Genomic DNA, 72,089 nt, shown 5'->3' on the forward strand with positions numbered 1-72,089 from the left:
CCCTCCTACGTCTCCTCTCTCCTTCCCACCTTCCCTTTCTCCTTGCATCTTCTTGTCGCGCTTCCTCACTTCTCCAAACCCTCTTTCACTCTTCTTTCCTCCCTACTCTAGCATCCACCCTCACTTACCTGACCACATGCCTCCTTTACCTCTTTACACCTTCCTCTTACTCTTTCCACTCTTTTTCTTTGTACCTCCAATTTCAGCCACTCATTCCTTTATCTTTCCACCCCAGCACAAAGGAAATGAAAACGAAGCAAACACTAGCAACCTAATGGTCCTTTCGAGTCTTTTTGTCTCAGGGAAGACTCCAAGTGTGTTACCTAATCCTATAATTTGCTGAAGAAAGAAGATTCCTCACCCACCAAAACAACCAGATAAAGCCGGTGGGAAAAATATGAGGAGGGCTGCTTTACAGCACAAAATAACTGCCGTAAAATTCCAGTGGAAAAAATGAGAGGAAAAACTACATTCTACACTATCTTATCCTCAAACAGAAGAGCTATGACTTTCATAACGTTGTTTTTTTTTTTTTTTAATCTGAATGAGAATTAAATTATTAGTCAAATGTTCGCATTATTCAGTCATGAAGGTGTATACTGTGGATTCAAAGCTAAATATTTATCCTAACAACTTCTTAATAGGTATTCTTATACTGCAGTCTACCATATACCTTGACATATTTTCCACATACTGGAAACCCGGAAGAGGCAAATGTTTTGCTTCAATTGACGAGAAACATTTGCTGATAAATATATAACGATTACTTTTAGTGTTGTTCAAACGACCTACTGTGAAGTAATTATCAATTACCACATTGTCCTGTCTTATAAAACAATTGTATACTTAATTGTTGAGGCTCTAAGGCTCCGGTGACTACTACTCAGCTGAATGAAACTGTCTGACATTGAATGTAATAAAATACTGGAAATGTTTCGACCACAGGAGAGTTAATGGAATCAACTGAATTTCTCAATCTTCTTTGACTTGCTATTAGCCGAGAAAAAATCGTCAGAAATAGGCTAGAAAATACCAGGGTTGTCTTGACTAAGAGAGCTGATGAAGAGCATATTAAAACTTTCATTCTGTCGTGGATCACTCTAAGCTGATCGTAACTGTCAGGCGTTGGAGAGAGTGAAGTACTAAGAGATGATGCAAGAATGATCATTTGAGTTAGCATCTTCAGTTCTGTGACGAATTTTATTCATTTACTCTGATACCTCCAGACGATTTTCTTCTTCAGCTATTGCGAGACTTCATGCAGCTAAGGGCTAAATGATTTATCAGTCTCGAAAAGTCTCTTCTAAGCTAAATAATGCTGGCTGAAGATATCAGGAGTAATAAGCTAAGAAACACGTTATCCAAGTGAAGTTGATAATAATCTTTATGTATTTATTTATTTTTTAAACTTATGAGAAAAAGTTGCAGATATATCAGTTTCACATATTTTTCAATACATGCAACATTTTCACCATCACTTTTTGCGTTTGTTTTGCAGAATGCCATTTCAGAAGCTTGCAAAAGAGAATTATCATCATCACCGGCACGACCACCGTTATCATCATTCTTTTCTTTATTATCACTTGAGATGGCGTGAGGTATAATCTTGTTGCAAGAAACAAGAAAGAAAACTAAAACACTTGACACTATTTTGGACTGTTGGTTTCAAAGATTTTGAGCAAAAGAGATACTGTTAAAAACTACAATGTCATTTAAGGTACGGGTACTGAAGTTAGAAGTGTGAAAGAAATGATCTTATATTTTTAACCACTTTAATAAGATTAAGTATTTTTCATTACATTCTTGGTATGTCCAGGCGATCTTCTTTCATCTTATCAGATAATATTTAAATCGGAGGGATATACAATTTAATAACATTTAAAATTACTAAGATCCATAATTGATAGTCAAACTAAACACACAATGCTGGTAGAAATTCACTGAAAGGTCTTCATGACGTTGATACAATACGTCAGGATTAAGCAGCTGGAGGGGTTGAGTGAGAAACAGGCAGTGTAGGAAAATCTCTCTCTCTCTCTCTCTCTCTCTCTCTCTCTCTCTCTCTCTCTCTCTCTCTCTCTCTCTCTCTCTCTCTTTCTCTCTCTCTCTCTCTCTCTCACACACACACACACACACACGCACACACGCACGCACACATCCAGGAGTGAGAGAAATGTGCATGGGTGTGACAGTGGCTGGGTAACAAATGTGTATCTGGAACCAGTGGTTAGGGATGGACGGGTTGGCATGGATGACTTATGGATCTTAACCACTCTTGTTTCCTCCCTCCCTCCCTTTCTCTTGAGGCTTGACCAGCCGTGTAACACAATCCCTTACTGTACATCTTAACCAGTGGTGCATCTCTCTCTCTCTCTCTCTCTCTCTCTCTCTCTCTCTCTCTCTCTCTCTCTCTGTATCTAACTATCTATATATATATATATATATATATATATATATATATATATATATATATATATATATCCTTTCCCGTTCCTTGTTTCCCTGACCCTCCCTTTTTTGTTGTTGCCCCTTCTCAGCTCAGCGCTTGTTCTTCCACTAACTCAAACTAGTCTCCTTCTTTCACTTCTTCCTTTCCTACTCTCTGCTGCTTCCCTAGCTCCATCAGTCTTCTCATTTGATCCCATTATCTCCCTCCCTCACTCACTTACTCCTTCTCTTTCTCTCTTCATCCATTTCTTTCTTTTTTACCTTTTGTTCACCTCTTTTTTTTTTCTTCCCTCTCTTGTCATTCCTTCTTTTCCTAGCCTCCTCTCCTTTGCATCCTTTTCTTTCTCCTAGTCCTCTCTCTTTTCTTTCTCGTTTCCCCCGTCTTTCATCCCTTGCTCCCCCACCCTCTCTTTCCTTCCTCGGCCGCTTCTCACCCTTCTTTTTTTTTTCCCTTTATCCTGCTTCCCTTCTCTCCTAAACCTTTGTACCCATCTTCTGCTAACCTACTCTCTCTTTATCCTCACTTTTTTCTCTCATTCCTTCCCTCCTTTCCTCCCCTCTCCTCTCATCGCTTAATCGTGTCTCACCAAATCTCTCCCCCCATTTTCCAATATAGACATTTTTTGTCATTTTGCTGCTTATCTCATGTAACTCAGTTGCAGGAAAAAATTATTATAACTCTTCATCCTTTCTCTTGCACTTCTTGCTCGGCACCGTATTCCATTGTTAATATAATATTATAACTCAGTAATGAAGGAGGAAATGTGGCAATCTTAGGCCAAGTCGGAGTAAAACAGTATAATTCCCATTCTCCCCCGCCATTCGTTTCCCATCCTCTTTCCTTCCTCACATCCCCTCCCGCTTATTCCCCTCATCGTCATTTTCTTCCCACCCCTCTCCCCACACATTAGTTCATTACAGTCCCCCTCTCACTCTTTACGCCTCTAACTTGTCTCTTGTCTCCTCTTCCTCATTGCTTCTCTATTCCTTCCCATGCTCAGTTTCCTCTGTCTCTCGTCACCACCCTTCCTCTTTACCAAAATCACTCCTTTCTTCCATTTCCCCTCATCCCCATTCTATTTTTCTTCCTACCATTGCCTCTCTATACTTCATAAAACATCTTTCCTTTCTTTCTCCCTCTTTCCCCTTTCCATTCCCATATTTTCCCTCCTCCCATCACACTCACTTCCTTTCTTATCTCATTCTTCATCTCTCCCCTCTTTCCTTCCAAACTCTTTTCACCCTTTCCCTTCCTCTCCCCTCTCAGCCCGCTCCTCTCTCTCTCTCTCTCTCTCTCTCTCTCTCTCTCTCTCTGTTAGGTGAAACCTGCTTTCGGAGCTATTCTCAAACCTCTCTTAAGATGGCGCCTTCCCAAGGATACCTTACACACGAGAGGAAAAAGGGAGAAAGCAGGTTCACAATGCATATTATCAAAGCGAAGTATGCAATGATCCTATACAATACAATCAGTGAGTTAATAAAAGAGAGGAGGATATGTGAACGAATCTGACTGAATACAGGACACCTTAACACATGAATAACTAGAGACTTGGAGCTAAGATAGAACTCCAGACACCTGCAGGGCGGTAGCGTACTCACATTTGCAGATCAGGGACGAAGGCAGGACGGCACTTCTTAGTTGGGGTACAGGTAAGGTTGGAGGCTACTAGTAGTGTGGACTGTAAGGATGTGAGTTAAGTGTATACTAGAGTGTAGTAAAAGGGTATGTAAATGACTGACACCAAGACGTGACTGTGTGTGTGTGAACTAAATGTGGTGGAAAGAAAGTGTGTGGAAAGCCTGCTGTCTGCTCCTTTTTGTTCGGCCCACCCTTGTCCCAAGCAACATAAATAGGAGGGGTTCTCTGGTGGCTCCAGCATCGGAGATTGGTGAAGTCCAGGTATTAGGGAGGAACTGGGGTGCTGGACCATGCCTTTTTTCCACCGTAAGGTCTTTGGCTGCAGAATATTCGGTCGGAGGGGAACAAGGAGTTCTGTCAGGCCCCAGGAGAGAACAGTTGTTCAGAACAAAGTCAGAAGAGTTGATGACGTATTGGTTGGGTTAATTCAGGAGGCCGCCACTCTTCCTCTTTCTTTGCATTACTCTCTCTGTATCTCTGTCTTCTATTCTCTACTCAGGACGGGAGTTCAGCTTCCATTACAGCTCTGAACCCAAGATAGAGTTTTGACAGAAGCGAAACTTCCCTGCTACGAAAGACGGGACAGATAGTCTGCCACTGTACCCTAATGTTAAGGAAATACTCTTGCAGGCATAGAGCCCATCTAGTAAGATGCTGGTTCTCGTGTATCAAGTCGGCTAAGAACTTAAGGGGATGGTAATCGGTATAAACTTGCAAAGGGGGTGATTCTGGACCAACATAGCAAAATGTTGTAATGCTAAGATAAAAGCGAACAGTTATTTCTCTGTAGTGGAGTATTTACACTGACTGGGGGAGAACTACCTGCTAAAATAAGATACTTGAATTTCTATTCTTTGATCACTATATTGCAAAAACACTGCACCAGCTCCAACACCATTAGCATCTACAGCTTATCAAAATTAGGAGCCTGTATTACTTTTTTTAAGCAAGGAAGAAGGAACCAAAGGCCAGGAGCCCGCAAACCATTCCATCCAAGAAAAAAAAAAAAAAAAAAAAAGAGAGCCAGATTCAAGATCCGTTCATTTTGAGATGCGTGGATACACTGCGTTTGAAATACTGGAGATCATAGTAAGTAGGAAATATAGGCAGAGGGAGACAGTTCCAGAGTTGACCTGTTGCATAAATGAAGGTCTGGGAGTAACGGTTAACTCTTGCATTAGAGAGCTGAACACAAAAAGGATGAGTGTTTGTTGCTAGACGGGTGTTACACGCCCGTCGTAGAGGTGTAGGGATGCAAGTAGACAGTTTAGAGGAGCAGTGACCATTGAAGTTGCGATAGAAATGATAAAGGCGAGGAGACAGAGGTTGAAAGGAGCCAATGAGAGGAGGAGAATTCATTAGACGAAAAGCTGTTGACTCCACGCTATTGAAAAGAGCTGTATGTGGGGAGCCTCCCCATACATGAGAGTTGTACTCTAAACAGGGGCGAATAAAACCCGTGTATAAAGTCAGCAACTGTGCAGGGGTAAAGAAGGTATTGAGTTGGCTTAGCACACCTAATCTCTTGGAAGCAGATTTTACAAGAGATGATGAAGGATTGAGTTGGATATTTTTAAACATTAGTGTGTACTCATGTGGAAGATTTTGTCGGATTGATAGGTGTAAGAACTGAGTTTTTGATGCCAAAAAAAAATATATAGCTTTTTTTGCTCCACTCAGAGGTACGAGCCAAGTCAGACATTAGGTGTGCCATAGCCTCATCCCTTGTTTGTTGAAGTAACTGCTGAGATGGACGTTGTGAGAGCCGAATGGAAAGGTGAAAGGTGGAATCATCAGCGTATGAGTGGATACGGTTAGATGTACAGTTTAGAAGGTCATGGATGACTAACAAGAAGAGGTAGTGATAGGACAGAGCCCTGAGGAACACCACTGTTGATAGAGCTAAGAGAAGAGCGATGGCCGTCTACAACACCAGCTATAGGACGTCCAGAAAGGAAGCTATAGATGAAAACACAGATAAAGGGCTAGAAACCATATAAGAGCAGTTTGGAAAATAAAGATTTTTGTCAGACTCGATCGAAAGACTTTGAGATGTCAAGTGTAATGGCAAAGCTTTCACCAAAGTCCCGAAATGAGGATGACCAGGAGTCTGAAAGGTAGGTGAGAAGATCGCCAGTGGGGCATCCCTGACGGAACCCATACTGACGATCAGAAAGAAGGTTGTGATAGGAAATATGCTTTAAAATTTTTCTGTTAAGAATAGACTCTAAAATTTTTGAGACACAGGATGCTAAGGCAATTAGACGATAGTTAGAGGGTTGGGAATGGTTACCTTTCTTTGGGACTGGCTGAATGAGAGCAAACTTCCAGCAAGAAGGAAAGGTGCAAGTTGACAGACATGGAAGAAAGAGTTTGCCTAGGCAGGGTGTTAGCATAGAAGCACAGTTCTTGAGTATAACAAGAGGGACTCCATCAGGCCCATATGCCTTGGTAATACTGAGGCGAGTGATGGCAGATAATACATCAGCTGAAGAAATTTTAATGTCAGCCATGAGGAAGTCGAAGGGGGAAAGTGATGGATGAACATCACCGGAATCATCTAAAGTGGAACTAGAGGAGAAAGCCTGAGCGAAGGGATCTGCTTTGTCAATACAAGAAATAGCTACAGAGCAATCAGAGTATTAAAAAGGATGGAAGGATGGTCAGGCAAAGTTGTTAGAAAGGTTTCTGGCAAGGTGCCAGAAGGAGCGGGATGAATTAGAGTTGGACAGCTGAGAGCATTTAGTACGGATGAAATTATTTTTAGCAGAGTCAAGAACAGACTTAGCACGATTCCGGGCAGAAACATATATATGATTCAGGGCTGGGTCGGCTCAGGTACCATTTATAGGCCCTCTCCTTGTTGTGGACAGCATTAGAACAAGCTTGATTAAACCAAGGCTTTCTTGCATTAGTCAAAGGATATGAGAACGTATGCTTCCATGCCCGAGAGAATAACCTCCACAATGTGCAAGGCACATTCAGATGGCTCCCTGCAATGGAAGCAATAATCATTCCAAGGAAAATGAAAGAAGTACTGCCTGAGGGCCTCCGAATCCACAGCTCCAAAGTGTCACAGTTGACGTTTCTTTGGAGGGACCACAGGACAGGTTAAGGTAATAAGGTTGTGATCTGAGGAGCCCATCGGAGAGGAAAGATTAACAATGTAAGCAGAAGGATTAGCTGTAAGGAAGAGGTCAAGTATGTTGGAGCACTCTCCAAGGCAGTCAGGGATACGGGTAGGGTGCTGTACAAGCTGCTCTAGGTCATTAAGGATAGAAAAGATGTAGGTTTGTTCACCAGGTGGATCAGTGAAAGGAAAGGAGAGCCAAAGGTGGTTTGCATGACAAAGATAGATTTAGCTTAGAGAAAGGTTTCTTCATAATTTTGATCCTAATTAAATTTTGTCTTTCTTCAAAAGATCTGTGAGGGGAGCTGCTAAAGCAGAGAATTTTTTTTTTTTAAATAACAGATCAGAGGAAGGAAAAACAAATGAATAAAAAAAAATATAACCCATACACCAGATTACTGGTGTCCTCTTCATAAAATATCTGTAACAGAGTTGAACAGCTGTAGGTTGAAGTTTGGGGGGAAACAACTCTGGGGAAGCGAGTTCCAAAGAGATGCAGTTCGGGGAATGAAAGAATTCTGATAGGCAGAAGTTCTGCAATATGGCTGAGTGACATTCCGGTCATGAGAGCTACCAGATGCCCGTGTAGCACGAGGGAAGGCATGGAGAGGTAGCACCATGGACGCAACTTCATCTGAGCATTTGTTATAAAAATATCTGTAAAATAATGCAAGGGAGGCAACATTCTTTCTTACTTGTAGGGGACGTAGTTTATTTGTAGTGGCAGTGTTGTTAATAATTCTAACATCCTCGTTCTGAATTTTGTCTAGTTGTTGTAATGCATCCTCTCCACATCCATTCCACAAGGGTGAGCAATATTCAAGCTGAGAGCGCACATGACTCTTATAAATTATAGCTAACTGCTTGTCAGTGAAGGAGTTACGGACTCTGTACATTAATCCAAGTTTCTTTGAGATGGTTTTAGCAAGTGATCTAACATGAGAGGTCCAGCTGAGGGCATTGTTAAGTAAGACACCTGAATTTCAATACTTTTGGGTTTGGGAATATCAGTAGTACTGAAGGTAATATACGAATTGGGCAATATCTGTCTATTAGTAAATAATATATATTTAGTTTTACTAGCATCAAATGAGACAAGGTTGTTTTGTCCCCATTCACTGATCGTAGATAGGTCTTGATTTATGGAGATGACTGTACTGAGTTGAGAGGTAGAGATATCAGACTTTGTAAATGGGTGTCTGAGTGTGAATGAACTATGTAGTATTGAGTCATCTGCATGTGAGTGGACGGGATTGTGGGTAACAGATAAGAGATCATTAATATGAACCAGGAACAGGGTTGGGGCCAGAACTGATCCGTGTGGCACGCCAGCGATAATTGAGTGGAAATTGGAATATACATCATCTACTTTTACTCTTATTTTCCTGTCACTGAGATATGAGGAGATCAAAGGAACAAAAGACGTTAGTCCATAGCAAAGGAGTTTGGACAGCAGGGAACGGTGCCATACTCTATTGAAAGCTTTAGAAATATCAAGGGGTACTGCATGAGTTTCTCCATGTAGGTCACTTGATTGATGGATGGTATGAGTTAGGAGATTGAGTATGTCAATGTTGGATCTTTCGTGGCGAAAACCATATTGTCTATCACTAATTAAGTTGTTGGATCCTATCATACCCAAGAATCTACGAAGTTCTCTCTTATTCTTTGAACTGGGGGGAATTGGTGATTGCTGTAACCTTAGAATCAGGAGGGCTAACTTTTCCATGGCCTACTTTATAGCCTAAATACTCCACTTGAGTCTTTACAAAGTCACACTTACTCAAATTCAAGACTAAGTTTGCATCAGACAACTTCTGCAATAAACTGTCTAATTGACGTAAATGTAGGTGTTCAGGCCAGGAGGTGCTAAATACAGTGTTGTCATCTATGTAAGTGAGGCAGTTAAGGATATCTTTGGTGAGGTCGTTCATAAGTCACTGGAAGGTAGCAGGGGCATTCTTCACGCTGTAGGGCATAACCGTACACTTATATGCCCTACCTCCAATAAAAAAAGCTGAGATTTCTTCTTCCCAAAGCGAGAGAGAAACTTGAGAATAAGCTTTCGTTAAGTCAATTGTGGAGGTAAACTGTGCCTTACCTATGGCATCCACACAGTCATCAACATAACGAAGGGTGTAGGTGTCTCCTTTTGAGAGGATATTCACCTTCCTGTAATCTATGCACAGCCCATGTGACCCATAGGGATTAGGGACAAAGACAACTGGTGAAGATCAGGGACTTTGGCAAGGCTCGATCAGGCCTTGGCTCAGCATGTAGTCGACCCCCGCCTGAAGCACGGACTGCTTCTGGGGGTTGACATGATATGGCGGCAGCTTCACAGGGCATTGACGTCTTGGATCATCGTCTCGTCTGACCTGGACTGACATGGAAGACATCTCGATACCCACTAAGTAGAGCCATAAGGTGTTCTTGATGATCTGCTGAGAGAAGGGAATGCTGGTTGGACAAGGTAGCCCAAACCTGTGGGTTGTCTCTCCAGTAGACTGTAGCACCAGTCAAGCAGGGCAGTACCCCCAAAGTGGATGGCAAGCTGATGACAGAGAGAGCTGGAGCTCCTGTTTCATCAGCCCTCGGGACTAGTTCCTGACCATTCCCCGTTGCTGAACTTTTTCAGTGTCTCATTAACACAGAGTAGGCCAGCATGCTCTTCAATACAAGTTTCTCCAACTATCAACACCAAACTACATGCACATGACACACTACACTTCCTTTACGAAATTAAAAAAGAAAAATGGTGCCTAATAACCAACCCTTGGAGTCCTTGGTGAGGGGGGACCATAAATGCCCCCACCATCCGCCCCTCTCCCGGTGACGACTTAACGAGCTGCCTGAAACCACTGTCTGACACACTTCTTCATTTCCGCAACATTCATGGCCTATCCTCTAACCTTCCCCTTTGTTGAACACTACCTCTCCTCCTCTGAACCTCACTTTCTCTTCTTAACTGAGACTAAGCTGTCTGTATCTTCCTACTTTCTCTATACTCATTTCAAAGCCAAAATGGCTGTTGTGTGCGTGTATGCAACGACTTCTCTTGCTCTCATGTTCCTGAACTTGATTCTGAATTCTCCACTCTCTGACTTTGGCTTTCCTGTCATTCTCTGACTAAGTATATCTGTGCTGTTTACTTATCTCCTAATTCTACTGACTATGAAAAATTCTTTGACTATCTTACTTCTATGATGGAACACATCCTATCCATTTCTCCTGTCTCTGAAATCTCTGTTCTAGGAGATTTCAGTTTTCACCAAGTTTCAATGTTCACCATCACCTTAGGCTTTCCACTCCTTTCACTGATCCACCTGGTGAATAAGCCTACATTCTTTCCTATCCTTGATGACATAATGCACTTTGTACAGCACCCTACCCGTATCCCTGACTGCCTTGGAGAGAGCTCCAAAATACTTGACCTCTTCCTTACAACTAATCCTTCTGCTTAAGCTGTTACTGTAGTCTTTCCTCTCCTTTGGGCTCCTCAGATTACATCCTTATTATCTTAACCTGTCATATATTTCCGGTACGGCATGTGGATGCTCCAAAGAAACGTCTGTTGTGGCACTTTGGAGCTGCTGATTGGGAGGCCCTCAGGGAGTACCTCTTTGATTTTCCGTGGAATGACTATTGATTAAATGGTCGGTAGCCTTATGAGAGTGCCTTGCGCATTACAAAGATTATTCTCTCGGGCATGGAAACATACATTCTATTCTCATATCCTTTGACTTATGCAAGGGACCCTTGGTTTAATCACGCTTATTCTAATGCTGTCCACAACAAGGAGAGAGCCCCTAGAAGGTACAGGAGCCAACCCACCCCTGAATCAAATTTTTTTAATGTTTCTGCCCGGAATCACCCTAAGTCCGTTCTTCGCTCTGCTAAAAATAATTTTATCAGCAGTAAATACTCTCAACTATCCATCTCTAATTCATTCCTCTCCTTCTGGCAGCTTGCCAAAAACCTTTCTAACAACTTTACCTCATCATCCTTCCCTCCTCTTTTCTACTCTGATGTCTTTGTAGCTACAGTATTTCTTCTATTGACAAAGCAGATCTCTTCACTCAGACTTTCTTTGCCAGTTCCACCTTGGACAATTCCGGTGCTGTTCCTTCATCACTTCACCCCTCTGACTTCCCCATGGTTGACATTAAAATGTCTTCAGCTGATGTATTTCCTGCCATCACTGACCTCAATACTGACAAGGCATATAGGCCTGATGGAGTTCCTCCTGTTGTACTCAAGAACTGTGCTTCTGTGCTTACACCCTGCCTAGGTAAACTCTTTTGCCTTTGTCTATCAACTTGCACCTTTCCTTCTTGCTGGAAGTTTGCTCTCATTCAGCCAGTCCCGAAGAAGGGTAATGATTCTCAACCCTCTAACTATCGTCCAATTGCTTTAGCATCCTGTCTCAAAATTTTTCGAGTCTATTCTTAACAGAAAAATTTTAAAGCATCTTTCCTATCACAACCTTCTTTCTGATCGTTAGTATGGGTTCCGTCAGGGACTGGCGATCTTCTCACCTACCTTTCAGACTCCTGGCCATCCTCATTTCGGGACTTTGCCATTACACTTGACATCTCAAAGGCTTTCGATCGAGTCTGACAAAAATCTTTAATTTCCAAACTGCCCTTATATGGTTTCTATCCCTCTACAGGATCCTTTGCTTCTGTTGTAAACGGCCCTCGTTCTTTCCTAGATCTCTCAACAGCGGTGCTCCTCAGGGCTCTGTCCTATCACTAAATCTCTTCCTGTTATTCATCAATGAACATGTAAGCTGTACATCTAACCCTATCTACTCATACGCTGATGATTCCACCTTTCACCTTTCCATTCAGTTCTCACAACATCCATCTCAGCAGTTACTTCAATACACAAGGGATGAGGCTATGGCACACCTAATGTCTGACTTGGCTCATATCTCTGACTGACGTAAAAATAATCTTGTTTTTTTTAATGCATCAAAAACACAGTTCTTACACCTATCAACCTGAGAAAATCTTCCACAGGAGTACCCACTAATGTTTAAAAATATCCAGCTTAATCCTACATCATCGTTAAACATACTTGTGGTTTCATTTTCTCGGAACTTATCTTGGAAAGACCATATTACATCTCAAGTAAAATCTGATTCCAAGGGATTAGGTGTGAATAGCAGTCTCCATACCATCTTTACCCCTGCACAGTTGTAGACTTTATACAAGGCTTTTATTCACCTATTTGTGTCAGGACTAAAATATCATAATACATAATACCTGGTAGCATACATATGTAATCTTGAGGTTAAGTGAAAGTCATAGCTAGGGACTGAAGGAAATGGCGTTCTCATTCTCTCAGGAATGCCATACAGCACCTCGCGACGCCTGATAGGAAAGTCCCCAGAATCGAGAGAGTTCCATTCAGCTGTGCATTAAAAGTGACACAATCTCTTCTACACAAGAGAGAAGGGGTTAGGAGACGGAAGAAGCTAGGAGAGACAGCGCGACGGGGGTCTAGAGAGAAGCACGGCGGGGAAAAGGGCAGGTTCGGGAAGTTAGCATGCATATAACACTCTCATCCCATTACTCTCTGCGAGACTATATTAATCTTGAGATATCCCCTTTGAAGAAATAAACTGCAGTGAATCCCCAGTTCTCATTTTTATCTTTCTCCTGTCATCGACAACAAGTACAACTAAGATTTTCTCCAGCAAATCTATTCACTGATAACTACAGGCCGGCTACAACTATGATATAATTAACCACAAGCTTGATATATTATTTTGGTGGCAGCGAACGTATACACCACGTCTACGAGTCTATGAGTGTACAGTTGAGTCAACATTATCAATACAGAAAAACAAACAATACTACAGGTTCGAGTCACACGTCACCTCACAACTTAACACTGGCAGTGGTTTGACAATATATTGTTACAACCAACCTTCCAATTTCTACTGTGCATCAATATACAATCAGCGAACCAATGAACAAGTATCTACGATTGCTACAGAATAAGCAGGCGAGAGCAGAGAGAGTGCTCACTCTCAACCCACAATCACATCAACCCCCACCTGACCCCATCTTTCTCCCAAGCCACTCTCCATCACCACCACCACCACGCCGATGCAGGGATGATGGGGCATACAACATAAACCTGACCCAGTCAACTCACTCACCACCCATCTCATTCGTCGTTACTTACTCAGTATTACTCACCGTTACTCATTTACTCGCGACAGCTACCAGAGTGAGAAGTCGACTTCTGTGCTAGTGTTGCTGAGGCATCTTAACACGTCAATCAACCCTGATCCATCACCACGGCCCTGAGTCTCCGATAGTGACATCATTCTACTACCTAAGTGGGTGCATAAACCTTTTACTTAGTTTTCTCCAGAGCTTAAACATAGTAACAAGCACCACTTCATCTACATAATAACTTATGTACAAACAGTAATATATATATATATATATATATATATATATATATATATATATATATATATATATATATATATATACTGCATATCTTTCATTTATTAGTATTCATTTTAGTTATCTATACAATTAACACATGTATATAAAATAAGTGTTTTATGAACACATTTCTTAGCAAAATTTTTTTTTTTTTTTTTTGTGCTTAGTGCTATGACAGGAATATTTTCACCATCACCAATTTTATTGCCAAATGAGACAGCATCTGAATTTCTCAGTGACGAGTCACAGCTAGTAGAACAACAGCACAACGCAGCAAACACATAGTTTTCCACGAACTAAAGATAAGGAAACAAACACTTCAGAAACTGATGATGATGATGCTTCTTCGATACCTTTCTCAGACGTAGATAGTGAAGGTTTTAGCTCTGTGTTACACACCTATAAAAACATTCTCACAAGGGTTCACAGGTCAGGAAATACACAACTATCCCTTCCCATAACAACAAGGGACTTCAAGTGAATTGAATGAAACAAACAAATACCATGGCTAGCGGGGGTAATACCACAGTTCCAAATTCCCCTTCCCATGTCTATGTTTATCATGGGGATAAAAATCTCACAAAATTCTCAGACACAGAAAAGGATCGCATCGATGTGATGTCTCATAAATCAGTGTGAGCAACTCTTTGTTGAGACATATAACATATGAAAAAGAGAAGATAACTGTTTTTTCTTCATGAATTAACCAAGAAAGACGTCCAGCTGGTGATCTACTCAGATCTGGTAGACTCTGAACTCAGACATATGATGAGTTTAAGACAAAATTCCTGAAGAAATATTCTGGAGGTATAAATTTCTTGCCAGGTATGATTCCAGAATTACATAAGATTATGGATCTTATGAGAGAACATACAACCAATCCTGTCTTAAGTGAAATAACAGCAGATGTATCCACAATTAAGAGAACACTGTTAGCTACTATAGAGAACTCAAATTGGGAGACCTGGAGCGGTGGTGACTTCGTCATTGGTCTACCCCCCAGAGGCTGTCAAAGCAGAAGAGGAGGACAGCATGGGGGCCAAACCACCACAAACTCCCCAGGCCCCTCACGGGGCCCGAGAACCTGGGAGTGGATTCGGTCGCCTTGTTATGAGTCCATATTATAATTACAAATCATAATAGATAGATAAGTAGATAGATAGACAGCTCCATGCAAGCCTGGGAAAGGGAAATGATCTTGCAAGTTAACTGAGGATATGTTGACGACACATAGGAAGTAGCAAGGTCAGGGGATGATGTAGGTAGTGTGTCAGCGAGATAGCAGGGGAACAAAGCCGTGACATACACACATACACACACACAGGTTTCTGGAACTTTCCAACCACAGTGTAACACACGTGACACGACCCCTGTTTTACCAGAATTTAGGAAGGAGAGCTCGGAAGGAGGCTAGCATTTGAACCGACAGGTAGTGGAGAGAGTGAACAAGAGAGTGAACAAGAAAGGAAGTTCCAGAAACCTGTGTGTGAGTATGTGTGTATGTCACTAGGCTTTGTTTCCCTGCTATCTCACTGACACACTACCTACATCATCCCCTGACCTTGCTACTTCCTATGTGTCAACATTTCCTCAGTTAACTTGCAAGATCATTTCCCTTTCCCAGGCTTGCATGGAGCTGTCTATCTATCTATTTATCTATCTATTATGATTTGTAATTATAATATGGACTCATAACATTGCTCGGCCATGCCGCTGAAGGTCCTCCGACAGCAATTATCATTGACATATGCTAATCTATTAGTACATAATATTGATTATAATATTGTTGGCAGCGAACGTTTACGAAACTCGTCTACGAATCAACAGTGAATTCCTAAAAAATATCAAGATTGAAAACAAAAAATACCTCTCACAACCAACAACTCACAACCAGCTCCTGACAGTATTCTCTCCAACCAGCCCCCTCCGTCTCCCCAATCATCATGCTGATGTAGAGGTGAAGAGGTCACAGGACACCTTGCCAGTAGTTTAACAATATATTGATACAATCTTGCAGTTTCTACGGCTAACCAACGAATTACAACCATCTACAATGAACTACAAGTAACAACTCCACGAGTCGTCTGTATAATCTTCTACACGCTCCTACAAGTAGCGGCAGTCTTCATCCCACAACGAGTAAATCACAAGAAAAAAGGACCAAGAATACATCAAGAAAGAAATAGCAAAACAAACAAACGAAGAGTGAGATACGACTCACAACTCACAATCATCTGACCTCACCCTCCTTTCTCTCCTACCATCCACCCAACCTCCACCGCTGACGCAGGAGTGAAGAGGTCAAGACAACGAAGCAAATACCAAGCCCATATTCACAACTCATCTTACTCACTCATCGTCACTCAAGTTACTCATCGCTACTCATTCACTTACCACAGCTACCAGTGTGGGAAGTCGACGTCATCATGCGTGCTTGCTGAAAAGACGCCACGTCAGTCAACACACCATCTGCACCATCACTAACACCATTCCCACCACGGTAAAAATTACTGAGTTATAGTTACTTCATTTATACAATACACAGTGATAGACAATAAGCTTCTGCACAAACATATAAAACGTGCTGTATAGTTACAACTTAAATTCATATACCTACTTCAATTATCTTCATAATTCAATCATTAAATACTTGCACCAACAATAAATATTCTACACTGTATATATTCATTCATTTATTATAGCATTTATTTACTACCAAGGAGTGTTACCATTTACACCTACATAAAATACGTGTTGCATACATACAGCTATACATTATTACATCTACAAAGTGATAAAGAAAATATACCATCACAGTTACTCAGTGAGCGATTAAAAGAACTGTATTAAACATTTATTAAGTAAAGCTACCTTGTGGAAACAGATAAATTAAGTTACAAGGAAAACCAGAAAAAAAAAATGGCCAAAACAAATGACGTTAGCAAGAATGAACATCTTCAACACAATCGTGAAGACAATGATTTCCACACAGTGCTGACACATATATTGCCCACGATAGGCACAAGTGAAGAACGAGTCAGTGTATATAGTTAATACTGTATATAGTGTATATATATATTTTTTTATATAAAATAACAAAATATGGGGCTATATAATATCATTTTCAGTAATATCTGTGCAATATAAACTATTAGCCAGCAATTATGCAACCATGAACAACACAGAAAAAGCGTAGACAAACGAAGAAAAACAAACTATAGAAAATCAATACATACAACAAAAAAGAAAAAAGAAAAAAAGAAAGAAAAATAAATAGAGTAAGATCACATAACAAACGAATGAAAATAAGTATGTGTTACTACAAATGCCAAAATACCACATAAACTCCTTCTATAAGCGAAACAAAAAGCAAATTGTTGTCTCCACAAGCTAGTGGCATGGCACATCATATCATCGACCGCAGCATGACCGGATTCAATGTCAGGACTGCAATTATTACAATTATGTAACTACAAACGATATGTAACAATTATGTAACCACAAACGATTGCACTATGTTACACTTGCTACAATTATGTAACTACAAACAATATGTACCAATTATGTAACAGTTTCATTAACAAGATGTAACTTTTATGTAACTTTAACTACAATTACGTAACTACAAACAATATGTAACAATTATGTAACAGTTGCATTAACAAGATGTAACTTTTATGTAACTTTAACTACAATTATGTAACTACAAACAATATGTAACAATTATGTAACAGTTGTATTAACAAGATGTAACTTTTATGTAACTTTAACTACAATTATGTAACTACAAACAATATGTAACAATTATGTAACAGTTGCATTAAAAAGATGTAACTTTTATGTACCTTTAACTACAATTATGTAACTACAAACAATATGTAACAATTATGTAACAGTTGATTAACAAGATGTAACTTTTATGTAACTTTAACTACAATTATAAGGCCAACACAATTATGTAACAGTTGCATTAACAAAATGTAACTATAATTATAAGGCCAACACAATTATGCATTACCACAATATTATGTAACAATTCATAAAATGTTACAATTATGTACTACTACAATGTAACAATTACTATACAATTATGTAACAATTCACAGTTACAATTATGTATTACCACAATGTTACAATATTATGTCATACAATTATACCACAATTCTGTACTACCAGTATCATCATACAAGTTAGGTGAAATATTAGACATTGCTAAAGGGATAACTCAATATGTAGTGTAATAACCTAGCAGTATTACCATTGCACAATTATATGCGTATGTCTGTTATACATACACATCTTACAAAATGTCATACAACCATTGCATTTATTCAAATATGTATACAACTTGTTTAAAATGTAATATTACTAGATCATTGCAATTTACTATGAATATTATATGTATACAATATTATAATCAATATTATGTACTAATAGATTAGCATATGTCAATAATGATTGCTGTCGGAGGACCTTCAACGGCGTGGCCGAGCATATGTTAGGACTCCATATTATAATTACAAATCATAATAGATAAATAGATAGATAGAGAGACAGATAGGAGCAGGAAGTCAGATGATGAGAAGATATTGTGTCTGCGAGAATCGAGCAATCCTAAACATGCTTACACACTCTTAACTCAAGGAATGCTTTATAGGCACACGACAGTGCCTCGTGATCATACACACACATACACACATACAGGCTTCTAGAACTTTCCAACCACAGTGTAACACACGTGACACGACCCCTGCTACATCAGAATTTAGGAAGCAGAAGCAGAAGGAGACAGGCCATAGAACAGGCAGGTAGTAAGGAGAACGAGCCTAGCAACATGGGAGAGAGAGAGCGAGAGAGAACGAGACAGGGAGGTAGCTCGCGGGACTCAACTTCAGTCGTGTGTGAGAGACTTTGGTAATATTTCCAAGACAAATAAAAATAGTCCCATACTCATTTTTACCTCTCCTGTCATTGCCTGACAAAAGGGAACCAAGATTATCTACTTACAAGCTACTCACGTATAACAACCGCTCGTCCACAAGTCTAATATATATATAACTAATCTACAAAACTTCCACTACAAGTTGCTTACTTATTATACTGTCTCTGTAAGACATATCCTGCTCAACTTAGATTTCTCTGAAGATAATAAATTAAGATTAACTCACTGTATTCATCTTTAATTCCTACTACAAGAAATCGAGAGTGACAACTAAACAACAAAACTTCTCTACAAGTTACTACAAAGTCTTATAAGAAATTATTTGGTGGCCAGCGAAACTACGGACATCGTCTCCGAATCAAAAGCGAATTTCTACAAAAGTAGGCGAGACTCTACAAGATTAGCTTCAGTTCTACAATGAATTCCTACAGTATACATGCCCACGAGTGTACAATTGATTCCGCATTATCAAGATTGAAAACAATAAACACCTCTCATAACCAACAACTCACAACCAGCTCCTGACAGTATTCTCTCCAACCCCCCCTCCGTCTCCCCGATCATCATGCTGATGTAGAGATGAAGAGGTCACAGGACGCCTTGCAAGTAGTTTAACAATATATAAATACAAACAATCTTGCAATTTCTATGACGAACCAACGAACTACAACCATCTACAATCAACTACAAGTAACAACTCCACGAGTCGTCTGTATAATCTTCTACACGCTCCTACAAGTAGCGGCAGTCTTCATCCCAAGAGTAAATCACAAGAGAAAAGGACCGAGAAAACATAGAGAAAGAAAAACAAAACAAACAAACAAAGAGTGAGACACGACTCACAACTCACAACCACCAGATCTCACCCTCCTCTCTCTGCTACATCCACCCAACCTCCACTGCTGATGCAGGAGTGAAGAGGTCAAGACGACGAAGCAAATACGAAGCCCATATTCACAACCCATCTTACTCATCTTCACTCAAGTTACTCATCGCTACTCATTTACTCACCACAGCTACCAGTGTGGGAAGTCGACGTCACCATACGTGTGCTGAGACGACGCCAAGCCGTGTGTCTGACATCCCACAACACGTCAATCAACCCGTGAAGAACAACGTTATCACCACGTGCAACACCACTCACACCATTTCCACCACGGTAAAAATTACTGAGTTACTTCATTTATACAATACACAGTGATAGACAAAAAACTTCGGCACAAACATATAAAACGTGCTGTATAGTTACAACTTAAATACATATACCTACTTCAATTATCTTCATAATTCGATCATTAAATACTTGCACCAATAAATATTCTACACTGTATATATTCATTCATTTATTATAACTTATTTACTACCAACGAGTGTTACCATTTATACCTACATAAAATACATGTTGCATACATACAGCTATACATTATTACATCTACAAAGTGATAAAGAAAAATAATGTACCATCACAGTTACTCAGTGAGCGATTAAAAGAACTGTATTAAACATTTATTAAGTAAATCTACCTTGTGGAAACAGATAAATTAAGTTACAAGGAAAACCAGAAAAAAAAAATGGCCAACACAAATGACGTTAGCAAGAATAAACATCTTCAACACAATCGTGAAGACAATGATTTCCACACAGTGCTGACACATATACTGCCCACGATAGGTACAAGTGAAGAATAAGTCAGTGTATATAGTGTATAGTTTCTGTGTTGTTCATGGTTGCATAATTGCTGGCTAATTTCCTTGGGATCCTTTTTTAAGGTTTAGTTTATATTGCATAGATATTACTAAAAATGATATTATTATACAGTGTATATATATTTTTTATATAAAATAACAAAATATGGGGCTATATAATATCATTTTTAGTAATATCTGTGCAATATAAACTAAACCTTAAAAAAGGATCCCAAGGAAATTAGCCAGCAATTATGCAACCATGAACAAAACAGAAAAAGCGTAGACAAACGAAGAAAAACAAACTATAGAAAATCAATACATACAACAAAAAAAAACAAGAAAGAAAAAGAAATAGAGTAAGATCACATAACATACAAATGAAAATAAGTGTAAGTGTTACTACAAATGCCAAAATACCACATAAAAACTACAAACAAAAAAGCAAATTGTTGTCTCCACACGCTAGTGACACGGCACATCGTATCATCGACCGCAGCATGACCGAATTCAATGTCAGGACGTCAATTATTACAATTATGTAACTACAAACGATATGTAACAATTATGTAACGACAAACGATTGCATTAAGTTACACTTGCTACAATTATGTAACTACAAACAGTATGTAACAATTATGTAACAGTTGCATTAACAAGATGTAACTTTTATGCAACTTTAACTACAATTATGTAACTACAAACAATATGTAACAATTATGTAACAGTTGCATTAACAAGATGTAACTTTTATGTAACTTTAACTACAATTATGTAACTACAAACAATATGTAATAATTATGTAACAGTTGCATTAACAAGATGTAACTTTTATGTAACTTTACAATTATAAGGCCAACACAATTATGTAACAGTTGCAGTAACAAAATGTAACTACAGTTATAAGGCCAACACATTTATGCATTACCACAATATTATGCAACAATTCATAAAATGTTACAATTATGTATTACCACAATATTACAACAATATTATGTAAAATCATACAATTATACCACAATTCTGTATTACCAGAATCATCTTACAAGTTAGGTGAAATATTAGACATTACCAAAGGGATAACTCAATATGTAATGTAATAACCTGGCAGTATTACCATTGCACAATTATATGAGTATGTCTGTTATACATACACATCTTACAAAATGTCATACAACAACCATTGCATTTATTCAAATATGTATACAACTTGTTAAAATGTAATATTCCTAGATCATTGCAATTTACTATGAATATTATATGTATACAATATTATAATCAATATTATGTACTAATATGATGATTGCTGTCAGAGGACTTCCAGCGGCGTGGCCGAGCATATGTTAGGACTCCATATTATAATTACAAATCATAATAGATAAATAGATAGATAGAGAGACAGATAGAAGCAGGAAGTCAGATGATGAGAAGGTATTGTGTCTGCGAGAATCGAGCAATCCTAAACATGCTTACACACTCTTAACTCAAGGAATGCTTTATAGGCACACGACAGCGCGTCGTGACCATACACACACATACACACATACTCACACACAGGCTCCAACCACAGTGTAACACACGTGACACAACCCCTGCTACATCAGAATTTAGGAAGCAGAGTCAGAAGGAGACGGGCCATAGAACCGGCAAGTAGTAGGGAGAAGGGCTTAGCAACATGGAAGAGAGGGAAGACAGGGAGGTAGCTAGCGGGACTTTATACTTCACTCGTGTGTGAGAGACTTTGTTAATATTTCCGAGACTAATAAAAATAGTCCCATACTATTCTTTACCTCTCCTGTCATTGCATGACAAATGAGAACGAAGGTTATCTACATACAAAACTACTCAAGTATAACAACCGCTCGTCCACAAGTTCAATATATATATATATATATATATATATATATATATTTATATATATATATATATATATATATAGATATATTTATACAGTATGTACTTGGGTTTATGTAGTGAAATGCATACATGCAAGAAAAAAAAGAGTTTAAAATTAAGATTATGGTAAAAGTTATTAATATTTCATTTAAAGATAATGGTACTGGTATGCCATACTTCTATATCATGGGTCATTCTTCTTTGTATATATATATATATATATATATATATATATATATATATATATATATATATATATATATATATATATATATTGTTACATAGCCTATGATTTCATCATCCTTTGTGTAATTCTAACGTACAGTGTGCTGCATGTTTGATCACGAGCGTGTTCTGCCTCAGTCCCCCCCTTCTACCGTTATAGTAGAGTAAGTCGTCCTTTCTGTTCTTCAGAGCGGGATTGTCAACTCTTTGTCCCCATGGCTTCATTTGCGCGTCCTTCTTACAAGTTGTATCGGGCTCTGCCGGCCCCTATATAATGAGCTCAGTCTCTGCATCATTGCCACTTAGATCTACTCCTCATTTTGTTCACATCTCTGTCCTCCCCTGTACAGTTATTATTATTGTGAGTTCTCAGGAAGTCTCCAACCATCTAGCAACTGTGTGTAATTTGAGTATAAGTGTTATTGCATTTTTTCCTTGTACTGTATAGCATAAGGTGTTGATTTGTAGGCCTAGTGAGGTTTTTTTGTAATTTGTGTAGGATTCATTTTGTCAGCCAGTTTTAATATTATTTTGTGTCTGTAATAATTTATCTTGCATTACCTGAGCATTACCCAGTGTATTTTCATTTTATCAGGGCTGACTTAGGTAAATTTACTCTTGCTAATTTCATGTTAATAGAGGCTATTGCAGTTAACCATATATTTAACCTGTTTTTTGCCATTACATTATCCTTATGAGTCCTGAATGTTCTGTTGTTAGTTTGTGCATTAAACTTTAACTTGTAATTTTATCTAACTCTTTTGTTTTGAACCAGGAACTTTACGGGACACTAGTGATTTATAGTATTCTCACTTAAAGTGTACATTATCTTTCGCTGTTCCGTAACATAAATTTGGCGACCTTTTATCAGGATATTCAGGATATTATCATAAGGATATTGCTTGATATTTTGTGACTGTTACTTATTCATGATGTCTACTATTACTACGCTTGATGAAGCCAAAGATTTTTTGTCAAATGTGCAAACAGTGTGTGATGTAGAAAAAAGAACAAAGAATGAACTTAAGCTTGTTGCTCAACAATTGGGAATTGCTGTTCGCTCTCATCATTCTAAAGATCAAATTGTTGACATGATTAATGAAAGCTTGTTTAATGTAACTCCTCCAAATGAGCAAACGCAGATTGAATTAGCTAAGTTACAGCTAGCCCTGCAGGAGGCTCGCGTTAAGGAGGAACAAATACAGGCTCAGGCACAAGTTGAACTTGCTAGGATTCAGGCAGACCATGAGTATCGCATGAAACAAGGTGGAACTGGATCATCTAGCTCTGATGATTTTGATGTGGCTAAAAATGTTAAACTTGTCCCTCCTTTTAATGAATCTGATTTAACAAAGTATTTTCAGTTGTTTGAGAGGGTAGCTACAGGTTTTAATTGGCCAAAAAAGTATTGGCCAGTACTCCTTCAAACTGTTCTCACCGGTAGAGCTCAAGTAACTTATGCATCTTTGCCTCAGGATCAATCTGATATTTATGATGTAGTTAAGAGCTTGATTCTTAAGGCCTATGAGCTTCTTCCTGAAGCTTATAGAGTAAAATTTAGGACAACTTACAAGCAAGATAAGCAATCCCATGTTGAGTATGCAAAAATCAAAGAAGATCTGTTAGAGCAGTGGTTAAATTCTAAGAATGTGGATTCTGATTTTGGTAAATTTAAGCAGATGATTTTGCTGGAGGACTTCAAAAGGTGTATTTAAAAAGATGTAAGCCTATATCTTGATGAGAGAAGAATAGATAATTTGTCTGATGCTGCAGTTTTAGCTGATGAATATGTTCTCACTCACAAGAGATATTCTAAAGAAAAAGGGAAAGCTGAGAGTAAGTACGTTGCCTCTACTCAGAGTACAGGTAACAGGAAAGAGAATAAGGATGATGTTTCTCAGGAAGTAAATACCAGCTTCACCTCTAGATTTCAGAAAAGTAAATGTACTTATTGTAGTAAGCTTGGTCATACTACGGAGAAATGTTTCAGGAGACAGCGTGATGTGAACAAAAAGGAGTCTTTAAATATTCAGTCAATTGGTCTAGTGGCCACTCTTGAGAGTTCCCAGAATTCTTTAACTGAGTTAACTGAACCTGCTTTGAGGGGCAACTTAAATTCTCATGATGGAGCTCCTCGTTTGAGTAGTAACGTGGGTGACACTCTCAAGAGTTCATGTGCTAATTTTCTGTCTGATGGTTTTGTCAGTCCTCTGGACAGTAATGACAGGAAATCAGTTAAAATATATCGCGATACAGGTGCTTGCCAATCCCTTATGCTGACCAGTGTTCTAGGCTCTAATGTTAATTCCTCTGATGAAACTGTAATCTTACAAGGTGAAGGGAATAATTACTTCTCTGTTCCTCTGTGCAGAGTGAATTTAGAGTCTGGTTTTGTTAATGGTTCCGTTATGGTTGGGTTGGTTGAGACACTCCCAATGTCAGGTGTAACTTTCTTACTTGGAAATGATATTGGTGGAAGTCAAGTGTGTCCAGCTCCTCAGTTGTCTAGTGAGCCAGTGGCTGTGGCCCAGGATTGTGATGTCCCTGATGTGTTCCTTGCATGTGCTGTCACTAGGGCTAAGTCTAAAGTTACTGGTGATTTAGAGGATAATGATGATGATGATGTTATCCTAGCTGACACTTTCCTTGCTAATTTGGACCACTCACCAGATGAGGCAGTACCCCGTAGTGTTGATAATTTGTCTCGTCATGAGTTGGTTGAGTTGCAGGTTCCTGACCCTGAGTTGAAAGGTCTAGCTAACTCTGCTTACAGTGAAGAAGAGTCAGCCGGTGTTTCTACTTCTTATTATGTAAAGTCAGGAGTACTTATGAGGAAGTGGAGACCCCCAACAGCATCAGCCGACTGTGAATGGGAGGTTGTACATCAAGTTGTCATCCCTCGTGTTTGTAGGCAGGATATCATTAGAGTGGCTCATGATTCCAGTTTGGCAGGACACCTTGGAGTGAGGAAGACTGTGGTACACATTTTGAAACGCTTCTACTGGCCAGGTATCTTCAGGGATGTTTCCTGGTGTTGTAAGTCTTGTCACACCTGTCAAGTTGTGGGGAAGTGTAATCAGACCGAAAAGGTTGCACCTCTAGTTCCCATTCCTCCTTTTGAGGCGTCATTCACCCGTGTGTTGGTGGATATTGTGGGCCCTCTTCCTAAGACTTCTTCGGGATTTTCTTATGTGTTGACCCTGATCGATATGGCTACTCGTTATCCTGAAGCCATTCCACTTAGAAATATCTCAGCAAAGAACGTGGTTAAGGAAATGCTAGGGTTCTTCACCAAGTTTGGTCTGCCCAAGGAGGTACAGTCAGACCGGGGAAGTAATTTCATGTCAAATGTTCAAGCAGTCTCTGAAAGAGTTGGGCATCACCCAGATCACGTCTTCAGCTTACCATCCCCAGACCCAAGGAGCGTTGGAGAGATATCATCAAACACTCAAATCGATGCTCAAGAAATACTGTTTGGAACATCAGAAAGACTGGGATAAAGGTCTTCCATTTGCTGTTTTGCTGCAAGAGGATGATCAGGGTGTTGAGCGTTCTGTGTCTTATTGCAGTGGGAAGTTCGCTCCACCTCAAAGGAACTGCTCAACTATTGGGAAAGAGCTTTTGGCCTTGATTTTGAGTTTGCAGCGTTTTTCATTTTATTTGTGTTCTGGTTTTGACCCCATAGTCATTTGTACCGATCGTAACCCACTGAAATTCCTTAGTAGGTTTAAAGATAAAAATCAGAGATTGACAGGATGGAGTCTACTTCTTCAGGAGTGTTCATTGGACATGCAACATGTCACGGGGAAAGAAGGTGTTATTGCAGATTGCTTATCTAGACTTTAGAAAGAATTGTTTTGGAGTAATTAGAAATTTCCTTTGTAAATTTCTTTTTCTTTGTGGGGAGGTGTTACATAGCCTATGATTTCATCATCCTTTGTATAATTCTAACGTACAGTGTGCTGCATGTTTGATCACGAGCGTGTTCTGCCTCAGTCCCCCCCTTCTACCGTTATAGTAGAGTAAGTCGTCCTTTCTGCTGTTCAGAGCGGGATTGTCAACTCTTTGTCCCCATGGCTACATTTGCGGGTCCTTCTTACAAGTTGTATCGGGCTCTGCCGGCCCCTATATAATGAGCTCAGTCTCTGCATCATTGCCACTTAGATCTACTCCTCATTTTGTTCACATCTCTGTCCTCCCCTGTACAGTTATTATTATTGTGAGTTCTCAGGAAGTCTCCAACCATCAAGCAGCTGTGTGTAATTTGAGTATAAGTGTTATTGCATTTTTTCCTTGTACTGTATAGCATAAGGTGTTGATTTGTAGGCCTAGTGAGGTTTTTTTGTAATTTGTGTAGGATTCATTTTGTCAGCCAGTTTTAATATTATTTTGTATCTGTAATAATTTATCTTGCATTAACTGAGCATTACCCAGTGTATTTTCATTTTATGAGGGCTGACTTAGGTAAATTTACTCTTGCTAATTTCATGTTAATAGAGGCTATTGCAGTTAACCATATATTTAACCTGTTTTTTGCCATTACATTATCCTTATGAGTCCTGAATGTTTTGTTGTTAGTTTGTGCATTAAACTTTAACTTGTAATTTTATCTAACTCTTTTGTTTTGAACCTGGAACTTTACAGGACAGTAGTGATTTTTAGTGTTCTCACTTAAAGTGTACATTATCTTTCGCTGTTCCGTAAAATAAATTTAGCGACCTCTTATCAGGATATTCAGGATATTATCATAAGGATATTGCTTGATATTTTGTGACTGTTACTTATTCATGATGTCTACTATTACTACACTTGATGAAGCCAAAGATTTTTTGTCAAATGTGCAAACAGTGTGTGATGTAGAAAACAGAACAAAGAATGAACTTAAGCTTGTTGCTCAACAATTGGGAATTGCTGTTCGCTCTCATCATTCTAAAGATCAAATTGTTGACATGATTAATGAAAGCTTGTTTAATGTAACTCCTCCAAATGAGCAAACGCAGATTGAATTAGCTAAGTTACAGCTAGCCCTGCAGGAAGGCTCGCGTTAAGAAGGCACAGATACAGGCTCAGGCACAAGTTGAACTTGCTAGGATTCAGGCAGACCATGAGTATCGCATGAAACAAGGTGGAACTGGATCATCTAGCTCTGATGATTTTGATGTGGCTAAAAATGTTAAACTTGTCCCTCCTTTTAATGAATCTGATTTAACAAAGTATTTTCAGTTGTTTGAGAGGGTAGCTACAGGTTTTAATTGGCCAAAAAAGTATTGGCCAGTACTCCTTCAAACTGTTCTCACCGGTAGAGCTCAAGTAACTTATGCATCTTTGCCTCAGGATCAATCTGATAATTATGATGTAGTTAAGAGCTTGATTCTTAAGGCCTATGAGCTTCTTCCTGAAGCTTATAGAGTAAAATTTAGGACAACTTACAAGCAAGATAAGCAATCCCATGTTGAGTATGCAAAAATCAAAGAAGATCTGTTAGAGCAGTGGTTAAATTCTAAGAATGTGGATTCTGATTTTGGTAAATTTAAGCAGATGATTTTGCTGGAGGACTTCAAAAGGTGTATTTAAAAAGATGTAAGCCTATATCTTGATGAGAGAAGAATAGATAATTTGTCTGATGCTGCAGTTTTAGCTGATGAATATGTTCTCACTCACAAGAGATATTCTAAAGAAAAAGGGAAAGCTGAGAGTAAGTACGTTGCCTCTACTCAGAGTACAGTAACAGGAAAGAGAATAAGGATGATGTTTCTCAGGAAGTTAATACCAGCTTCACCTCTAGATTTCAGAAAAGTAAATGTACTTATTGTAGTAAGCTTGGTCATACTACGGAGAAATGTTTCAGGAGACAGCGTGATGTGAACAAAAAGGAGTCTTTAAATATTCAGTCAATTGATCTAGTGGCCACTCTTGAGAGTTCCCAGAATTCTTTAACTGAGTTAACTGAACCTGCTTTGAGGGGCAACTTAAATTCTCATGATGGAGCTCCTCTTTTGAGCAGTAACGTGGGTGACACTCTCAAGAGTTCATGTGCTAATTTTCTGTCTGATGGTTTTGTCAGTCCTCTGGACAGTAATGACAGGAAATCAGTTAAAATATATCGTGATACAGGTGCTTGCCAATCCCTTATGCTGACCAGTGTTCTAGGCTCTAATGTTAATTCCTCTGATGAAACTGTAATCTTACAAGGTGTAGGGAATAATTACTTCTCTGTTCCTCTGTGCAGAGTGAATTTAGAGTCTGGTTTTGTTAATGGTTCCGTTATGGTTGGGTTGGTTGAGACACTCCTAATGTCAGGTGTAACTTTCTTACTTGGAAATGATATTGGTGGAAGTCAAGTGTGTCCAGCTCCTCAGTTGTCTAGTGAGCCAGTGGCTGCGGCCCAGGATTGTGATGTCCCTGATGTGTTCCCTGCATGTGCTGTCACTAGGGCTAAGTCTAAAGTTACTGGTGATTTAGAGGATAATGATGATGATGATGTTATCCTAGCTGACACTTTTCTTGCTAATTTGGACCACTCACCAGACGAGGCAGTACCCCGTAGTGTTGATAATTTGTCTCGTCAAGAGTTGGTTGAGTTGCAGGTTCCTGACCCTGAGTTGAAAGGTCTAGCTAACTCTGCTTACAGTGAAGAAGAGTCAGCCGGTGTTTCTACTTCTTATTATGTAAAGTCAGGAGTACTTATGAGGAAGTGGAGACCCCCAACAGCATCAGCCGACTGTGAATGGGAGGTTGTACATCAAGTTGTCATCCCTCGTGTTTGTAGGCAGGATATCATTAGAGTGGCTCATGATTCCAGTTTGGCAGGACACCTTGGAGTGAGGAAGACTGTGGTACGCATTTTGAAACACTTCTACTGGCCAGGTATCTTCAGGGATGTTTCCTGGTGTTGTAAGTCTTGTCACACTTGTCAAGTTGTGGGGAAGTGTAATCAGACCGAAAAGGTTGCACCTCTAGTTCCCATTCCTCCTTTTGAGGCGCCATTCACCCGTGTGTTGGTGGATATTGTGGGCCCTCTTCCTAAGACTTCTTCGGGATTTTCTTATGTGTTGACCCTGATTGATATGGCTACTCGTTATCCTGAAGCCATTCCACTTAGAAATGTCTCAGCAAAGAACGTGGTTAAGGAAATGCTAGGGTTCTTCACCAAGTTTGGTCTGCCCAAGGAGGTACAGTCAGACCAGGGAAGTAATTTCATGTCGAATGTTCAAGCAGTCTCTGAAAGAGTTGGGCATCACCCAGATCACGTCTTCAGCTTACCATCCCCAGACCCAAGGAGCGTTGGAGAGATATCATCAAACACTCAAATCGATGCTCAAGAAATACTGTTTGGAACATCAGAAAGACTGGGATAAAGGTCTTCCATTTGCTGTTTTGCTGCAAGAGGATGATCAGGGTGTTGAGCGTTCTGTGTCTTATTGCAGTGGGAAGTTCGCTCCACCTCAAAGGAACTGCTCAACTATTGGGAAAGAGCTTTTGGCCTTGATTTTGAGTTTGCAGCGTTTTTCATTTTATTTGTGTTCTGGTTTTGACCCCATAGTCATTTGTACCGATCGTAACCCACTGAAATTCCTTAGTAGGTTTAAAGATAAAAATCAGAGATTGACAGGATGGAGTCTACTTCTTCAGGAGTGTTCATTGGACATGCAACATGTCACGGGGAAAGAAGGTGTTATTGCAGATTGCTTATCTAGACTTTAGAAAGAATTGTTTTGGAGTAATTAGAAATTTCCTTTGTAAATTTCTTTTTCTTTGTGGGGAGGTGTTACATAGCCTATGATTTCATCATCCTTTGTATAATTCTAACGTACAGTGTGCTGCATGTTTGATCACGAGCGTGTTCTGCCTCAGTCCCCCCCTTCTACCGTTATAGTAGAGTAAGTCGTCCTTTCTGCTGTTCAGAGCGGGATTGTCAACTCTTTGTCCCCATGGCTACATTTGCGGGTCCTTCTTACAAGTTGTATCGGGCTCTGCCGGCCCCTATATAATGAGCTCAGTCTCTGCATCATTGCCACTTAGATCTACTCCTCATTTTGTTCACATCTCTGTCCTCCCCTGTACAGTTATTATTATTGTGAGTTCTCAGGAAGTCTCCAACCATCAAGCAGCTGTGTGTAATTTGAGTATAAGTGTTATTGCATTTTTTCCTTGTACTGTATAGCATAAGGTGTTGATTTGTAGGCCTAGTGAGGTTTTTTTGTAATTTGTGTAGGATTCATTTTGTCAGCCAGTTTTAATATTATTTTGTATCTGTAATAATTTATCTTGCATTAACTGAGCATTACCCAGTGTATTTTCATTTTATGAGGGCTGACTTAGGTAAATTTACTCTTGCTAATTTCATGTTAATAGAGGCTATTGCAGTTAACCATATATTTAACCTGTTTTTTGCCATTACATTATCCTTATGAGTCCTGAATGTTTTGTTGTTAGTTTGTGCATTAAACTTTAACTTGTAATTTTATCTAACTCTTTTGTTTTGAACCTGGAACTTTACAGGACAGTAGTGATTTTTAGTGTTCTCACTTAAAGTGTACATTATCTTTCGCTGTTCCGTAAAATAAATTTAGCGACCTCTTATCAGGATATTCAGGATATTATCATAAGGATATTGCTTGATATTTTGTGACTGTTACTTATTCATGATGTCTACTATTACTACACTTGATGAAGCCAAAGATTTTTTGTCAAATGTGCAAACAGTGTGTGATGTAGAAAACAGAACAAAGAATGAACTTAAGCTTGTTGCTCAACAATTGGGAATTGCTGTTCGCTCTCATCATTCTAAAGATCAAATTGTTGACATGATTAATGAAAGCTTGTTTAATGTAACTCCTCCAAATGAGCAAACGCAGATTGAATTAGCTAAGTTACAGCTAGCCCTGCAGGAGGCTCGCGTTAAGGAGGAACAGATACAGGCTCAGGCACAAGTTGAACTTGCTAGGATTCAGGCAGACCATGAGTATCGCATGAAACAAGGTGGAACTGGATCATCTAGCTCTGATGATTTTGATGTGGCTAAAAATGTTAAACTTGTCCCTCCTTTTAATGAATCTGATTTAACAAAGTATTTTCAGTTGTTTGAGAGGGTAGCTACAGGTTTTAATTGGCCAAAAAAGTATTGGCCAGTACTCCTTCAAACTGTTCTCACCGGTAGAGCTCAAGTAACTTATGCATCTTTGCCTCAGGATCAATCTGATAATTATGATGTAGTTAAGAGCTTGATTCTTAAGGCCTATGAGCTTCTTCCTGAAGCTTATAGAGTAAAATTTAGGACAACTTACAAGCAAGATAAGCAATCCCATGTTGAGTATGCAAAAATCAAAGAAGATCTGTTAGAGCAGTGGTTAAATTCTAAGAATGTGGATTCTGATTTTGGTAAATTTAAGCAGATGATTTTGCTGGAGGACTTCAAAAGGTGTATTTAAAAAGATGTAAGCCTATATCTTGATGAGAGAAGAATAGATAATTTGTCTGATGCTGCAGTTTTAGCTGATGAATATGTTCTCACTCACAAGAGATATTCTAAAGAAAAAGGGAAAGCTGAGAGTAAGTACGTTGCCTCTACTCAGAGTACAGTAACAGGAAAGAGAATAAGGATGATGTTTCTCAGGAAGTTAATACCAGCTTCACCTCTAGATTTCAGAAAAGTAAATGTACTTATTGTAGTAAGCTTGGTCATACTACGGAGAAATGTTTCAGGAGACAGCGTGATGTGAACAAAAGGAGTCTTTAAATATTCAGTCAATTGATCTAGTGGCCACTCTTGAGAGTTCCCAGAATTCTTTAACTGAGTTAACTGAACCTGCTTTGAGGGGCAACTTAAATTCTCATGATGGAGCTCCTCTTTTGAGCAGTAACGTGGGTGACACTCTCAAGAGTTCATGTGCTAATTTTCTGTCTGATGGTTTTGTCAGTCCTCTGGACAGTAATGACAGGAAATCAGTTAAAATATATCGTGATACAGGTGCTTGCCAATCCCTTATGCTGACCAGTGTTCTAGGCTCTAATGTTAATTCCTCTGATGAAACTGTAATCTTACAAGGTGTAGGGAATAATTACTTCTCTGTTCCTCTGTGCAGAGTGAATTTAGAGTCTGGTTTTGTTAATGGTTCCGTTATGGTTGGGTTGGTTGAGACACTCCTAATGTCAGGTGTAACTTTCTTACTTGGAAATGATATTGGTGGAAGTCAAGTGTGTCCAGCTCCTCAGTTGTCTAGTGAGCCAGTGGCTGCGGCCCAGGATTGTGATGTCCCTGATGTGTTCCCTGCATGTGCTGTCACTAGGGCTAAGTCTAAAGTTACTGGTGATTTAGAGGATAATGATGATGATGATGTTATCCTAGCTGACACTTTTCTTGCTAATTTGGACCACTCACCAGACGAGGCAGTACCCCGTAGTGTTGATAATTTGTCTCGTCAAGAGTTGGTTGAGTTGCAGGTTCCTGACCCTGAGTTGAAAGGTCTAGCTAACTCTGCTTACAGTGAAGAAGAGTCAGCCGGTGTTTCTACTTCTTATTATGTAAAGTCAGGAGTACTTATGAGGAAGTGGAGACCCCCAACAGCATCAGCCGACTGTGAATGGGAGGTTGTACATCAAGTTGTCATCCCTCGTGTTTGTAGGCAGGATATCATTAGAGTGGCTCATGATTCCAGTTTGGCAGGACACCTTGGAGTGAGGAAGACTGTGGTACGCATTTTGAAACACTTCTACTGGCCAGGTATCTTCAGGGATGTTTCCTGGTGTTGTAAGTCTTGTCACACTTGTCAAGTTGTGGGGAAGTGTAATCAGACCGAAAAGGTTGCACCTCTAGTTCCCATTCCTCCTTTTGAGGCGCCATTCACCCGTGTGTTGGTGGATATTGTGGGCCCTCTTCCTAAGACTTCTTCGGGATTTTCTTATGTGTTGACCCTGATTGATATGGCTACTCGTTATCCTGAAGCCATTCCACTTAGAAATGTCTCAGCAAAGAACGTGGTTAAGGAAATGCTAGGGTTCTTCACCAAGTTTGGTCTGCCCAAGGAGGTACAGTCAGACCAGGGAAGTAATTTCATGTCGAATGTTCAAGCAGTCTCTGAAAGAGTTGGGCATCACCCAGATCACGTCTTCAGCTTACCATCCCCAGACCCAAGGAGCGTTGGAGAGATATCATCAAACACTCAAATCGATGCTCAAGAAATACTGTTTGGAACATCAGAAAGACTGGGATAAAGGTCTTCCATTTGCTGTTTTGCTGCAAGAGGATGATCAGGGTGTTGAGCGTTCTGTGTCTTATTGCAGTGGGAAGTTCGCTCCACCTCAAAGGAACTGCTCAACTATTGGGAAAGAGCTTTTGGCCTTGATTTTGAGTTTGCAGCGTTTTTCATTTTATTTGTGTTCTGGTTTTGACCCCATAGTCATTTGTACCGATCGTAACCCACTGAAATTCCTTAGTAGGTTTAAAGATAAAAATCAGAGATTGACAGGATGGAGTCTACTTCTTCAGGAGTGTTCATTGGACATGCAACATGTCACGGGGAAAGAAGGTGTTATTGCAGATTGCTTATCTAGACTTTAGAAAGAATTGTTTTGGAGTAATTAGAAATTTCCTTTGTAAATTTCTTTTTCTTTGTGGGGAGGTGTTACATAGCCTATGATTTCATCATCCTTTGTATAATTCTAACGTACAGTGTGCTGCATGTTTGATCACGAGCGTGTTCTGCCTCAGTCCCCCCCTTCTACCGTTATAGTAGAGTAAGTCGTCCTTTCTGCTGTTCAGAGCGGGATTGTCAACTCTTTGTCCCCATGGCTACATTTTGCGGGTCCTTCTTACAAGTTGTATCGGGCTCTGCCGGCCCCTATATAATGAGCTCAGTCTCTGCATCATTGCCACTTAGATCTACTCCTCATTTTGTTCACATCTCTGTCCTCCCCTGTACAGTTATTATTATTGTGAGTTCTCAGGAAGTCTCCAACCATCAAGCAGCTGTGTGTAATTTGAGTATAAGTGTTATTGCATTTTTTCCTTGTACTGTATAGCATAAGGTGTTGATTTGTAGGCCTAGTGAGGTTTTTTTGTAATTTGTGTAGGATTCATTTTGTCAGCCAGTTTTAATATTATTTTGTATCTGTAATAATTTATCTTGCATTAACTGAGCATTACCCAGTGTATTTTCATTTTATGAGGGCTGACTTAGGTAAATTTACTCTTGCTAATTTCATGTTAATAGAGGCTATTGCAGTTAACCATATATTTAACCTGTTTTTTGCCATTACATTATCCTTATGAGTCCTGAATGTTTTGTTGTTAGTTTGTGCATTAAACTTTAACTTGTAATTTTATCTAACTCTTTTGTTTTGAACCTGGAACTTTACAGGACAGTAGTGATTTTTAGTGTTCTCACTTAAAGTGTACATTATCTTTCGCTGTTCCGTAAAATAAATTTAGCGACCTCTTATCAGGATATTCAGGATATTATCATAAGGATATTGCTTGATATTTTGTGACTGTTACTTATTCATGATGTCTACTATTACTACACTTGATGAAGCCAAAGATTTTTTGTCAAATGTGCAAACAGTGTGTGATGTAGAAAACAGAACAAAGAATGAACTTAAGCTTGTTGCTCAACAATTGGGAATTGCTGTTCGCTCTCATCATTCTAAAGATCAAATTGTTGACATGATTAATGAAAGCTTGTTTAATGTAACTCCTCCAAATGAGCAAACGCAGATTGAATTAGCTAAGTTACAGCTAGCCCTGCAGGAGGCTCGCGTTAAGGAGGAACAGATACAGGCTCAGGCACAAGTTGAACTTGCTAGGATTCAGGCAGACCATGAGTATCGCATGAAACAAGGTGGAACTGGATCATCTAGCTCTGATGATTTTGATGTGGCTAAAAATGTTAAACTTGTCCCTCCTTTTAATGAATCTGATTTAACAAAGTATTTTCAGTTGTTTGAGAGGGTAGCTACAGGTTTTAATTGGCCAAAAAAGTATTGGCCAGTACTCCTTCAAACTGTTCTCACCGGTAGAGCTCAAGTAACTTATGCATCTTTGCCTCAGGATCAATCTGATAATTATGATGTAGTTAAGAGCTTGATTCTTAAGGCCTATGAGCTTCTTCCTGAAGCTTATAGAGTAAAATTTAGGACAACTTACAAGCAAGATAAGCAATCCCATGTTGAGTATGCAAAAATCAAAGAAGATCTGTTAGAGCAGTGGTTAAATTCTAAGAATGTGGATTCTGATTTTGGTAAATTTAAGCAGATGATTTTGCTGGAGGACTTCAAAAGGTGTATTTAAAAAGATGTAAGCCTATATCTTGATGAGAGAAGAATAGATAATTTGTCTGATGCTGCAGTTTTAGCTGATGAATATGTTCTCACTCACAAGAGATATTCTAAAGAAAAAGGGAAAGCTGAGAGTAAGTACGTTGCCTCTACTCAGAGTACAGTAACAGGAAAGAGAATAAGGATGATGTTTCTCAGGAAGTTAATACCAGCTTCACCTCTAGATTTCAGAAAAGTAAATGTACTTATTGTAGTAAGCTTGGTCATACTACGGAGAAATGTTTCAGGAGACAGCGTGATGTGAACAAAAAGGAGTCTTTAAATATTCAGTCAATTGATCTAGTGGCCACTCTTGAGAGTTCCCAGAATTCTTTAACTGAGTTAACTGAACCTGCTTTGAGGGGCAACTTAAATTCTCATGATGGAGCTCCTCTTTTGAGCAGTAACGTGGGTGACACTCTCAAGAGTTCATGTGCTAATTTTCTGTCTGATGGTTTTGTCAGTCCTCTGGACAGTAATGACAGGAAATCAGTTAAAATATATCGTGATACAGGTGCTTGCCAATCCCTTATGCTGACCAGTGTTCTAGGCTCTAATGTTAATTCCTCTGATGAAACTGTAATCTTACAAGGTGTAGGGAATAATTACTTCTCTGTTCCTCTGTGCAGAGTGAATTTAGAGTCTGGTTTTGTTAATGGTTCCGTTATGGTTGGGTTGGTTGAGACACTCCTAATGTCAGGTGTAACTTTCTTACTTGGAAATGATATTGGTGGAAGTCAAGTGTGTCCAGCTCCTCAGTTGTCTAGTGAGCCAGTGGCTGCGGCCCAGGATTGTGATGTCCCTGATGTGTTCCCTGCATGTGCTGTCACTAGGGCTAAGTCTAAAGTTACTGGTGATTTAGAGGATAATGATGATGATGATGTTATCCTAGCTGACACTTTTCTTGCTAATTTGGACCACTCACCAGACGAGGCAGTACCCCGTAGTGTTGATAATTTGTCTCGTCAAGAGTTGGTTGAGTTGCAGGTTCCTGACCCTGAGTTGAAAGGTCTAGCTAACTCTGCTTACAGTGAAGAAGAGTCAGCCGGTGTTTCTACTTCTTATTATGTAAAGTCAGGAGTACTTATGAGGAAGTGGAGACCCCCAACAGCATCAGCCGACTGTGAATGGGAGGTTGTACATCAAGTTGTCATCCCTCGTGTTTGTAGGCAGGATATCATTAGAGTGGCTCATGATTCCAGTTTGGCAGGACACCTTGGAGTGAGGAAGACTGTGGTACGCATTTTGAAACACTTCTACTGGCCAGGTATCTTCAGGGATGTTTCCTGGTGTTGTAAGTCTTGTCACACTTGTCAAGTTGTGGGGAAGTGTAATCAGACCGAAAAGGTTGCACCTCTAGTTCCCATTCCTCCTTTTGAGGCGCCATTCACCCGTGTGTTGGTGGATATTGTGGGCCCTCTTCCTAAGACTTCTTCGGGATTTTCTTATGTGTTGACCCTGATTGATATGGCTACTCGTTATCCTGAAGCCATTCCACTTAGAAATGTCTCAGCAAAGAACGTGGTTAAGGAAATGCTAGGGTTCTTCACCAAGTTTGGTCTGCCCAAGGAGGTACAGTCAGACCAGGGAAGTAATTTCATGTCGAATGTTCAAGCAGTCTCTGAAAGAGTTGGGCATCACCCAGATCACGTCTTCAGCTTACCATCCCCAGACCCAAGGAGCGTTGGAGAGATATCATCAAACACTCAAATCGATGCTCAAGAAATACTGTTTGGAACATCAGAAAGACTGGGATAAAGGTCTTCCATTTGCTGTTTTGCTGCAAGAGGATGATCAGGGTGTTGAGCGTTCTGTGTCTTATTGCAGTGGGAAGTTCGCTCCACCTCAAAGGAACTGCTCAACTATTGGGAAAGAGCTTTTGGCCTTGATTTTGAGTTTGCAGCGTTTTTCATTTTATTTGTGTTCTGGTTTTGACCCCATAGTCATTTGTACCGATCGTAACCCACTGAAATTCCTTAGTAGGTTTAAAGATAAAAATCAGAGATTGACAGGATGGAGTCTACTTCTTCAGGAGTGTTCATTGGACATGCAACATGTCACGGGGAAAGAAGGTGTTATTGCAGATTGCTTATCTAGACTTTAGAAAGAATTGTTTTGGAGTAATTAGAAATTTCCTTTGTAAATTTCTTTTTCTTTGTGGGGAGGTGTTACATAGCCTATGATTTCATCATCCTTTGTATAATTCTAACGTACAGTGTGCTGCATGTTTGATCACGAGCGTGTTCTGCCTCAGTCCCCCCCTTCTACCGTTATAGTAGAGTAAGTCGTCCTTTCTGCTGTTCAGAGCGGGATTGTCAACTCTTTGTCCCCATGGCTACATTTGCGGGTCCTTCTTACAAGTTGTATCGGGCTCTGCCGGCCCCTATATAATGAGCTCAGTCTCTGCATCATTGCCACTTAGATCTACTCCTCATTTTGTTCACATCTCTGTCCTCCCCTGTACAGTTATTATTATTGTGAGTTCTCAGGAAGTCTCCAACCATCAAGCAGCTGTGTGTAATTTGAGTATAAGTGTTATTGCATTTTTTCCTTGTACTGTATAGCATAAGGTGTTGATTTGTAGGCCTAGTGAGGTTTTTTTGTAATTTGTGTAGGATTCATTTTGTCAGCCAGTTTTAATATTATTTTGTATCTGTAATAATTTATCTTGCATTAACTGAGCATTACCCAGTGTATTTTCATTTTATGAGGGCTGACTTAGGTAAATTTACTCTTGCTAATTTCATGTTAATAGAGGCTATTGCAGTTAACCATATATTTAACCTGTTTTTTGCCATTACATTATCCTTATGAGTCCTGAATGTTTTGTTGTTAGTTTGTGCATTAAACTTTAACTTGTAATTTTATCTAACTCTTTTGTTTTGAACCTGGAACTTTACAGGACAGTAGTGATTTTTAGTGTTCTCACTTAAAGTGTACATTATCTTTCGCTGTTCCGTAAAATAAATTTAGCGACCTCTTATCAGGATATTCAGGATATTATCATAAGGATATTGCTTGATATTTTGTGACTGTTACTTATTCATGATGTCTACTATTACTACACTTGATGAAGCCAAAGATTTTTTGTCAAATGTGCAAACAGTGTGTGATGTAGAAAACAGAACAAAGAATGAACTTAAGCTTGTTGCTCAACAATTGGGAATTGCTGTTCGCTCTCATCATTCTAAAGATCAAATTGTTGACATGATTAATGAAAGCTTGTTTAATGTAACTCCTCCAAATGAGCAAACGCAGATTGAATTAGCTAAGTTACAGCTAGCCCTGCAGGAGGCTCGCGTTAAGGAGGAACAGATACAGGCTCAGGCACAAGTTGAACTTGCTAGGATTCAGGCAGACCATGAGTATCGCATGAAACAAGGTGGAACTGGATCATCTAGCTCTGATGATTTTGATGTGGCTAAAAATGTTAAACTTGTCCCTCCTTTTAATGAATCTGATTTAACAAAGTATTTTCAGTTGTTTGAGAGGGTAGCTACAGGTTTTAATTGGCCAAAAAAGTATTGGCCAGTACTCCTTCAAACTGTTCTCACCGGTAGAGCTCAAGTAACTTATGCATCTTTGCCTCAGGATCAATCTGATAATTATGATGTAGTTAAGAGCTTGATTCTTAAGGCCTATGAGCTTCTTCCTGAAGCTTATAGAGTAAAATTTAGGACAACTTACAAGCAAGATAAGCAATCCCATGTTGAGTATGCAAAAATCAAAGAAGATCTGTTAGAGCAGTGGTTAAATTCTAAGAATGTGGATTCTGATTTTGGTAAATTTAAGCAGATGATTTTGCTGGAGGACTTCAAAAGGTGTATTTAAAAGATGTAAGCCTATATCTTGATGAGAGAAGAATAGATAATTTGTCTGATGCTGCAGTTTTAGCTGATGAATATGTTCTCACTCACAAGAGATATTCTAAAGAAAAAGGGAAAGCTGAGAGTAAGTACGTTGCCTCTACTCAGAGTACAGGTAACAGGAAAGAGAATAAGGATGATGTTTCTCAGGAAGTTAATACCAGCTTCACCTCTAGATTTCAGAAAAGTAAATGTACTTATTGTAGTAAGCTTGGTCATACTACGGAGAAATGTTTCAGGAGACAGCGTGATGTGAACAAAAAGGAGTCTTTAAATATTCAGTCAATTGATCTAGTGGCCACTCTTGAGAGTTCCCAGAATTCTTTAACTGAGTTAACTGAACCTGCTTTGAGGGGCAACTTAAATTCTCATGATGGAGCTCCTCTTTTGAGCAGTAACGTGGGTGACACTCTCAAGAGTTCATGTGCTAATTTTCTGTCTGATGGTTTTGTCAGTCCTCTGGACAGTAATGACAGGAAATCAGTTAAAATATATCGTGATACAGGTGCTTGCCAATCCCTTATGCTGACCAGTGTTCTAGGCTCTAATGTTAATTCCTCTGATGAAACTGTAATCTTACAAGGTGTAGGGAATAATTACTTCTCTGTTCCTCTGTGCAGAGTGAATTTAGAGTCTGGTTTTGTTAATGGTTCCGTTATGGTTGGGTTGGTTGAGACACTCCTAATGTCAGGTGTAACTTTCTTACTTGGAAATGATATTGGTGGAAGTCAAGTGTGTCCAGCTCCTCAGTTGTCTAGTGAGCCAGTGGCTGCGGCCCAGGATTGTGATGTCCCTGATGTGTTCCCTGCATGTGCTGTCACTAGGGCTAAGTCTAAAGTTACTGGTGATTTAGAGGATAATGATGATGATGATGTTATCCTAGCTGACACTTTTCTTGCTAATTTGGACCACTCACCAGACGAGGCAGTACCCCGTAGTGTTGATAATTTGTCTCGTCAAGAGTTGGTTGAGTTGCAGGTTCCTGACCCTGAGTTGAAAGGTCTAGCTAACTCTGCTTACAGTGAAGAAGAGTCAGCCGGTGTTTCTACTTCTTATTATGTAAAGTCAGGAGTACTTATGAGGAAGTGGAGACCCCCAACAGCATCAGCCGACTGTGAATGGGAGGTTGTACATCAAGTTGTCATCCCTCGTGTTTGTAGGCAGGATATCATTAGAGTGGCTCATGATTCCAGTTTGGCAGGACACCTTGGAGTGAGGAAGACTGTGGTACGCATTTTGAAACACTTCTACTGGCCAGGTATCTTCAGGGATGTTTCCTGGTGTTGTAAGTCTTGTCACACTTGTCAAGTTGTGGGGAAGTGTAATCAGACCGAAAAGGTTGCACCTCTAGTTCCCATTCCTCCTTTTGAGGCGCCATTCACCCGTGTGTTGGTGGATATTGTGGGCCCTCTTCCTAAGACTTCTTCGGGATTTTCTTATGTGTTGACCCTGATTGATATGGCTACTCGTTATCCTGAAGCCATTCCACTTAGAAATGTCTCAGCAAAGAACGTGGTTAAGGAAATGCTAGGGTTCTTCACCAAGTTTGGTCTGCCCAAGGAGGTACAGTCAGACCAGGGAAGTAATTTCATGTCGAATGTTCAAGCAGTCTCTGAAAGAGTTGGGCATCACCCAGATCACGTCTTCAGCTTACCATCCCCAGACCCAAGGAGCGTTGGAGAGATATCATCAAACACTCAAATCGATGCTCAAGAAATACTGTTTGGAACATCAGAAAGACTGGGATAAAGGTCTTCCATTTGCTGTTTTGCTGCAAGAGGATGATCAGGGTGTTGAGCGTTCTGTGTCTTATTGCAGTGGGAAGTTCGCTCCACCTCAAAGGAACTGCTCAACTATTGGGAAAGAGCTTTTGGCCTTGATTTTGAGTTTGCAGCGTTTTTCATTTTATTTGTGTTCTGGTTTTGACCCCATAGTCATTTGTACCGATCGTAACCCACTGAAATTCCTTAGTAGGTTTAAAGATAAAAATCAGAGATTGACAGGATGGAGTCTACTTCTTCAGGAGTGTTCATTGGACATGCAACATGTCAGGGGGAAAGAAGGTGTTATTGCAGATTGCTTATCTAGACTTTAGAAAGAATTGTTTTGGAGTAATAAGAAATTTCCTTTGTAAATTTCTTTTTCTTTGTGGGGAGGTGTTACATAGCCTATGATTTCATCATCCTTTGTGTAATTCTAACGTACAGTGTGCTGCATGTTTGATCACGAGCGTGTTCTGCCTCAGTCCCCCCCTTCTACCGTTATAGTAGAGTAAGTCGTCCTTTCTGTTGTTCAGAGCGGGATTGTCAACTCTTTGTCCCCATGGCTTCATTTGCGCGTCCTTCTTACAAGTTGTATCGGGCTCTACCGGCCCCTATATAATGAGCTCAGTCTCTGCATCATTGCCACTTAGATCTACTCCTCATTTTGTTCACATCTCTGTCCTCCCCTGTACAGTTATTATTATTGTGAGTTCTCAGGAAGTCTCCAACCATCTAGCAGCTGTGTGTAATTTGAGTATAAGTGTTATTGCATTTTTTCCTTGTACTGTATAGCATAAGGTGTTGATTTGTAGGCCTAGTGTGGTTTTTTTGTAATTTGTGTAGGATTCATTTTGTCAGCCAGTTTTGATATTATTTTGTATCTGTAATAATTTATCTTGCATTAACTGAGCATTACCCAGTGTATTTTCATTTTATGAGGGCTGACTTAGGTAAATTTACTCTTGCTAATTTCATGTTAATAGAGGCTAATGCAGTTAACCATATATTTAACCTGTTTTTTGCCATTACATTATCCTTATGAGTCCTGAATGTTTTGTTGTTAGTTTGTGCATTAAACTTTAACTTGTAATTCTATCTAACTCTTTTGTTTTGAACCTGGAACTTTACGGGACACTAGTGATTTTTAGTATTCTCACTTAAAGTGTACATTATCTTTCGCTGTTCCGTAACAATATATATATATATATATATATATATATATATATATATATATATATATATATATATATATATATATATATATATATATATATATATATATATATATATATATATATATATATACAAAATATGTACACTTCATTCAGGGGGGTTAACTTGGATGTTAACTCTCCCCCCACTAAATACTGACTCCAAATTTGCAATTCTAGCATGCATTCTGTGCATTGCGAACAGCAGTACTGCAAATACAATGCAGAAGATTATAAAGACAGTAGGTGCTGGGCTATACACATAATATGGGTTGAACACACTCAAACTCAAATCTTCCCAGGGCTTCATTGTTTCATTGATCAGCTGCATTGTTCCAAATTTAGGTAAAGTCAACTTAATTCTTGTGCTCATGTTTAAGTCCATATCAGGCAGTGGGTGAAAATGTTTGTGTGTATGATTGAGGATGGCGTAGTGATTGATGGTGGATAAAGTAGACATGGCTGTTGTAAATACTGCACAGTAGTCTGGTGCGATGTATAATTCTGAGGCTGAAGTATGAGATGGTGGTATATCTGGACAGCCTATGTAAACTGATGTGTTATGAGTGAAATAAAAAAACTGTGAGTGTCCGATGCGTTGATGGTGTACAAGTTTATCTGGAGCAAAAGTGAAGTTGCAATGATTATGAATATTGTCATTTCTGATGATAGCTATTTCACAAGGTACTGTATCAGTAGGCTGAAACGTGAAAATGTACGCAGGACAAAGATGAACAGCATGCAAGGACGTGCGGCACTTTCGTTCAATCGTTGATTCACTTGCGAAAGTGACAGGGTTTCGTCTCTTGGAGACCATGATGAGTTCGGTGTCTGTGTTGATGTTGATGATGACCAAAGTGTTGTTATTTTTATAGGGGAAGGGGTGTATTTGGTATACTGTGAACAGGTCTTCAGTTATGAATGGTACATGAACTACTACTGATGTTGGTGTTAGTGTTGCTTCTAAATATGGATAATATTGCATGAATTCCCTACTGCGGAACAAAGGCTTCAATTTATGTTTATGTATGCCTTGACTAATTATCTGACGTAGCTCATGAACTGGGAGTAAGTCAATTGTGATCTTGCCATCACCAGCATTCGAAATTCCTTGCATAAGTGCCCTGAAACGATCTCTAGTGTTGTCTAATTGTAGTAGAATCGTGTCAATATGTTCTGTGATGATGGAGAAGTGTTGGAAAAGTGTAATGTTTCCTTCCATTTCATTTATTTTATCTACACTTTCGAGAGCTATGTTTTCTGCCTTTTTCAGATTTTCACAATTGTCTTCATTGCTGAGTTCTGTCCTGTGATGAATTTATCTTGGTATGTTAGTATCTGAGCTATTTTATTAAATTTGTTGTTTATTTCTTTAAGGTCATCCTCTGTAGCCAATCCAAAGATGTTCCCAAGAACCAGTCCATATTATGAGTCCATATTATAATTACAAATCATAATAGACAGATAGATAAATAGATAGATAGACAGCTCCATGCAAGCCTGGGATAGGGAAATAATCTTGCAAGTTAACTGAGGAAATGTTGACGACACATAGGAAGTAGCAAGGTCAGGGGATGATGTAGGTAGTGTGTTAGCGAGATAGCAGGGGAACAAAGCCTAGTGACATACACACATACTCACACACAGGTTTCTGGAACTTTCCAACCACAGTGTAACACACGTGACACGACCCCTGTTTCACCAGAATTTAGGAAGGAGAGCTCAGAAGGAGGCTAGCATTTGAACCGACAGGTAGTGGAGAGAGTGAACAAGAAAGAGGGGCTCAACTAGACTTACTTATTATATTGTCTCTGTAAGACATACCCTGCTCAACTTAGATTTCTCTGAAGATAATAAATTAAGATCCACTCACTGTATTCATCTTTAATTCCTACTACAAGAAATTGAGAGTGACAACTAATATGGTGAAACAGGGGTCGTGTCACGTGTGTTACACTGTGGTTGGAAAGTTCCAGAAACCTGTGTGAGTATGTGTGTATGTCACTAGGCTTTGTTCCCCTGCTATCTCCCTGACACACTACCTACATCATCCCCTGACCTTGCTACTTCCTATGTGTCGTCAACATTTCCTCAGTTAACTTGCAAGATCATTTCCCTTTCCCAGGCTTGCATGGAGCTGTCTATCTATCTATTTATCTATCTATTATGATTTGTAATTATAATATGAACTCATAACAGTCCAAACAAGTACCACACCTCTCAGCACAACACGTACAACAACACCCTTTTTTCTGCACCGAGAAATGACTCCCCGGTGGTCATTTCTCAACGACTTCTAGCCGGGGATATTGAGAGCAATCCAGGACCGACCAACAAATACATATGTCCAACATGCTCAAAACCTATCACGTTGAACCAACAGACAAAGGGTTCAGTTCAGTGCAATTCCTGCAAGAATTGGACTCATTACACCTGCACAACACTTGAATCCAGAAAACATTACACATCAACACCTGCACCTGCTCCTTCCCCTCACCCACTAACCCCCCACCAACCCTACTCCTACTTCCTCCACACCTCCTCAGCCACACCCACAGATTCTTCTCACACCATCCAATCCCCCAACCCCTCCCATTTCACCCCATCCATCCACCCCAACCCTTACCTCCATCACAACCTTCTCCTACCCCTTCCCCTCCACCCACGCCACCACCTCCCCTCCCGTGCTGCAGCAGCCACCACACATTGCACACACAACATAAACATCCTTCAATTAAACATAGATGGCATAAACACCAAAAAACAAGAACCCACACAATTCATCAAACAACAAAACATACACACTGCCATCTTACACGAAACAAAACTACACAGAACACCAAAAACACCTACATTTCATAATTTCACCATCATTCGAGAAGAGCCGACAGCAGTGGCGGTGGACTCATCACCCTGGTACACAAATCAGTTAACTTCTCAAATACCAGTGCACGCACAAAGTCACTTTTCCACGACACCACAACAGAAATACAATAATTCAAAATACACACTGGTAACAAGTCACATATAACAATTGCCAACACATACATCCCCTCCCCAATCGTCCCCCACGGTACCACACAATTACTCTCCACAAATACACAACAACACTAACATACTCAACATCATCCTGGGTAGTGATTTCAACGCCAAGGCGTCGGCCTGGCTTGTCAACAACCCTGATACAGATGGCTGGTACTACAATCCCAAACAGATCATCTTTTCATACTGAATAATCTCCATCAACATACTCATATCCCACACCAAGCCCTCTTCTTCCCATCATCCCCAGACATCACCTTCTGCTCCCCAAACGTCGCCCCCACAACTTCTTGGATTATGGTCAAAATCCTTGGATCCGATCACCTCCCAGTCATCATCACTACCAAAACCAGAATCACACCAGCTGGCCACATGCATTCCTCCACCCCTACGACGGGCGCGTAGCACCCGTCTAGCAGCAAACTCTCATCCCTTTTCTGTCCAACTCTCTAATGCAAGAGTTAACCGTTACTCCCAGTCCTTCATTTATGCAACAGGTCAACTCTGGAACTGTCTCCCTCTGTCTGTATTTCCTACTTCCTATGATCTCCAGTTTTTCAAACGCAGTGTGTCCAGGCATCTGGAAATGATCGGATCTTGAATTTGGCTCTCTCTTATATTTTGTTTTTCTTGGAAGGAATAGTTTTGCAGGCTCGTTGCCTTTGGTTCCTTCTTCCTCACATAAAAAAAAAAAAAAGAAACATACACTAATTATACGAGAGCCAACTGGGCTTTTATAATTAGTGTATGTGTCTGTGGCCAGCTGAAACAGAACAACATTTCGAAACATTAAACAGTACACCCATCACAAACATCAACACCGTTGTGCACACTTTCAATACAATTATACAAAACGTAGACAAAAGACACATCCCTAGAGGCAATGGAAAGAGACACAACCCCAACTTCACACCAGAAATTCATGGCCTTATCAATCAATGGGACACACTATGACACTCCCCAACAATCCATACACAAGACACAGTACAACAAATACAAGAACTCAACACTCACATAAACAATAAAATATCAGAACAGCAAATACTAAACTGGAATAATTATCTCCAAACACTTGACCACAAAACAAACACCAGCAAACTCGATGAAACACTAAACAGAATCACACTCTCCAGCAGCAACACTACACAATCACACGCTGCCATCACAACAACAGACACCATACCTTCAAACAACAAGCAAACTCTCTCATCAATCACTTTTCACATGTGAGCCATCTAAACGCTCATCGCGATGACCGACGCATAATCCGACGTAAGAGACAGTTCCCCACAGACCCAGACTTCGCACCTTTCACTTACAATCAGACGAAGCACATCATCAATAGCCTTAAGCACTCATCTGCCTGCGGACCAGACAACATACGCAATATTCACCTTAAACACCGTGGACCACAAGGCATAGCACCCACAAACATATCAAACTACAGCTACTCACATAACACAATACCCAGCTTCTGGAAGCATGGCATTATCATCACTATCCCTAAAGTCGTTCTATTTTATCAAGGCAGTTTGGGTGGGACGCTCTGGGACTTCACACTGTTAGCTCTGTTGTCACATCGCCGCCGACACACGTGTAATTATTTGTGTTCACCTCTCTCTCTCTCTCTCTCACTCACTCTCCTATTTTAAGCTAGTAACTACTTATAAATGAATTTTAAACACTCTGTAGAGATGTAATTCAATAAAAAAGCTGTAGTATAGTATAAATCTCATAAGACTTGTCAGCGTTGCCTTTGAGACGTTGTCAGGTGGTGACACGAGGGACAGCCCTGCGTGAGTGGGTCATACTCGGTCAGTCTCCCGCCATGGAAGCTATTTAAAAAAAAAAAAAAAAAACGCACCTATAGACTTTTACCTCAGGGGTGGTGTGGAAAAAAAGTCGAAAACAAGAGAAAAAATTAAGAAAATACAATTAGCAGTAGTTATTATATACTATGAGAGAGAGAGAGAGAGAGAGAGAGAGAGCGCACGTGTGTGGCGACGATGTGGCAACAGAGCTAACAGAGTGAGGTCCCAGAGAGCCCGACCCAAACTGCCTTGATAAAATAGAACGACTGTAAATCCAATAAAGACTCCACGTTACCTTCCTCACACAGCCCCATCACACTCCACTGCACCCCCTCTAAGGTCACTGAACGACTGGTATTACAACTAGTTACACCTCACATCCCCCTAGCCTAATCACAACATGGCTTTAGGTCAATACATTCCACAAACACTCTTCCCACAGACCTTACACAGAGAGTTTTTGATGGCATGAATTCAGCTAGGCCACCACACAGAACACTCCTAGTCACACTAGACAGCAAAGCTTTTGATGCCATCCCCCAACACAACCTTACAAACAAAATATTCAACACAAACATGCACAATAACACAGAAAGATGGCTGGCAAATGTGCACATGTAACATTTGCCGGTCAGTCTTCAATCTTCAGAAACTTCACAAATGGCGTCCCCCAAGGATCTGTTTTGTCCCCTACACTCTTTAACCTATACATGCATAACATACCCACACCCCACATACCATAGATACACATAGCTTCCAGTGCAGATGACATAACACTTACACGTACACACCAAAACGCAAACACAGCTGCACACATCCTCCAACCTTACCTCAACACATTAAACAAATGGTTCACCACAAACAGGCTCGAAATAGCCCCAGCCAAATGTACAATGACCCTTCTCACAAACTTGACAGCAGAACACAGTCACATTCCACACCTCACCATAAACAACACTCCCTACCACACACACACACACACACAAAATCCTTGGTGTAACATTCAATACATCAATGTCATTTAAGCAACACATCACTAACATTAAAAATAAAATAACACCAAGACTCAGTGCCTTGAGGTCACTTGCCCATACAACATTTGGACACAATAAAGAAACCACCACCACAGTATACAAACAGTATATACGTTCATTGATGAATTATGCAAACCCTGCTTAGGCTCCTAACCTCATTAAAAAACACTACAACACCCTTCAGACCATACAGAACAAGGACCTAAAAAATAATCACAGGCTGCACAGCTACTACACCCACAGACCACCTACATCAAGAAACCAAAGTCCTCAAAGTCAAGGATCACCTAGAGATGAGAGGCACCCAAATTCACGCTGCAGCCTCCACAAACCCACAACATCCACTACACTACATGGCAGCACATTCACACACACCAAAGAACATCAAAACAACACCCAGCACACGATATCATACACAAATACTGCCATCTCTCCTCCCTCTCCCGCCTCAGACCACCTTCCACAAGCATATTCACATTCAAATCACTCGTCACTCCATTCAGTCACTTAAAGACAACACACACCTGCATGCACGGCCTCTTGATATCCACCCTTCTGAATCCTATCTCCCTCGTGAGGACAGGGTCCACCTGGCCAGGCTGAGATGCGAGCATCATCCAGCCCTCTTAAGCTACCAGAAGAGGCTGGATGATTCCGTCGCTGATGCCTGTCCAGAATGCAACACAGCACCCCATACTATTAAGCACATTATGGAAGACTGCATTGCACGCAATCACCTACGCCAACAACACAACACACTCTCCTTGAGAGCTCTGTGGGAAGGCCCGATCTCGGCCATGGCCTTCCTTAGGGACTTGAGGTTGTTCGGCCAGACTGCCTAAGGAACAACAACTGCTACTACTACTCAAATTGGGTAACAACTGATGGGAAGATGTCACCACTGCATGTCGTAGACATCCTTGGTTATATAGTTGCACTGTGTAAATTACCTGATAGGGTATTAAAGGTAGCTAAAACAGTTCCGTACATCCCAGGAATGTGTTTGTTAGATTTTATGAAAGAGGTAGAAATGAATTACAGCAAAGCAGGGATGAGTGAATCACAACCCAATACAACCAGAATGAGAATTGCAGACACAGTGGCAGCCATAAATACATCTAGCAAATAACAAAATTGATCGCGACCAGAAAACAGACAAACCAAACAAAGCCTGACGTCGAGGCAACGATCACAAACACCAGGCCACAGACAGCCTCAGAAGTTTGCACGTAGTCCAAGCAGAAACCGTGCCACAGAAAAAAATAAATATGGAAAGTCATCATGAAGGTCACATTCGAGGGAAAGATCCCCTCTGTGTTATTTTGCGAATCCTGGTCTAACAAAAAATTAATGCTATATTAAGAATAAAGAGGGCAAGCAAAAGGCAAAAGGATATGAACCATACTATAGGCACCACAAATCGTGCAGGCACTGGACCTCAAACTGCAAAACAATAGAAAAATTGGCTTCTATTTTTAAGTCGGGGGCAGGGCAAGCCACGACAAAACACGACCAACCATAAATAAAGCCGTCTAAAGTGCACAAAGGAGGCATGATTGGATGTGAATATATCTTGGTGCCTTCTTCATGTGAAAATAAAATCATTTCATTATTCTTAGATACAGGCTCTCCAGTGAATTTAATAACACAAGAGGAATTAGATGGGATTTTTAGAAATAAGAAAGTAACCTTCTTGGAGGAATCTGATTTAGACTTACTGTATATTCTGTAGATGGCAAACAAATAACTGTAAAGGGCATGATACAGTAAGACATTAATTTTACAGAGACTACGGGACCAATCTCTGCTATTTTCTGTATAACAGAAACCTTAGCGATAAGAGCTAACATGTTACTGGGTTTGAGAATTATGAGGACAGAGATATTTTACTATCACGCATGAATGGGATAGATTACAGTAATGAATTCATAGAGGAATTATCATCAGAACTGTCACCCATCAATAGCAGAAAGTCAAGGAGTTGGAACTATCAAACATCTAAACAGAAATACTCAGTCGGACGAGGGTACACATGCACTTACACCATCCCTCCCAGCCCCCCGAGCCCCTTTGCCTAGAGACGGAGGTTACAGTAAAACCACATCAGCATTTCCCGCACATCTTACCAATGATGTAGTTATTCCGACTAACTCATATATGAGAGTCACCATAAAGAGTAAACTGAAGAATTATACTGTTCTTGTCTTCGAAGAAATATGTAGAGTGAAAGGACTCTCTGTGGAAAACGCATATATCAGGTAAATAACGATGGGGAAACTCATGTGTTCCTAATTAATCAGATGAATGGGGAAGTGCAGATAAACGGACTTGTCTACGCAACTTAGAGACATGTCCTGCCCCTATGAGGGAAATATTTATAGCTGGAACTTCAAGTAAGATAAAATCTACGGACAGAGAATGCATAAAGGAGAATTTGATTCACTCAGGAAAAATTAATGTAGAAGTTGATCCATATTTATTACAAAAACATCGACAAACTGTAGCATTGGCTGGACAACACTTAGGGTGTAATAACCTGATTAAAAACAAGATTAACATGCACCCGGACACACAACCAATATATAGAGTAGCACACTCACAACGTACCCTTGCAAATCAATAAATTGATGAAATGCTAAAACTAGGTATTATTGAGCCATCAGTCTCCTCGTGGAATTCCTCATTATTTTTCGTGCTCAAACGAAATGGAGAAATGCTTGCGGTAGTAGATTACCATAATATAAACCAACACACAATCCCACGCAGGTTTCCTGTGCCATTATTAAGTGACGTAATATTGGATCAGAAAATAATGTATTTTCCACAATCGATTGCTTAATGGCTACTGTCTAATATCCCTTGATCAAGAGTCACGCAAATACACTGCTTTCTCCACAAATAGAGGGCATTACCAATATAAACGAATGCCGATGGGGTTAAGGACAGCTCCAGGCACATTTCAGAGATTAATGAATTATGTATTGTCTGGAATGCTAGGAAAGGGAATATTTGTCTACTTGGACGATATCATGATTGCAACACACAGAACAGATGAACATCTACAGAAATTAGACCACCCCGTACATAAGGTAGCTGATGTCGGTTTGAAAATTAATCTGTCTAAATGAAAAATTTCCTTTAAGTAAATAAAATTCTTAGGCCACAGACTAGATCTCGAAGGGATCCACAAGTCTGAGGACAATATACAAGCAGGAACGGATTTCCCTGAACCCACAAATGTAGATGAAGTAAGACAATTTTCGGGTCTGGCAGGATATTACAGACCCTTCATTAATCAATTCTCTCATAGAGCACAACCATTATTCCTTCTACTGAAAAAAGGTGCTATATTCCAGTGGGGAGAGGAACAAAAACTAGCACTTAATGCTTTAAAAGATAAACTTACAGGTTCATCTTGCTTAGTGTATCCTAATTTCACTAAACCATTTATAATTTGTACAGATGCATCTCTTAAAGGATTAAGGGCCGTATTGATGCAAGAAGATAAGCATGGAAAAAATCAACCAATTGCATTTGCTAGCAATAGCACTACAGACCTAGAAGCACTTGCAGTGGTGTTTGCATTACAAAAGTTTCGAGATTTGGTGTATGGTTACGAAATTCACCTAATCACTGACCAAAACCGCTCGTGGGCATGTTCCAAGAAAAACTCCTCTCTAGGAGGAGAGCAAGATGGGAATGTACGGTTGAAAACTAAAATGTACATATTCACTATATACAAGGCAAAATGAATTTAGGCACTGATGCACTATCTAAGAACCTGATGACAATTCATGTCGCGACATTAGGTCTCAAGGGAAACATCCCAAACCATGATGAAATCTCGAATGTGCAGAGACTTGACCCAACATGATCTAAAGTTATATATAAATTGGAAAGTGGCGAGGACATACAATTACCCAACCCACATATACCACTCAAATAATTCACAACAGTCAATAATGCCTTATATAAGATCAACCCAGGACAACCAAACCATAGAAAAAAATAATAAACAATTAGTAGTACCTAATGAAATGATACCTCAAGTATTAAGGACGATACATGACAGTCCACATGTAAGCCATCCTGGCAAGAATACGACAGTTAAACAAGCTAGGATGTTATACTACTGGCCATCGTTACAAAAAGATATATACAATTATATAGACAGATGCGAGTCATGTGCAAAACACAAAGGCTACACTTTAACACCTGCACCTATAGGGAAATATCCTGTACCTAATCAACCGTGGGACGTCGCGGTTGACTTACTTACGTTACCCTTATCCTACAGTAATAATCAATATCTATTCATTGGTACAGACCATTCCTCAAGATATGTGATTTTAACCCCAGTTAAGGATAAGACAGCAGAAACTGTGGCAAGGGCAATCATAGATAATGTCATATGGAGATTCATCACCCCGAAGGTATTAATAAGTGATAATGGGGGTAAACTTAATTCTGAAATCATGCAAGAAAAATGTAGACAAAAAAAAAAAAAAAGTCTTGGATGTGCTACGACACATTCTCATTGAAAATTATGCAAGCTGGGATGATTGGATTCCCAGAGTGGAAGCATCAATTAATGGAGCAATTAATAAGTCTATAGGAAACACCACATTTCATTACCTACGGGACAGACAAGAAATTACCTTACGAAAGTCCAGAAGGTGAAAATTTGCCTGTATACAATTATGACGCATATCCTAAACTCCATTTGTGTGAATTCCAGGATATACACCAAAGGGTGAAGAAACATTTATCGATGTCCAAGGAAGAAATGGCGGGGGCCATTCAATAAAAAGGCAAAAGAATCAACTATCAGCTTAGCAGACAATGTCTATGGTATTATTCACACTAGAGACAACAAACTGTAACCGAGATTTGAAGGCCGATACAGAGTAATTAAGAAGACTGCAAACAAGACAGTAATTAGGTCACTGTAGAGTGGCAAAGAAAAACAAATTCATGTTGATCTTTTAAAAAAGAGTCCCAAGGAATTTAACCAGCAATTATGCAACCATGGACACAACCAAAACACCGAACACTGTCGATGAAAATATACTAAGGGAAATCAACACATACAAAAATAAAGACTGCCAACAAACACACAAAAATAGGTGCAACTGTTGCCACAAATGCCACAATCCAGCATTTACATGAGCTAGGTATCGATTTAAACTCCTTCTTAGTGAAACACTAAGCAAAGTTATTGTTCTCCACGAGCCAGTTGTAATGCGCATCATCACTATCATCGACCTCAGCATTACTGGATTATCTAATTAATATTTTTTTTTTCAGTAGGTAACGATGAGGGAACTTATACCATGGATTCTCATCTATACAGCAAGAGGATCAGCTCACTTAGACCCTCACCATATAGTAAGGCAAGGATACCTCATAGCCCCAGCGGTCTCGACAGCAATCGTGAAAGATATGAGTACTGAAATTAGTTTGGCCGTCTTATGTGAATTACCAGTATTAGTGGAGAACATTGCCAAGCCACCGAGGACACTGGAAGTTACGATAAGAAGTTCCGTTTCAGAAGCTCATAACACAAAGGAAGTGACTGAAATAGTGAAGTCAGCGAAATGGAAGCTTGAACAAGCTAAAACCACCATGCTCATCATGGTCCAAGATATCCCATCTCATGGAACGGAGGCATTTATGGACACGAACAAAATCACACGTACACGAGAGGAGCGGTTTGTTCGACCTGGGTGGTGCATTTCTAGGGAACATCTTTGGATTGTCTACAGAGGAAGAACTTCAAGAAATAATCAACAAATTTCATGGGATAGCTCAGGTATTAACATATCAACATAATCTAGTTGACGGTCAAAATACAGCAAATGATGATTGTGAAAAATCTCAGAAAGGCAGAAAGTATAACTCACCAGAGTGTGGACAAAATAAATGCAATGGAAGGAAATCTGACACTTTTTCAATACTTCTCATTAATCATGGAATATATTGACATAATAATACTCTAGTTAGACAACACTAGAGTTTGTTATCAAGCATTGATGAAAGGTATTGCAAATGCTGGTAATGGCAAGATCACCATTAAGCTACTTCCAGTTGACGATCTACGTCAGATAATTAGGCATGACATACATAAACATTGTTTGAAGCCTTTATTCTGGGGCAGAAATCTCATGCAATATTATCCATACTTAGAAGCGACTCTAATACCAACATCAGTAATAGTTCGTGTACCATTCATAACAGATAATCTATTCACAGTCTATCAAGTATATCCCTTTCCTTCTAAGAATAATGACACCTTGGTCATCATCAACATCAACACAAACACCGAACTCATCATGGTTTCCAAGAGACCGACACTGTCACTTTCGCTAGTGAATCAACGATTGAACGAAAGTGCGGTACATCCTTACATGCTGTTCACCTTTGTCCTGCGTACATTTTCACGTTTCAGCCTACTGGAACAGTCCCTTGTGAAATGGTTATCATAAGAAGTCATTCATCAGCACTGCAACTTCCCATTTGCTCAAGATGAACTCACACATCATCAACGCATCGGGCATTCACAATTTTTCTACTTCACTCATAACACATCAGTTTTCTTAATTTGTCCAGATATATCACCATCTCATACTCCAGCATCAGGATTATACATAGCACCTGACTACTGTGCTGTACTTACACCATCTTTGTCCACCTTAGCTACAAACAATCACTATGCCATCCTCAATCACACACACAAATACTTCCAACCACTTCCTGAGATGGATATCAACATGAGCACAAGTATTAAGTTGACCACCTAAGTTTGAAACTATGAAACTAATCGGAAGAATGACACCACTGGACTAACTTGTTGATTGAATTAATGAAGCTTCTCTTACTGGACTTTATCTTTGAGGGACAATGTTCCAGGTTTTCAGTCTTTAGTTTTATATCAGATTAGATTTTTTTTTTTTCAACAGAAGATGAACAGAGGAAGGAAAAACAAATGAAATGTAGAAAAAAAAAAAAAAAAAACTAACACCAGACTACAGGTGCTCCCCATTCATAAAATATTTGGAACGATTGAACTTAAGTTGCTGTCGACTGATGTTTGGCGGGGGACTAATCTGGGGTGGTTAATTGTATTCCACCCTCGTTTCCCCTTGCTAAAAATTTAGTCCCCGGGATATACTGTACTTCGGTGATGGTTGACCTAACAGATATTGATCATCTATTCTAATGACCCTTCATACAATCGATAAGTACACTACAGTATTCGTCTTCATTTCCTTCTTCTCTTCCGCCTCCTTCATCTTTTTCCATAGATTCTCCACCCAGGAAGTATATCGGTGTGGACGAATGACCTAGAAAAGACTGACTCTACTGGACTGCGTAAAAAATTTATTTCCTGCCTAAAATAATCCTCACACAGACAACTGGCAAAGTTCTAACCCCCCCCCCCACTTTTTTCCCCTTCCCCAAGATTCAATTCCCAGGAAGTACTACGACGTACGCAGTGACAGTCTCCCTTACCTGGTATGGACCACTGGAATGAACGTGGGTACTGCTCGTAAATTCTGTGCTCGCATCCCTGGTCACCGCGTTGCTATCCTCCCCAAGATGGTTAATTATGAGGCTGCCTACTTCCTCAGCAATCTTACAGGTGTGTGTGGGGATGACACGGGGAGGGTGTGAGTGTGGTGGGAGAATGGGTGTGGGCTTGTGGGGAAAGGGTGTGGGGGTGGGGATGAGTATGTGGGTGAGAAAATGGGTGTGGACATGCAGAAAGAGGGTGTGGGGGTGGGAGTGAGGATGAGAGGATGGTGAGGGTGAGGGGGTGTGGGTGTGGGTGTGGGGTTGGTACAAGTGTATAGGTTGGAGTGAGGGTGTGGGTGTGGGTGCAGGTATGTGGATGTATGTATGTGTGGATGGGAGAATGAGTGTGGGTGTGGAGAGGGAGTATGAATGTGCCAAGAGGGTGTGGAAGTGTGGGAGTGGGGGCAGAAGAATGGATGTGGGGGTTGGTGTGAGTGTGTTGGGGTGAGAATGGGGGAATGGAGTGTGGATATATCAGAGTGAGAATGTGGAATTGGGGATAGCGAAAGGGCATGGATGTGGGTATGAGGTACAAATGTGTATCAGTGTGAAGTAAGGGAATATGTACTGAGGTGTAGAGAGGGATGTGAATGTGTATTTATCGAAGGTGAGGGTGTAGAAATGATAGAGTAGGACTTGCAGTGGCGTACCTGAGAGGGGGGCAGGGGGGCTGTTTGAAACTGCTCCCCGGGCCCCCAATTGAGGGGGGGGCCCCCAAAGGCCTTAACCCGCCACGTCCCGACAACGTATGGATACATCACCACGTTTTGTCATGGTGACACCCGACGACGTATCCATTCATTATGCAATTGTGAGGTCCGTCATTTCCACATTTTTCAAGTTTCACGGTTGATTTTTGGTAGGCATATGTGAGAGACCTTCCCCTACCCAAAGCCAGACAGGGATAATGCCTGGCCCCACCTGACCCCCCTCCCTCCCACACATTTTCTCTGCAACTCACCTGTTAGCAGTGACCTGGCCAGTAAAGACATGTCGCACCACAGTCTCTCCAATGACGAAATTCAAGGCGAAAGTGATTCCTGAGGTGGAGGACAAAGGAAGTAATAACCCAGAGGAAGAGGCAAGCAGAAGTGATGTGGCAGTAACATCGTAAAAGAAGGTGCCATATGTTGATGTTTTTGGTGTGTGAACAAAGCATATATCACCAATATACTCTTGTACTACATATAAATTCGTACCAAATAAATAAATAACTAACCAGTTATGAATGGTTTTAAATAGTGACCCTTCTCATAGAAAATGTTTTCTCTCGAGCCTGGCCTGAGAGAACACGGTAACAAGGTAAAGGTACTCTTACTTCTACTGTATTTATAAATTCAACTGAGCACTTTCTCTCTGATTTTCGATGTTTCTCATAAAAAGCAGAGGTTTTAGCCAAAAAAAAAAAACTTTTCTATAATCTGCCGGGATTGAGGGGGGTCACTGGTGAAAAATCTGCTGGGACGTGGCAGGTTAAAAATTTATACATTTTTTTTATTAATATTTAAAAATATATTTATCATCCCGACAATCCCGGCTGAGATATTAGATAAGTTTTGAGAATTAGGGGGGCTAGGTTCTTTCCAGGGCCCCCTTCCAGGAGCGGGGCCCCACAAAAAACCTAGCCCCCTGGGCCCCCAAATCTCTAGGTATGCCCCTGAGTAGGAGAGGGGATGGGCAGAGAATGTGAGGGTGAAGACTGAAGATGAGGGAAAGAAGAATGTGAATGTGGAAGGAGAGTGCGGGGGATAAGGGTATGTGGGTTGTGAGGTGAGAGTGTGAGGATGAGTTGAGAGTATTAGGATGAGGAGAGGGACTGTATTGTGCTGTGTGAAGAGAGGACATCTGGAAACATGTTATCCATTTCAAATTTGCAGCAACTTGTCATTAACTGAGATCTACAAAATTAAGCGAATGTCTATTAAATATAACGTTAAACATCTTGGTTTTCACAAGAATGTAAGAAAACTAGGGTACGCAAATGAAATAATGCTGGAATATTTAGTACCGGTCAAAAATCCCTTTACATGACTGGGGTTTCAACTAAAAAAAAAAAAGGGAATATTATTGGCAAAGGACGCCTTCACATGGTTACATCAGTATATATGGGCGGCTCAACTACCTGGTCATTCTGACGTCCTTCAGTTCATTCCTTAATTCCCCAAACGAGGCCACAGGCCTGCAGAAGGGGAACTTAAGCCTTCAGTTCATCGGGTTCGTGTCCAGATGAATCTAAAGCTCCAACAACAATAGCAACAACAACACCAGAGCCCCCCAAATGGGAAATCGCACCAGCCGCGGCCGATACATATTTGGTGCAGCTCGGAATATAACTTTGACCTTGACATACTTTCACCAATTTCGAACTCGTAGGAAATTTTCATCTCTACTACAGACGTGTAAAATTTTGTGATATCTTGAGTGATTGCAAAGTTATTTTAGTGACAGACACATAGACCCTGACTGACTTTCACCAGTTTTGAAATCGTAGGAGATTTTTATCCCTACTACACACGTGTAAAATTCTGTGATGGTATTTTGAGCGGCTGCAAAGTTATCGTGCTAACAGACTTACAGACACTCAGACAGACAGACAAACTGAAAACAATACTCGTAGGAGATTTTCATCCCTACTACATACCTAAAATTTTGTGATGATATCTTGAGTAGTTGCAAAGTTATTGTGGTAACAGACACACAGACCTTGAACTACTTTCGCCAATTTCTAACTCGTGATCAATTTTTTCCTTACTACACACCTGTAAAATTTTGTGATGATATCTTCAGCGGTTGTGTAGTTATTGTGGTAACAGACACACAGACCTTGAACTACATTCAACAATTTCTAACTCGTGATCGATATTTTTTTCCCTACTACACACCTGTAAAATTTTGCGATGATATCTTCAGTGGTTGCGAAGTTATCATGCTAACAGAAACAGACAGACAGAAGGTCAGATAGACAAATTGAAATCAATACCAGCTTCGCTGTCACAGCTGGTAAATAACAACAACCACTACTACTATTACTACTACTAATAGTACTGCTGTTACTGCTGCTGCTCCTGCTACTACTACATCTACTGCTACTACTACTACATCTACTACTACTACTACTACTGCTACTTCTACTACTACTACTACTACTACTACTACTGCTGCTGCTACTACTACTACTACTACTACTACTACTACTACCACTGCTACTACTACCACTACTACTACTACTATTACTACTACTACAGTACCCTCGCATCCAAGACGGGTTTGTCCAAGACGTTTTATGTCCAAGACGGAGACCAAAAATAATAATACAAAATATTGCTGTAATACAGTTGCACACTTCCAATACGGAACCAGCTGTTCATAACGGACCAAATCCTAGGAGAATACCACCATGACGGTCTCACCCGGTCCAACATGGTTCCTGTACCCGGGAGAGTGACGAGGTTGAGATGTCCAATAAAATATTGGCATCTAGCCACATGATGAGCAAATGGGGCTTGTTTTGTCTCTCACCAGAGCATCATGGACACACTTACCACGTGTTGCACTCAGCGTTTGCTGCTAGGTTATTCCTTTCCTTACATAACCATGCCTAGGAAACCGTCTGCTAACCCCTTGAAGTGCTGCCATCTACCTGAGGAAACTGAGCTGGAGATAATTGAGCTACTATGCTGGAGATAAGCTCAGAAACACACACTTTTAAATTGAGGAAATTTGTTTTGGTGCCAAAATAGGTCTAGGTTGATGTTTTTAGGGGCACTTTTCGAAGATTTTGTGACAATATGAATTTTTTCCATAAGGTCTTGTGTTGGTCCAAGACGTTTTTCGTCCTAGACGTTGCCCTCAGGCGACAATATTACCGTCTTGGACGTGAGGGTACTGTACTACTACTACTACTGCTGCTGCTGCTATTGCTGTTGCTGCTGCTGCTCCTTCAAGTAAGAAGAAGAAAAAAAAAACTAGAAAATGGAAATTGCCATTAACAATTTCAATAACTCACCACATGACAAAGTCATCCATCTTGTGCATGTGACCCCAGTGCATAAAAAATAAGCAAATTTTAAATTTTGACCTTGGCTGTGATCTTGAGTTTTGAATCAAGGTCAGTCATTCTTCGTAGTCATGCCAAGCATATCAAGTTCTATAAATGTACCAAGTTTGGTGATTGTGCCTCAGTTGTATCTTGTTTTGTAAATTGTGCAGGCAGTGACCCGAAACTACTTTCCAATGACTCTTGGGAATCACAGAAACTACTGGCCCAAATGGGCCCACAGTCATTTCAGATCTGCTTCCAACCTTGACTATCTGTACCTTTAACGGTTGTTGAGAATCTGTAAATAGCCTATTTTTATAGGTTTTTCATGCACGTGGAAAACCAGTACTGGGAATTGGATAATACTGGGTCATATGAAGCCGCCAGCTAGAAGACTCAGATGGCTATGTATTTTTTTTTTTATGGGAGGAAGAAGGAACCAAAGGCCACGAGCGCATTGACTGCTCCCTCCAAGAGAAAAACAAAATACAAGAGAGAGCCAAATTCAAGATCCAATCATTTCGAGATGCCTGGACACACTGCTTTTGAAAGACTGGAGATCATAGGAAGCAGGAAACATAGACAAAGGTAGACAGTTCCAGAGTTGACCAGTTGCATAAATGAAGGACTGGGAAAAACAATTAACTCTTGCATTAGAGAGTTGGACAGAAAAGGGATGAGAGTTTGCTGCTAGACAGGTGCTACGCTCCCGTCGTAGAGGTGGAGGAATGCATGCAGACAGTTCAGAGGAGCAGTGACCATCGAAGTACCGATAGAAAAGAGACAAAGATGCAACAATGCAGCAAAGAGACAGAGGTTGATGGGAGTCAGTAAGAGGAGGAGAGTTAATGAGACAAAAAGCCTTTGACTCCACCCTATTGAGAAGAGCTGTATGTGGGGAGCCTCCCCACACATGAGAGTTGTACTCCACACAGGGGCGGATAAAACCCGTGTATAGAGTCAACAATTGTGCAGGGGTTAAGAAGGAACGGAGTCGGCTTAGCGCACCCAATCTCTTGGAAGCAGATTTTACAAGAGATGTAATATGATCTTTCTAAGACAAGTTCCGAGTAAATGAAACCCCAAGCATGTTCAAGGATGATGCAGGATTAAGCTGAATATTTTTAAACATTAGTGGGTACACCTGTGGAAGATTTTGTCGGGTTGATAGGTGTAAGAGTTGAGTCTTTGATGCATTAAAAACAAGATTATTTTTACTCTAGTCAAAGATACGAGCCAAGTCAGACAGTAGGTGTGCCAAAGCCTCATCCCTTGTTTGTTGAAGAAACTGCTGAGATGGACATTGCAGGAACCGAATGGAAAGGTGAAGGGTGAAGTCATCAGCGTATGAGTGGATAGGGTTAGATGTACGCTTTGAAGGTCATTGATGAATAAAAGGAAGAGAGTTGGTGATAGGACAGAGCCCTGAGGAACACCACTGTTGATAGATCTAGGAGAAGAACGATGGCCGTCTACAACAGCGGCTATAGAATGACTAGAAAGGAAGCTAGAGATGAAGACACAGATAGAAGGATAGAAACCGTAAGAGGGCAGTTTGGAAATTAAAGATTTACCCCAGACTCGATCGAAAGCCTTTTAGATGACAAGTGCAATGGCAAAGCTTTCGCCAAAGTCCCGAAAGCTGGATGACCAGGAGTCTGAAAGGTAGGTAAGAAGATCACCAGTGAAGCGTCCCTGACGGAAGCCATACTGGCAATCAGAAAGAAGGTTGTGATAGGAAAGATGCTTTAAAAATTTTCTGTTAAGAATGGACTCAAAAACTTTTGAGATACAGGATCCTAAAGAAATTGGACGATAGTCAGTGGGTTGGGAATGGTCACCCCTCTTTGGGACTGGCTGAATGAGAAAAAACTTCCAGCAAGAAGGAAAGGTACAAGTTGATAGATAAAGGCGAAAGAGTTTACCTAGGCAGGGTGTAAGCATAGAAGCACAGTTCTTGAGTATAACAGGAGGGACTCCATGAGGCCCATATGCCTTGTTAGTATTGAGGTCTGTGATGCCAGAAAATACATCAGCTGAAGAAATTTTAATGTCAGCCATGAAGAAGTCAGAGGGGGGAAGTGATGGATGAACAGCACCAGAATCATCTAAGGTGGAATTAGAAGAGAAAGTCTGAGCAAAGAGATCTGCTTTATCAGTAGAAAATATAACTACAGAGCAATCAGAGTAGAAAAGAGGAGGGAAGGATTATGAGGTAAAGTTGTTAGAAAGGTTTTTGGCAAGATGCCAGAAAGAGCAGGAAGAATTCGAGTTAGAGAGTTGAGAGTATTTAGTACAGATGAAATTATCTTTAGCAGAGCAAAGAACAGATTTAGGACGATTCCAGGCAGAAACGTATAAGAGATGTGATTCAGGGGTGGGTTGGCTCCGGCAGCTTTAATAGGCCCTCTCCTTGTTGCGGACAGCATTAGAACAAGCATGATTAAACCAAGGCTTTCTTGCATTAGTCAATGGATATGAGAAAGGAATGTATGCTACCATGCACGAGAGAATAACCTCCGTACTGAGCAGGGTACTCTCATGAGGCTGCCGGTCATGGAAGCAATAATCATTCTAGGGAAAATCAGAGAAGTATTGCCTGAGGGCCTCCCAATACGCAGCTCCAAAGTGCCACAGACGACGTTTCTTTGGAGGGTCCACACAGTGAACAAAAGCAATAGGACAGGATAAGGTGATAAGGTTGTGATCGGAGGAGCCCAAAGGAGAGAAAAGATTAACAGTGTAAGCAGAAGGATTAGTTGTAAGGAAGAGGTCAAGTATGTTGGAGCTCTCTCCAAGGAGGTCAGGGATATGGGCAGGATGCTGTACAAGCTGCTTTAGGTCATTAAGGTTAGAAAAGATGTAGGCTTGTTCATCAGGTGGATTAGTGAAAGGAGAGGAGAGCCAAAGGTGGTGGTGAACATTGAAATCTCCTAGAATGGACATTTCAGAGACAGGAGAAATGGATGGAATGGGTTCCATCATAGAAATAAGATAGTCAACGAATTTTTGATATTCAGTAGAATCAGGGGATAAGTAAACAGCGCAGATATACTCAGAGAAAAACAGGAAAGGCGAACTCAGAGTGTAGAGAATTCAGAAGAATTGAGTTCAGGAACACAAGAGCAAGAGAAGTCATTGTGTGTGTGTGTGTATATTGTTACGGAACAGAGAGAGATAATGAACACTTCAAGTGAGAATACTAAAATCACTAATGTCCCGCAAAGTTCCAGGTTCAAAACAAAAGAGGTAAAATTACAAGTTAAAGTTTAATGCTCAAATTAACAACTAAAGATTCAGGACTCATAAGGATAATGTAATGGTAAAAAACAGGTTAAATATATGGTTAACTGCAATAGCCTCTATTAACACAAAATTAGCAAGAGTAAATTTATCTAAGTCAGCCCTGATAAAATGAGAAAACCGGATAATGCTCAGTTAAAGCAAGATATATTATTACAGATACAAAATATTATTAATGATGGCTGACTATAAGAACCTTACATGAATCACAAAAACCTCACCAGGCCTACGAATTAACACCTTATGCTATACAGTACAAGAAAAAATGTAATAACACTTATACTCAAATTACACAGCAGCTAGATGGTTGGAGACTTCCTGAGCACTCACAAAAATAATAACAACCGTACAGGGCAGGACAGAGATGTGAACAAAATGAGGAGTAGATCTAAGTGGCAATTAATGCAGAGACTGAGCTCATTATATAAGGGCCGGCAGAGCTTGATACAACTTGTAAGAAGGACGCGCAAATGAAGCCATAAGGGACAAAGAGTTGACACTCCTGCTCTGAACAACAGAAAGAATGACTTACTCTACTATAAGGGAAGAAGGGGGGAGTGAGGTAAAACACGCAAGCCTAGTCACTATGGAAGCCACGAGGCGAATCGTGATCAAACATGCAGCATACTGTAAGTTAGAATTATACAAAGGATGATGAAATCATAGGCTATGTAACACCTCCCCACAAAGAAAAAGAAATTTACAAAGGAAATACCTTTTTACTCTAAAACAATCTGTCTAAAGTCTAGATAAGCAATCTGCAATAACATTTTCTTTCCCCTTGACATGTTGTATGTCTAATGAATACTCCTGAAGAAGTAGACTCCATCTTGTCAATCTCTGATTTTTATCTTTAAACTTACTAAGGAATTTCAGTGGGTTATGATCGGTATAAATGACGATGGGGTCAAAACCAGAACACGAATAAAATGAAAAATGCTGTAAACCCAAAATCAAGACCAAAAGCTCTTTCTCAATAGTTGAGTAGTTCTTTTGAGGTGGCGTGAACTTCGTACTGTAATAAGATACAGGGTGTTCAATACCCTGATCATCCTCTTGCAGCAAAACAGCCCCAGCTCCTGTATCACTTGCGTCAACAGCCATCTTAAAAGGCTTAGCAAAATTTGGAGTAACGAGCACTGGCTGACTTAATAGGATAGCTTTAAGTTTGCTGAAAGAGAATTCACAGTTATCGGTCCAGACAAATTTAACTCCCTTTTTCAGTAGGTCAGTAAGTGGTGATACAAGAATTGAAAAGTTAAGAACAAATCTCCTGTAATAACCTACCATTTCCAAAATCTTTGTAGCTCTTTCCTACTTTTAGGTCTGGGAAGATCACTTATAACCTGAACCTTAGCTCCTGGTGGTGCAACATGTCCATCACCAATTACGTACCCAAGGTACTAAACTTTAGCTTGACCAAACTCACACTTTGATAAATTAGCTAAAAGATTAGCCTGAACCAAACACTCAAGAAATTTACTGACATGGCATAGGTGATCTTTCCAGTTCTCACTGAAGATTCATACATCATCAATATATACAACACACCCTGCCAAACCCTCTGTTACAACATTCATGAGCTTCTGAAATGTGGCTGGTGCATTCTTCATACCATATGGCATTACAGAACATGCAAAAGTCTTTCCTAGTTACAAAACATAAGATCTCCCTAGCAAGTTCAGTCATAGGTACTTGCCAGTATCCCTTTAACAAATCAAACTTACTTATGTACCTAGCCTTTCCGATCTTGTCTATGCAATCTTCCACGCGAGGGAGAGGGTAAGTGTCTGTTTTGGTGATCTGATTAACACGTCTGTAGTCGATGCAAAGCCGCTGTGACCCACCTGGCTTAGGGACTAGAGTGACAGGGGAACTCCACTCGCTCTGACAGGGCTCAATCATCTTGTGGTCCAACAGGTAGCCAAGCTCCTTCTCGATGAGAGGAACTTTCACTGGGTTCACACGGTAAGGAGGCAGTTTAATTGGCTTCGCGTCTCCAACATCGACATCATGTATCAACACAGTGGTTCTTCCTGGAGTGGCACGGAACACTTGCGGGTACTCCTGCAGTAATGCCGAAAACTCCCGCCTTTCCTCGGGAGCTAGATGAGAAAGCTTAGTCTGGAGATCATTCATGATATCAGGATTCTTCCCCAAACTATCAGTCAGGCTCATGTTGCATGGGAGAGCTTCACTTGCAGACTCGGGTGGAACAGCTACAGTGCAGACTAGGTTATTTTTGTCCCGCCTGTGATATAACTTTAGCATGATGTGACAAAGTTGCTTGTTCTTTCTACGATCTGGTGTGGCGATGACATAGTTGACATCACTGAGTTTCTTCTCCACGAAATAAGGACCACTAAACTTGGCTTGAAGAGGTTGCCCATGCACCGGTAGCAGAATCAAAACCTGATCTCCTGGCTGAAAGTGGCGTAACCTGGACTTCTTATCATACCAAGTCTTCATCTTCCCCTGAGCAGCTCCTAAATTCTCTCTCGCCAGCTGTAAAGCAGTGGACAGCCATTCTTTGAACTTCATCACATACTCCAGCAGGTTGACGTCATCTTCCTCCGACAACCAGCAGTCTTTGAGTAGCTTAAGGGGTCCTCTTACTTCATGGACAAACAGTAGTTCAAAAAATGAGAAGCCCAGTGATTCATTTGGAGATTCTCTTGCGGCAAATACAACGAATGGAAGACCTTTATCCCAGCCTTTCTGATGTTTCAAACACTATTTCTTGAGCATCGATTTGAGTGTTTGATGATATCTCTCCAACGCTCCTTGGGTCTGGGGATGGTAAGCTGAAGACGTGATCTGGGAGATGCCCAACTCTTTCAGAGACTGCTTGAAAACATTTGACATGAAATTACTTCCCCGGTCTGACTGTACCTCCTTGGGCAGACCAAACTTGGTGAAGAACCCTAGCATTTCCTTAACCACGTTCTTTGCTGAGATATTTCTAAGTGGAATGGCTTCAGGATAACGAGTAGCCATATCAATCAGGGTCAACACATAAGAAAATCCTGAAGAAGACTTAGGAAGAGGGCCCACAATATCCACCAACACACGGGTGAAAGGCGCCTCAAAAGGAGGAATGGGAACTAGAGGTGCAACCTTTCCGGTCTGATTACACTTCCCCACAACTTGACAGGTGTGACAAGACTTACAATACCAGGAAACATCTCTGAAGATACCTGGCTAGTAGAAGTGTTTCAAAATGCGTGCCACAGTCTTCCTCACTCCAAGGTGTCCTGCCAAACGGGAATCATGAGCCACTCTAATGATATCCTGCCTACAAACACGAGGGATGACAACTTGATGTACAACCTCCCATTCACAGTCGGCTGATGCTGTTGGGGGTCTCCACTTTCTCATAAGTACTCCTGACTTTATATAATAACAAGTAGAAGCACCAGCTGACTCTTCCTCACTGCAAGCAGAGTTAGCTAGACCTTTCAACTCAGGGTCAGCAACCTGCAACTCAACCAACTCTTGACGAGACAAGTTATCAACACTATGGGGTACTGCCTCATCTGGTGAGTGGTCCAAATTAGCAAGAAAAGTGTCAGCTAGGATAACATCATCATCATCATTATCCTCTAAGTCACCAGTAACTTTAGACTTAGCCCTAGTGACAGCACATGCAGAAAACACATCAGGGACATCACAATCCTGGGTCGCAGCCACTGGCTCACTAGACAACTGAGGAGCTGGACACACTTGACTTCCACCAATATCATTTCCAAGTAAGAAAGTTACACCTGACACTGGGAGTGTCTCAACCAACCCAACCATAACGGAACCATTAACAAACCCAGACTCTAAATTCACTCTGCACAGAGGGACAGAGAAGTAATTATTTCCTACACCTTGTAAGATTACAGTTTCATCAGAGGAATTAACATTAAAGCCTAGAACACTGGTCAGCATTAGGGATTGGCAAGCACCTGTATCACAATATATTTTAACTGATTTCCTGTTATTACTGTCCAGAGGACTGACAGGAAATCAGCACATGAACTCTTGAGAGTGTCACCCACGTTACTGCTCAAAAGAGGAGCTTCATCATGAGAATTTAATTTACCCCTCAAAGCAGGTTCAGTTAACTCAGTTAAAGAAACCTGGGAACTCTCAAGGGTGGACACTAGACGAATTGACTGAATATTTAAAGACTCCTTTTGTTCTCATCACGCTGTCTCCTGAAACATTTCTCCGTAATGTGACCAAGCTTACTACAATAAGTACATTTACTTTTCTGAAATCTAGAGATGGAGCTGGTATTTACTTCCTGAGAAACATCATCTTTATTCTCTTTCCTGTTACCTGTACTCTGAGTAGAGGCAACATACTTACTCTCAGCTTTCCTTTTTTCTCTAGAATATCTCTTGTGAGTGAGAACATATTCATCAGCTAAAACTGCAGCATCAAACAAATTATCTATTCTTTTCTCATCAAGATATAGGCTTACATCATGATTAATACACCTTTTGAAGTCCTCCAGCAAAATCATCTGCTTAAATTTACCAAAATCAGAATCCACATTCTTAGAATTTAACCACTGCTCTAACAGATCCTCTTTGATTTTTGCATTCTCAACATGGGATTGCTTATCTTGCTTATAAGTTGTCCTAAATTTACTCTATAGGCTTCAGGAACAAGCTCATAGGCCTTAAGAATCAAGCTCTTAACTACATCATAAATATCAGATTGATCCTGAGGCAAAGATGCATAAGTTACTTGAGCTTTACCCGTGAGAACGGTTTGAAGGAGTACTGGCCAATATTTTTTGGGCCAATTAAAACCTGTACCTACCCTCTCAAACAACTGAAAATACTTTGTTAAATCAGATTCATTAAAAGGAGGGACAAGTTTAACATTTTTAGCCACATAAAAATCATCAGAGCTAGATGATCCAGTTCCACTTTGTTTCATGCGATACTCATGGTCTGCCTGAATCCAAGCAAGTTCAATTTGTGCCTGAGCCTGTGCCTGTGCCTCCTGAATACGAGCCTGACACTCAGCCTCCTTAGCCTCAGCCTCCTTAGCACGAGCCTGAAACTCAGCCTCCTTAGCACGAGCCTCCTGCAGGGCTAGCTGTAACTTAGCTATTTCAATCTGCGTTTGCTCATTTGGAGGAGTTACATTAAACAAGCTTTCATTAATCATGTCAACAATTTGATCTTTAGAATCATGAGAGCGAACAGCAATTCCCAATTGTTGAGCAACAAGCTTAAGTTAATTCTTTGTTCTGTTTTCTACATCACACACTGTTTTCACATTTGACAAAAAATCTTTGGCTTCATCAAGTGTAGTAATAGTAGACATCATGAATAAATCACAGTCACAAAATATCAAGCAATATCCTTATGATAATATCCTGAATATCCTGATAAGAGTTCGCCAAATTTATGTTACGGAACAGAGAGAGATAATGAACACTTCAAATGAGAATACCAAAATCACTACTGTCCCGCAAAGTTCCAGGTTCAAAACAAAAGAGGTAAAATTACAAGTTAAAGTTTAATGCTCAAACTAACAACTAAACATTCAGGACTCATAAGGATAATGTAATGGCAAAAAACAGGTTAAATATATGGTTAACTGCAATAGCCTCTATTAACACGAAATTAGCAAGAGTAAATTTATCTAAGTCAGCCCTGATAAAATGAGAAAACCGGATAATGCTCAGTTAAAACAAGATATATTATTGCAGATACAAAAGATTATTAATGATGGCTGACAATAAGAACCTTACATGAATCACAAAAACCTCACCATGCCTACGAATTAACACCTTATGCTATACAGTACAAGAAAAAATGTAATAACACTTATACTCAAATTACACAGCAGCTAGATGGTTGGAGACTTTCTGAGCACTCACAAAAATAATAACAACCGTACAGGGGAGGACAGAGATGTGAACAAAATGAGGAGTAGATCTAAGTGGCAATTAATGCAGAGACTGAGCTCATTATATAAGGGCCGGCAGAGCTTGATACAACTTGTAAGAAGGACGCGCAAATGAAGCCATAGGGGACAAAGAGCTGACACTCCTGTTCTGAACAACAGAAAGAATGACTTACTCTTCTATATGGGTAGAAGGGGGGAGTGAGGTAAAACACGCAAGCCTAGTCACTATGGAAGCCACGAGGCGAATCGTCATCAAACATGCAGCATACTGTACGTTAGAATTATACAAAGGATGATGAAATCATAGGCTATGTAACAATATATATATATATATACAGTATATATATATATATATATATATATATATATATATATATATATATATATATATATATATATATATATATATATATATATATATATATATATATATATATATATATATATATATATATATATATATATATATATATATATATATATATTCAGCAGCCACCTTTGGCTTTGAAGTAAATATAGAGAAAGTAGGAGGATACAGAAAAGGGTTTGCTGTCAGTTGCCTCAGACAGCTGAGACTTAGGAAAGGAAAGTGAGGTTTAGAGGAGAGGTGGTGCTCAACAGAGTGAAAGTTGGAGGAAAGTCCACAAATGTTGCTGAAATGAAGAAGAAGTGAGTCAGACAGTGGTTCCAGGCAGCTCGAGTCATCACTGGGGGAGAGACGGAAGATGAGGGTATTTATGATCCCCCCCCAGGAATTCCGAGGCTATGTATTTCAACGTCATGATTACGTTTTTAAATTTTGGAAACGGAAGTGAAGTGTGTATTAGAAAAACTTGTATTGGAGAGCATGCTGGTCTACTCTCTGTGTTACAAAGACACTGAAAAAGTTCAGCAAAGGGGGATGGTCGGGAACTAATCCTGAGGGCTGATGAAATGGGAGCTCCAGCTCTCCCTGTCATCAACTTTCCATCCACCTTGGGAGTACTGCCCTGCTCGACTGGTGCTACAGTCTACTTTGAAACTGATCGAGTATGAACAATTTACATCTTTATAAGAAAGAATAATAATTTCTAGAACATGAAAATTGCCGTTAGCAATTTCAATAACTCACCACCATCACCAACATCTTCACCATCACCAACCACCATCACTGCTACCACCATCATCATCATCATCACCACCATCACCATGATCAGTACCCCCTCACGCTGGGGAACAGTGGTTCCCCCCTGGTAACCAAGTGTGATTTTTAAATACTCAAGGGTATATACATACACACTAAATCTTGAGCTACAGTATGTGGTTCAAAGTATGTACAGTTGCGAGCAGATGACTCGAGGCCACCTAGTCCATCAACATGTTGGTGTTTTATCTGGCAACAGTGGTTGTTGTGAACTTGACCGAGATTCAGTCAGCTGTTCAGGCGAAACAAACCGAGTGATAATTTGTCAATGTGCAGTTCTAACTGGTCTCCAATCAATATCATGCAGGTAAACGTATAATACTGATAACGATTAACGTGTCATACACGTGGTAGACATATTTATAACCATAGTATTACAACACAGGCAACCAAATAGTGGTGCATTCATATATGTGAGGCACGGGTATCGGTAGTGATTTATTTTGTTCGACTATCGTCGTGAACCAAACAACCTTTACCAGTTTTCATGAGATATGCTGTAGGGTTATCAGTTTCCCCGCAATCTAGCATTATTATCATAAAAAACACCGTCATGCCAGTTGTGGGAAATATTTTCCCCCAGAGCAGTTGCGCTCTCTAAATTTATCATAGTTTATCCCTGGTTAAAGGCAGAGGACGTAGAGACTGTTGTTAATTATTCAAGCGGTTTTAATAACCCAGAAACGACGTTCTCTTTAATAATTCTTGTTATTGATAAATTAAATGCTACTGCATTTAACCCCCGTGGACAACTATGCATTGTAAATACATGTAATTATGTGGTATTTTCCACTGACCTAAGCTGCGTCTGCGCGATAGGTGACGTGGCAAGCAGGGAAAGATTCCCCTGTTAAGGCAGATGTGGAATTAAGATATTTACATAGTTAAAGGGAATAAATGGTCTAACTTTAATTTAAGTGGAACTAAGATTAATTTGTTAGATTTACCCTGTACATATCATGATGAAATTTAACTGTATTTAGTACTGTAATTAAATAAGAGTTGGTAACCCACAATGCGATGAAAGTGTTGGGGCTTGCCGCATTCACTCACTCTGCTCCTAGCTCTCGTGGAGTTAGCACGTTGTACATACACACCATAAGGACGCTTGCTTGCCCAAGCAACGATACCAGGCAGCCTCATCGTCATCGGTTAACGATCACTCCCTCTTCATATAGCTAAGTAACCTTTACGAATTGGCCAATTCAAGGGGGGATTAGCGAAGAGATAAGATAGAAGATAGTATTGTAGGTGAGTTAAATCTAATTTACGTATCACCTAACTCTGAGACTTGTTTGATTTACTTAGACAACTTTAGGGAAGAGTAACGACCTACGAGTTGTTATTAGTAAATACCAGAAATTTCTTACATAGCGGTGCTCCGGCAGGGATACCGACTTGGATACATTTAACATTTCTCACATTTTGGTGCCCAGAAAGAGGGCCCCGATTTGTTTACCAGAATTAATCAACATTTTTCACATTTTGGTGCCCAGAAAGAGGGTCCCGATTTGTTTACCAGAACTAATCAACATTTTTCACATTTTTGGTGCCCCGAGTGAGGAAAACCGATGTGTGCCGAGGCGCTGAATGTGTT

The sequence above is a fragment of the Coenobita brevimanus genome, chromosome 90 (genome assembly GCF_032717465.1).
Source record: "Coenobita brevimanus isolate Jiangsu-jjx chromosome 90, ASM3271746v2, whole genome shotgun sequence".
Lineage (NCBI taxonomy): Eukaryota > Metazoa > Arthropoda > Malacostraca > Decapoda > Coenobitidae > Coenobita > Coenobita brevimanus.